Source organism: Schistocerca gregaria, chromosome 4 (genome assembly GCF_023897955.1).
Source record: "Schistocerca gregaria isolate iqSchGreg1 chromosome 4, iqSchGreg1.2, whole genome shotgun sequence".
NCBI lineage: Eukaryota > Metazoa > Arthropoda > Insecta > Orthoptera > Acrididae > Schistocerca > Schistocerca gregaria.
This window is the reverse complement of record NC_064923.1, coordinates 101,803,194-101,875,282: the sequence shown is the minus strand read 5'-3', so window position 1 is coordinate 101,875,282 and position 72,089 is coordinate 101,803,194. Positions and strand designations below refer to the sequence as shown.

The 72,089-nt window shown below is 44.8% G+C and overlaps 1 protein-coding gene and 1 long non-coding RNA gene across 2 annotated transcripts in view; one reads left to right on the top strand and one right to left on the bottom strand.

Moving 5' to 3' along the window:
* Nucleotides 1-221, bottom strand: part of LOC126268201 (uncharacterized) — a 734-nt gene extending 513 nt beyond the window's left edge. The window contains exon 1 of the long non-coding RNA XR_007549112.1: nucleotides 120-221. This is a non-coding gene — a long non-coding RNA (uncharacterized LOC126268201). The remainder of the gene's footprint in view (nucleotides 1-119) is intronic.
* A 26,124-nt stretch (nucleotides 222-26,345) lies between these two features.
* On the top strand, nucleotides 26,346-48,819 carry LOC126268199 (glucose dehydrogenase [FAD, quinone]-like). The gene is made up of 2 exons (XM_049973823.1): nucleotides 26,346-26,821; nucleotides 43,699-48,819. The coding sequence occupies exons 1-2, from the start codon at nucleotides 26,513-26,515 to the stop codon at nucleotides 45,262-45,264; spliced, it is 1,875 nt and encodes a 624-aa protein (XP_049829780.1). The 5' UTR covers nucleotides 26,346-26,512; the 3' UTR covers nucleotides 45,265-48,819.
* The last annotated feature ends 23,270 nt before the right edge of the window (nucleotides 48,820-72,089 follow it).

The following is a 72,089-nucleotide window of genomic DNA, read 5'->3' as shown; positions in this document are numbered from 1 at the left end:
ACGAACTATTACGCTACTGTTTGGCTACTTACATATTAATTACACTATTAATATTTTCACAGTTGTTTTTTTAATACATAATTAAAGCCAACGGAAGAACAAACGTAAAACTTACTTACCAATGACAGGTTTGTTGAGATGCAATTTCCTGTGTGGGCATATGTAACTTTTTCATACGGTAGTAAGTGGCAAAAATCGCAGGAGTCACAGAAATCGCAGGAGTCGCGGAAGTCGCAGTGGCGGAGGGATACACGACCTAAGTTCCTAACTGCAACTCTTAACTGCGACAAATCACAGTTAAGAATAACAGATACTGAAAAGTAGCATTCACAGAAATCACAGATATCGGAAAATCGCAGTTTAGCCCAAGGTTACTAAATAATAGCCATCACTAGTTTCCAGTCTTCCGTTGTGAGGGAACTATAGGGGATGGGGTGAGATCCCCTACGTGAGGGAGCTACAGGGGGTGGGGTGAGTGTCGCAGGGAGGTAGAGTGGAGGGCATCTTCCCTGGGATCTTCGCAGGTTTTCACGTTTACTCACGCGACCGGTCTACCCGACAGGAAGCCCCAGCTACACGCACGTTTCATTTCACTATAAATATCGCTGTTTCAAAACTTTCACTTGTCAGCAAACGCAATAAACCTATAATATCATTTTCATGTTTTGAGAACGCCTTATGCTTTAGCTTCCTGTTCCCATTCCATGCTTTTCTTTTTTCCTTTTTCTTTTTTTTTTTTTTTAAAAAGCGCCCGACACTACCCTAGAAACAAACAACAATATCGCCTAAATAAAATTACTTTAAGTCCGTAATTGTTCCGTGTAAAACAGAAATTTCCTCTTAGAAGATTAATTCTCTTCTGTTCCGCTGCTGCTCTCTGCTGGCAAATTCTCGCGTATGCTGTTTCGTCACATTTTTCATAGAGCAGGGCTTTGTCGTCTAGTAATGCATCATTAGGCAATTCACCCCCCCCCCCCCCCCCCAATTTAACATGTCAAAGAAAGAATAGTAATTTTAGAATCTTGTTTATAACATCTTAGAATATTCATTCGTAACTGCTTCCACTTACGCTATAAAACACGTCGGAGGAAGGAAGAAAAGAAAGCAAAACGTACGTTGGATTTAATTATGTGAGGACAAAGTACGGCCTGACAAAATCGCACACTCAGCTGAGAAGTTACTCCGAGACATCTAGCTCGCCGTCTTCTCCTTGAAAAACTGGCACTGAAAAGTTGAAGCTCTGCAGTGTGCATACATCAGGTGAGGCACGATGGATTCTCCAGGGTCACCTCCTAAGGACCACATCCGAGATGTGTCATTGCTACGGTTTTAAAATTAGTTATTTTGTATTGTACGACAGCTAAGATTTGGACGAGTAGTCTGCTCACAGCGTGCGTTTAAAGAAACTTGGGTGGGTAAAAATAGAAATTTAAAGGGACGGTGTCGTTGGAGGACCGTATACAATTTTCGTAAGGGTATAACTGAACAATAGTGCCTCGAATCTCTACGTTCAAATTTTGGTAGCCACCGTCAGAAAAGACTGTTTAGAATTGGTCTACAGAATTTCGTCGTGAGGGTCGACCAGAATCTGTTGTTCTTCCAAAAAGAACACTAGTGCTGTGAGCAGCATTATTGAAAAGAATCGGCACTTCACTCACCGGGTGATAGAGGCACCATTCCTTTGGAGCATCCGACTCTGCAGTACACCCGATGTTGCATGAACATTAAGCTGTAGAAAACATCTTTTCCTCGCGGATTCCGTACAAAGTAACCTCACTAAAAATAATGCTTAAAGTATTCGACTGGGAAGGTAGTCCAGTCTATGAAGGAAAATGGGGATAAAAATACGCGTAGTCACATATTTACGTACAGTGTAGAAGGGTTTGCTACTAAAACACCCTCACCGATGGGATGTGAGAGTTGTGGTTTTGGGGCTTTTAAAGATTACTATTTAATGCTTTCCTTAAATAATTCTAAAACCGCGGCTTCTAGCGAAAATGGTTCGCAGTAAGACATAGAAATACGTTAAATTTCCTACAGAAAAGACCATATTCATTTTTTCTCTATGACTATTAGTCCTAGAGAAACGACAAAAAAATCTCAGATTATTAAAAGTATGACATAAAATTAATGTTTATGTCTATAGGAAGTGCGGTGAACACAAGTATTACGTGTGTGTGCTGTCTAAGAGAGGTAGAGCCACAATAAGGGATAAATTGTGATCTTGTGATGTAACAGGGTCGACAGGTGTTAGGCAGGTGGGTTATACATGCGAGAGGAGAAGGTACCTCGTCGGATCGTATTCATGTATTCCCCCCCCCCCCCCCCCCTTCATAGGTCTGCAGACTGACGGTGGAGCAGGTGACGTGCTTTCCCACCGTGCCTACGTCGTTAGTCATAAGAAGCTGCTAAAAACTTACACCGGCCATCCACTGCGCGCTTTACGAGCCACTGGCGACGCAGTGCTCCAGACATGCCTGGCCGACTTTCATTTTCCGTAAAATGCATTAACACTACATGGAATGCAAATACGACGTACTAATAACACCAACTCAAGAAGCGCATACGGGCAGAATCTACGCAAATCTCTAACACTGTTCTACACCGCTAGACAGAGAAGTGATTCTGTAATTCTGTTCGGCAGCAGTAGTGTTCTTCTGGGAAAGGCACCTTCAGTACACCACCAGCTCCGCTCGACTTTCAGTCTACAATGATGATGATGATGATGATTAGTGTTTTAGGGTCATAATCATCATTGTAGACTGAAAGTTGAGCGGAGTTGGTGGTGTCTACAAGCAGACTATACTGTCCAGTTCTCCTATGTGAGCAGACAAAACACCCACCGTGAGTAAGTATTCATATAGTGGAGTCATTTTCAATTTATTAAATGAGTATTTATCTGCAGTGATTAAGGTGTAAGTAGGCTGTTTAGGTTTTCTTATTGGTAACGCCGCCGCCACGTAGCGCTCTGTATAAAAATCACTGGCTGTGCCGTGTGCAGTCTGTGACTGGTTTGCATTGTTGTCTGCCATTGTAGTGTTGGGCAGCGGCAGCTGGATGCTAACAGCGCGTAGCGTTGCGCAGTTGGAGGTGAGCCCCCAGCAGCGGTGGACGTGGGGAGAGAGATGGCGGAGTTTTGAAATTTGTAAGAATTGGTGTCATGAACTGCTATATATATTATGACTAGTGAGGTAAATACATTGTTTGTTCTCTATTAAAATCTTTCATTTGCTAACTATGCCTATCAGTAGTTAGTGCCTTCAGCAGTTTGAATCTTTTATTTAGCTGGCAGTAGTGGCGCTCGCTGTATTGCAGTAGCTTGAGTAACGAAGATTTTTGTGAGGTAAGTGATTTGTGAAACGTATAGGTTATTGTTAGTCAGGGCCATTCTTTCGTAGGAATTTTTGAAAGTCAGATTGCGTTGCGCTAAAAATATTGTGTGTCAGTTTAAACACAGTCGTGTATATAATTGTTCTAAGGGGACGTTTCATAGGGAGCTTTTATGGAAAATACGGCTCTGTAAACAGTGGCTGAAAAGTGCTTAATATCTAAATGTGACGTTGTTAGTGACTTATGTAGTGTTGGTGGGAAATGAATTGGATTGATAAATGTGGCATCTAGTTGTTGTCTATCAGTGACAGTGTACTGTAAAGTCGAGTAATTGTGTTGCAGTCACTTTGCGGTGAATTAATTAACGATTAGAAATGTAACTGCACCTTTCTCACCATTAATTGTGTTACTGGTAGACCACATAAATATTTTGCATTAAGGAATTGGTGGCACTTGTAGAGTGGGGCACCCACAGTCTATATTCCAGCATGTGTATGAATACATATGATGGAATGTGACTGATCGTATGCAAGTCTAGAACAGTACTCTTCTGCAGTGCATTCCTTGACTTATGGCGAAATATCTCAAGTTGGATAACACTTGGGTGTCCTACTTCTATTCCAGAGGGAGACAATGCAAATCTCTGGGCCTCTGCAGATGTTGGGAGAGCTGAGGCTGGGGTGATGTATTTGATACGCCTGTGGGACAGTGTTAGCGGAGGCAATGCAATAAACATTGTCGAATACATACTGTATAAATTACTCACCAATGGAAGAGAGTGAATTTCAGTATTTGCTCAGAAAAGTGGCTCCTAATAATACAGAATACTCACTTGAGTAATGCCCTATGTGCAGAAGAGAGGTTCACCATAACACTGACATTTTTTGCTATATGAAAGAGCTACTCTAACTTACTATATAGCTCTCGAATACCACAGTGCATATTAACTAAAACAGTTCCAGAAATGAGTGAAGTGATTCATAAAGCACTGAAGGAGGAATATCTGAACATAAAAATAAATGTTATAGTGCACTGTATGGGCATTAAGCACTGGCGCTAGGGTGTTCTACTTGCATCGCTGACATCGATACTCGGCTGTCTCGCTATCTTTAACTGCTCCCCCCGGCGGGTTTTCCTGGTGAACGTGTGACGGAAGAGTCTCCGGTCGGCGTTCATCGAGCCAACTTGTGTTGAAAACAAGCCGGCGTCCCTAACTTTGGTGCATGGACCTCGCCATACTCGCCGTCCTTGTCTTTTGTCGCGTCGGATGTACGGTGCTGACCATTGGGCGCCTTGGCGTGCAAAATTGTGGTGGGTTCGTCGTCTCACGCTGAACAGCTTCCCAGCTCGTGATTTGCAAGCTCCAGGGTATTCTGTGTTTAACTAAGAAGATTGTTGAAACTTATTGTGGCATGGGTAGCTACTGGAGATGCTTCTGAACTTTGGTTCCACAGTGGCCATTTTAACGAGGCTGATAATCCTCATTTCGTTTCTCATCATTTGTGGAGTGCGTGTTTTAAGTGGTTTTTATGCAAGTTTTAACTTGTTTTAGGACATATTGACCACTTGGCGACTGGTTGCCCTCGTGTACGCGCCCGGCAGCCGTACAGTTTATGGTTTAATCATTTGTCACGGCAGGATCTGGTATGTTTATTTAATGCTGAAAGTGCCTTAAGGGAACTGCAAGTGATCTCTAAATTTCCTGCTAATTTACCTGGGAGACGGATACTGTTGGAGTATTGCTCCACACGAATTTGGGGGCATGCTTATTATATATTCCAGTGTGACTGTGATTTGACCTAGTTTTCATTGCAATCTATTGGTGCTGCGGACCATTTGTTAATTCTGCTCGTTTCCTGGTGTCGGTGCCGTTATGGATTCTTGTCATGACCGCGCATTGTGAGGCCGGTCAGACTATGTACAAAGATACACCGCCTGCTTGTGAGCCTGTGCACAGGCCATGGGGAGTGAACGCTCATATTGCCTGCCGGCTGTGGCGTTATTGCTTCCAAATACTGCTGTGGGCCTTAACGCTGTTCTCTAAAGTTAAGTGAGGCCACTTTATTAATATTAGCGTTTCTGTAAGTTATTTTTCTGGTTATTACTAGCCATTCTTGTTCAACACTTATGTTAATCATTTGTGTATCTTTAACGAATGTGCAACTTGATATTTTTCCTGTGTACCAGTTTTGCGACCCTGGTTGGCCCACCTTGCATTTTTAGTATAAGCGTGTTTCACTGTGGACCTTTATGTGGGCAGTTCAGTTTGATTAAGTTTAAGAACTTTGCCTTTTTAATGAAGTTTTGGTATTATGTGGCTGTGTAACTTTGGGTTGGTTTGATTATTCACCGTGCCTAGTATGTGTGTTTTTGGTTGCGGGTGCAAAATATGATTCTTATTCGTGTTTATGTAATTCAATTACAGTGAAAATTTGTCTATTGCATCAGTAAGAGGCCAAATTTCCGTATTGAAGCTTATAATAAAGTCTGTTTTGAGTCAAATTAAAATTGTAAAACAATCACAAGCTTGTCCATCACCAGTGATCCCGGTCTTACTATTTTCTTTAAATAACTGTGGTGACATTGTAATTTTGATTTTCTAAAGAACTGAGTTGTACCACAGTACAAATGGTAGCAGAGTAATACCGGGGGCGAGGGGTCCTTTCTACCCTTCATGTTTGATGGTCGAGGCTTGTGATATGAGTGTTTGTTCATGTTAACTAAAACGTTTTGCTCTTTCAAGAAGTTGCCCAGCATGAGGGGACGTACCTGCCCTGGAATTTCGTATTTGTGCCGCGAGCACTTAATTTATGAGCTGCGCGTACGCGGTTTGTCCGTGGAGGGCAATGTTGACGAGTTAGCGGCGCAGCTCAGCGCGGCGGCCGATGCTTCATTCTCCATCCCTGTTGATTCCGCCGCGACTGTAGGTGAGTCGCTTCTACGCATTAAAACATTCCTCGTACACTCGAATTTTTACGATCTTCTCCAGTCACGCAGAGGCAAATTTGCCACGTCAAGCTCACCTAACCACAATAATTGTTCAATGCATTCGCTGAATGTCGATCTCAGTGACGCAATGCACCAACTTAGGAATCAGATTGCTTCTGAAGTTCGGGATTTGCAAGCTTCTGCCGTCGCGCTTGCTTTAGGTGAGGGAGGTTTGGAAGGCGAGCCCATTGTACCGAATAAGGACACAGGTGGGGGAGTACAGTGTAAAACTGGGTATTCTGACTGTTTTTTGAAATTGCCGAATCCTATTGTAAAATTGTTTGAAGGTATTTCAGAGTTACATATTGAAATCTTACATTATATTCAAGGATTGTTATGACTGTTAGTTCTGTTGAAAGTTCATGCTGATGCGTTGGGGGTGGAGCATGGCGTAATTCTGTCTCTGTTGTATCCGATGGCTCTGGGGTGTGTTGGTAAGATCTTAGTGGAGGACTTGTAGCATCAAGGAACATTCCAGAATGAGATTTTCACTCTGCATCGGAGTGTGCGCTGATATGAAACTTCCTGGCAGATTAAAACTGTGTGCCCGACCGAGACTCGAACTTGGGACCTTTGCCTTTTTCTTTCAGGAGTGCTAGTTCTGCAAGGTTCGCAGGAGAGCTTCTGTAAAGTTTGGAAGGTAGGAGACGAGATACTGGCAGATTTAAAGCTGCGAGGACAGGGTGTGAGTCGTGCTTCAGTAGTTCAGGTGATAGAGCACTTGCCCGTGAAAGACAAAGATCCCGAGTTCGAGTCTCGCTCAGGCACACAGTTTTAATCTGCCAGGAAGTTTCATCAAGGAACATTGGTTGAGCTCTGCCGAAAGATTTTGGGGAGGAAGCTCTCACATCAAACACGAGTGCAGTTGAAGCGTGATTTTTATTGGAGGGTACAAGCCGATGATGAGTCGCTAACCCAATATTCTGATCGAGTACGTATTGCAGTTGTTGCTCTTGACATGTCGTATAAGAGCTGGATAATATTGAACATCTTCTGGAAGGGATGTGCCCTCAAGATCGTTCGCATTTACCTTTTGCGCAGCGGCCGATTTCCTTGGCAAACTTTCAGCAGCTAGTTGATTATGTAGAAAAGCTCTCCTTGGTCGACGATCAACGGCCGCAACTCCCAGTTACACAACGTTGTGTTGGAATTCCCGATGGGTATCGAGAAATGGGAGCCTGTAGTCCACGTGGGTTGCGGTGTTATCGTTGTCAAGCTACCGATCATTTAGTACGGCAGTGTCCCCTGTCCAGGAACCCTAGACCGAACAGCTGACGCCAAAAGGGGGTTAGAGGCAACAGAGATCGTAACTGGCCTTTGAATTGTAAGGTAATTAAGGGTGCCAGTCGTTCTCCCTTGCCCTATGTTTGTGCTCGGATTGGAGATGAGCCGGTTTGTGCTTTAGTTGATTCCGGTAGTTTGGTATCTCTGATTGACCGGACGTGCTATCTAGAAATCTGGCATTTGTGTAAATTTTCATTACCGCTCCCTCCTGTGCAAAGATATCGGGTCGCTGCCGGCCGTGAGTTGCCTTTGCAGGGGGTGGTGCGTGGTTATTTGCACATTAATGGTTTTTCATGACCACAGAGCTTTATCAATGTGTGTAATTTGCAGACTCCCGTCATACTGGGATTTGATTTTGCGCAACGCACCGGGTTGGTGGTTGATTATGTGGCAGGGGTTTTCATTTTAAATTTGCTCCTGGTTCTGTCTTGTCGCTCTGTCCGTGCAATCAGTCAAGGGCACCAGTATCAGTTATTTCGGTAATGTACAGGGTCATATTTTCACCGAGCAAGTGCGCGGTTTGAGGGTGGTCCTAGAGCGCTATCCTGAAGTGTTGTCGAGCGGTTAGGCGAGACGAATCTGCTTGAGTACGAAATAATTTTGACTGATAGTGTTCCTGTGCGCCAGGTGCCGTATGGATTATCATCCCTGAACACGAGGATACTAAAGCAAAAAATTAATAAGATGCTCCAGGAAGGGGTAATTAGGCCACCCACCTCGCCGTATGCTGCCCCAGTTTGTTTGGTTCCGAAAGAACAGTCTAAACATTCATGGTGGTGTCTGTTTGTTCTATATCGTGTCTCCCTACCACTTTCGCCCAACGACGCTCTGAGCGTGTTTTTTAGGGAATTAACTAGTTTGAACCTGGGACCTGTTGCTGGTAAGGAGACGCCAGACCACATGTGACATGTAGAATTCAGAAGAGTTCAGTGAGACTAGCGATGATATAACCAAATACTTAATGATCTCAGCGTCAGCTCCACTGCACTCCCTGTAAAAGAATCTTAATAGTAACTAAATTTAGTGGAAAGGGTTCAAGGCTTTCCTGTTTTTAGTTAGCTGGTAAAATAACGTCGAAAAAGCAGTTAAATTTACCATTGGAAGTTTTATTCTACTCACAAAACATCATTTATAAATTGCACTATTGATAAAAGGAAATGTTTTAATACAGGATGGTAAAAACCAACTGCGTTCAACAAAAATGTGAACGAATATTCCCTGAATGGGTTTCCAAGTTCTACAATCGATCGAAGGATGACCTATGCCATATCACATCTATAATCTAGGTTTAATTTAAGTTTCACAAAAGAGAAAACTATCAAAATGGTCTACAATGACCCTCAATTATCTTTAATTACTTATCTAACTTGTCGTAAATTACAGTGGCTGATGTGGCTTCTCAATAACTATATAAAAGAAAAATCATAGCGTTTCAGATCTGTTCTTCAAGTGGCAAATGTGAACACCATGAGTTTTAATTAACGATCGACACTAGTATTACGCAAAAAGGGGGTGTAACAGATGAGTCTTCTGCAGTTCTGAGTGAAGCCTTATGCGCTCAAAAATGCGGCATCGCATGCGTTCATTACCTTGTCGGTGTTTAGGCAGCGTCAGGGCGACGGCGGCCGGCGCACCAGCCATCCAGCTCGCCGTCTCGGAACTAACTTTCCTAACTTCTCCTTACTACAATTTTACCGAAGTAGATTTAAAAAAGCTATCTGGCTGTGTTTTCGTCTGACCAATCAGGGTCTCAATGTTAACCTTAAGCTCCGCCTACAAAGATTCTGTCTATCCAATGAGAAACGTTATACTTTTCGTGGTGGGGCAATGTTTTTAAAGTTTGCAACGTGACAGAGACGCTAAAAAGTCTCACGCTAAAACCTGCAGCTGGTGTGGTCCTTTTAGCGTTATCGTAAGATCTATATTGTTCTTCTGGAGGGCTCTATCTTTTAACATGGGCTGGGGGATGGTCCTTGACGTACCTGAGACGCGAAAACGTCTCACGCTAAAACGTGCGGGTGGTAGTCCTACAGGTAGGCTGGCGGCGTGGGTGTCCAGACCGTCCCTTCTCGTAGGGCCTTCTAGCTTAACACGGTTCTGCTCTCGGCTTCTGTTCTCGTTTCTCCCCTCGGAACTGCGTCTGCCTCACGGTGGGAAGGTACGACATGCATTTAGGCATTCTTGTGTTAGTCTGTGGTATTCCATTTGCTCAGTCGTCACTTGTATTACTTTGGTTAATTTAATGTCACGATTTATTCGGAGATATGTGACATACTAGTAGATTTGCTTATTATGTTAGGGTTTTCATGGAAGGTGTTGGATTTACCTGACACCTTACAACAGGGTAAAGATTTTCGGGTTGTCATTGACTATCGTCATCTTAATAAGAAGGTGGTCCTGGAGTCGGTGCCACTGCCTGACTTGCACAATTGTTTTACCTGGTTTTTCTGGCACAACCATCTTCACCATCCTTGATTTAAATCAGTCGTATTACCTGATTCCTTTGTTGGAAGTGTCAAGACCGGTCACAGCGTTTTCCACCGACTGTAACCTTTTTGAATCCAACCGGTTGGACAAAGACAGAAAAATGTCGGCTGGATGAAAAAAATTCGTATAGTCCCAAATCTTTGAGCAACGGTAGTTAGTTGGGGTGAGGGGGACTTTACAGATAACTTTCTATGTTCTTCTTGAATAACTCGGAAACGCGACTTGTAGTGAAAATGGTTCGCAGTAGAGAATTAAACCGCATTAAATAACCTACAAGAAAGAACCCATTCATGTATTCTCTAGCATTAATAGCTTCTGCGTTGGAGGAGATGAAAAAATCGCAGGTTAATAAAGACATACACTACCGTCCATTAAAACTGTTACACCAAGAAGAAATGCAGAAGATAAATGGGTATTCATTGGACAAATATATTATACTAGAACTGACATGTGAATACATTTTCGGGCAATTTGAGTGAATAGATCCTGAGAAATCACTACCCAGAACAACCGACTCTGGCCGTAATAACGGCCTTGATACGCCTGTGCATTAAGTCAAACAGAGCTTGGATGGCGTGTACAGGTATAGCTGTCCATGCAGCTTCAACACGATACCACAGTTCATCAAGAGTAGTGACTGGCGTATTGTGACGAGCCAGTTGCTCAGCCACCATTGACCAGACGTTTTCAGTTGACGAGAGATCTGAAGAATGTGCTGGCCAGGGCAGCAGTCAAACATTTTCTGTATCCAGAAAGGACCTGCAACATGCGGTCGTCCATTATCCTGCTGAAATGTAGGATTTCTCAGGGATCGAATGAAGGGTAGAGACACGGGTCGTAACATATCTGAAATGTAACGTCCACTGTTCAAAGTGCCGTCAATGCGGACAAGAGGTGATCGAGACGTGTAACCAATGGCACCCCATACTATCACGCCGATGACGAATACACGTTTCCAATGTGCGTTCACCACGATGACGCCAAACACTGATGCGACCATCATGATGCTGTAAACAGAACCTGGATTCATTCGAAAAAATGACGTTTTTCGTTTCGTGCACCCAGGTTCGTCGTTGAGTACACCATCGCAGGCGCTCCTGTCTGTGATGCAGCGGCAAGGGTAATCGCAGACATGATCTCCGAGCTGATAGTCCATGCTGCTGCTAACGTCGTCGAACTATTCGTGCAGATGGTTGTTGTCTTGAAAACGTCCCTATCTGTTGACTCAGGGATCGAGACGTGGCTGCACAATCCGTTACAGCCATGCAGATAAGATGCCTGTCATCTCGAGTACTAGTGATATGAGGCCATTGGGATCCAGCACCGCGTTCCGTATTACCCCCATGAACCCACCGATTCCATATTCTGATAACAGTCATTAGATCTCGACCAACGCGAGCAGCAATGTCGCGATACGATAAACCGCAGTCGCGATAGGCTACAATCCGACCTTTTTCAAAGTCCGAAACGTGATGGTACGAATTTCTCCTCCTTACAACAGGCATCACAAAAACGTTGCAACAGGCAACGCCGGTCAACTGCTGTTTTTGTATGAGAAATCGGTTGGAAACTTTCCTCATGTCAGCACGTTGTAGGTATCGCCACCGGCGCCAACCTTGTGTGAATGCTCTGAAAAGCTAATCATTTGCATCGCAGCGTCTTCTTCCTGTCGGTTAAATTTCGCGTCTGTAGCACGTCAACTTCGTGTTGTAGCCATTTTAATGGCCAGTAGTGTAGTCCTAATGGTATAAATGTAATGTTTATGTTCAAATTAAGTGGGTTGAAAACAAGTATTACATGTTTTGTTGGGCTGCATAAGATCCCTTTCTGTGCAGCGACAGTGGAATATTAAATTATAAAGAATGTAGCAACCAATCGCGGAAACATAATTTATTTATGTTGTTGCAAATCGATTTTGACTGATATCAATCATCATCGGTGCTAAAATAAATGAGAGACAGGCCATAAACAACTGCATTAACTAACGAAAACATTGTCGATAAAACATAGTGACATCAAATACAACATATACAGATGTCTGAAATTAAAATTCAAAGTTATAACATACACTTTTTCCAACCGATACATGCCATAAGTAGAAGTACTGTCCTTGGCAGATTACTATTACGAAGAAACACATCATAAGTCAAAACTGCAACAAGACAACATGAGGTGGCGACACGTTGCAATAAGTGCCCTCTATGTAAAATACAAAAGTAATGCAAAATACACACAATAAGGTATATATCACATTAATAAAAAAAATCTTTTTCTTTTTCTTTCTTTTTTTTCTTTATTGAGTTTCTGTTCCCCTTCTGGTGGGTGGGGGAGGGGGGGGGGCTAGCAGCAGCATATGCACTACTCTTCTGCCAAAACACAATAAGGATACAAAAGAAGACATTGAAAATGACAAAGGAGAAAATATGACAGACAAAAATATGAGAAAGTGGGAACGTAATGGATGAGAACAGACAAAAATGGGGGCCACTGGAAAACGGAGACAAAAACCTTAAAACGTATTGAGCACAAAAAAACAGACACTCGGGCAATTAAAAGAACACAAGGCGCAGTATGACTACAGCATAAAAGTGTTGAGGGACGGCGTAACTCTCTGTTCAAGTCCACCACTCAATTAAAATCACGGCTCGAGACACACAGGAGAGCAACACCAAACACAACACTAATGTAGCACACTGATGACGATGAGCAAAACACAGGATCTGCCAGGATCATGGAGACAAGGGAAAAGGGAGGGAGGTGGGAGAGGGGGGGAGACGAGCGCAGACATCTCAGAGAGGGCCGGGGAGGGAAGGAAGTGGGAGGGACACAGTTGAGGAAGAGTGACTAAGGGGGGAAAGGAGGAAAATCCGTTCTGGGAGAAGGAGGGGAGAGAAAAAGGAGGATCCAGGGTAGGGGAGGGAGCAAGGCAAGGTTACAGTCAGAAGGAAGGGTATATGTCACAGCGAAGTTCAACATCTGGGAGGAGGAGGTGCTGCAAATTGCCCTGATGAAGGTGATGGAGGGTGCGAAGGTGGAGAGAGGGAGGGATACAGTGATAGAGGCATGACAATGGGCAGGGTGTGGAGAGGAAGGAGGAAACCAGGGGATGGGGGGATCAAGCCTGTGGACACTGTAAAGGATGTGGAGATGTTGGGGGAAAAGGAGAAGGTGGGGGAAGGGGATGAGGTCTTACAGGAGCCATGTGCTAGAAGGAAGTTGGATATGGAAGGCAAGGCGGAGCGCATGGCTTTTTAGGAGTTGGAGGGCCTTTTAAAAGTGGGTGGGGGTGGATACCCAAGCAACGCTGGCATAACAGAATAGGGCGGATGAGGGATTTGTAGATGTGGAGAATGGTGGAAGGATGCAATCCCCACATCCAGCCAGACAGGAGTTTCAGGAGGCAGAGGCAGGAATGGGCTTTCTGCTGGATGGTCATTAGGTGATGGGTCCAGGTGAGATGATGGTCAAGGGTGAGTTCAAGGTATCTCACGGTGGGGGTGAGCTGAATGGGATGACCATCAAGGGTGAGGTAGAAATCATGGAGATGGAAGGAGCAGGTGGTGCAGCGTATGATGATAGCTGGGGTTTTGGAGGGGTTGAGACAAAGGGACCTCTGGTTACACCAAATGGTGAACTGGTCAAGGTGGGTTTGGAGGGTGCATTGGGACTGTTGAAGGGTAGGATAGAGAGAAAGGAAGGCAGTGTCATCAGCATATTGGAGAAGGTGGACAGGTGGGGGTGGCTTGGGCATATCAGCTGTGTACGAGAGATAAAGGAGAGAGGAGAGGATGGAACACTGGAGGATGCCAGCAGTGGGATAAAAGATACAGGAGTTGGTGTTGTAGAGGGTGACATAGGAAGGACGACGTGAGAGGAAGGAAGTGACCAGATGGACAAAGTTGATAGGCAGGGTGTAGGTTTGGAGTTTAAAGAGGAGACCAGGATGCCATACATTGTCATAGGAATTTTGGAGATCGAGAGAAACAAAAATGGTGGAGCAACGAGAGTTAAGATGGAAAAGGTGAACGAGGTTAAGGAATTTGTCTTCACCAGAAAAGGTGGGTCGGAAGCCACACTGGTTAAGGTGAAGGAGGTGGTGTTGATTAAGGTGCTGATGGATATGACGGGAGAGGGTGGATTTATAGACCTTACTGAAAGTGGAGGTGAGGCAGATGGGAGGATAGGAAGAGGTGATGGAAGTGGTATTGCTTTGTTTGGGGAATAAGAGGATTCAGGAAGTCTTCCACAGGTTGGGGTAGAGGCCGGTATAGAGGATGTCATTACAGGGATGGGCAAGGACAGTCAGAAAGGAGAAGGGTCTTTCTCTAAGGTGGTGGTGGGTGACACACTCGTGACCAGGGGCCGTGTTGCATTTGGACTGGAGGATAAGTTTAATGTCTTGTGCTGTGATTGGAGTATTAACTTTTGTGCGGGCAACTGCCCCAAATACTGGAGACTAGGAGCAAGTGGAGCGACTGAGGTGTCGGTGCATTCCATGACGCTGGGGAAAAGTGAATAATCAAATGGGGATCATCAGGGAAGGAGAAGACCTCCGAAAGATGGGAAACAAAGTGTTTGGCCTTACTGAGGTTGTCAGGAAGAGGGTGGTCGTTATGGAGAAGGGAGTAATAGAGTGCGGAATGGGAACCAGTAAGGCGATGGAAGGTGGACTAGTACTTGGAGGAGTTGATAGGGAGGGTGGCTTTGAGTCGTGTGCAGGTCTAGCGCCAGTCCCGGCATTTCTTTGCTGTAGTAAGGTTCCATAATATGTTGCTGTATTTGCCGGTGGCATTGGAGTGTATCCCCACCATGAGTGCACAGGAAGGAGCAATAGAGGTGGCGGGATTCATGGAGGAGGAGGACAGCCAATGGAGGGAGAGTGGGATGGTGGGGGTGGATCGTTTTAGTAGGAACATGGGCCTCCATGGCATCAGTAATAACCTTCTGAAGGAAGGAAGAGGCATGGTTGATGTCATCAGGATTGTGATAACTAAGAGGGTGGCTTTCGACCTGGGTGGCGATGAATTACCGGTGGGCATCCCAGTTGGCATGACGGTAGTCATAGACGACCTTGGGAGGGGTGCAGGGTGAGGAGCCAGAAGGGGATGGTGAGCAGACATGACTGTGAGAAGGACAGGGAGATGGTCGCTACCTGTGGGGTCAAGGATGTCGACGGCGATACGCCCAAGGAGGTTTGTGGAGGCAATGACAACTTCGGAGGTGGTGTCGCTTTTGGTATGCGTGGACTGAGGATACAAGATCACTAAGGATTATGGTGAGGAACTGATGCCACTGCCGAAGGGCAGCAGGGGAGCGGCTATGGATGTTGATGTCGGTGGCAATCACACAATTGGAGAAAGTGCGGTCAATGTGGGAGATGAAGTCATAACAAAGAGAAGCAGTGGATGGAACATAGATGGTGGCACAGGTAATGGTGAGGAAGGGGAAAAAGACGCTGAGGATAAGGTGTTTGATGGTGTCATTGAGGAGGCGTTGTAGTCATAAGGGGATATGCTTAATGTGGCCAATTGCGACTCCACCCTGGGCTCAAGGACCAGGAGTGTCATTGTGGTGCAGGATATAGGGAGAGGCGCAGATAGAATGGCGGGTCTGCAGAAAGGTTTCGTTCAACAGGAAGGTTCGACCTGGTGGTGGGAGAAGGTGTTCATGGGTAGGTATTTGTTGGTGTGGAAGGAGCGGATGTTCTGGAAGAGGATGCGACACGTGCCGTGCCCTGACTGGAAGAAAGTGGGAAGAGGAAGAGAGGGAAGGCAGGAGTCTTAAACTAGGGTGTCAAGGCAGGTGAAGGTGAAGTGGACTTCGTTGTGTGAGTAAGTGGCAAAGGTGTTCAGGTGGAAGGTGGAGAGGGTAGCAATGGACATCTGTTGGAAGGTGTGGGGTTGCTGAAAAGGGTAAATGTTTTGGAGGACAACAGTAAGGAACCGGATGATGTAATCAGCCGTGGGGGGGGGGGGGGTGGGGGTGGATAGAGTGAATTGTTGGAGTGGACGAGGGGGGATCAACGGGATGGACAGGGACTGTAAGCTTGTGGGTGGCAGGAGGGGGTTTAGCTGTACACTTGTGGGAGTAGGTGGGATGGGGGATGTTGCAGGTGTTACAGGAAGGAGGTGCAGCGAGGTTGGAACAGTTTTTAAGAAAGTGGGAGGCCTTGCAATAGGGACAGGTGGGAGGGGGGTGGTTTGCAGTTGGGGGTCAGGTGATCATTGTACATGAGGAATCGCTGGCAGCTGTGGGGGGGATTTGGAGGATTCAACAGGGTGGCGATGATGGTAAATCAGGACACCCTGGGTCAGGAGATGACCAGTAGAGAGGGTGGACTCCAAAAAGACCCGCATGAGGTAGGTGGGACCGGAGGCATTGTGGATATGGTGCGCAGAGCGAATTTCCAGGTCTGGGTGGGAGTTCAGTTCTGTCAACACCTCACCAACCGTCATCACTGGGCTGAGCTTAGTGATAAGTGTTGTAGGTGAGTGACGGGGGCTGACAAGGAAAGGAAGAGGAGAGGAAGGGTGTCAGGGACACATGGGGGCCAAACATAACACGTGGGAGTTTACGGAGGAGTTCTGTGTGAAAGGAGGGGGATGGGGACTTGATAAGGACTGAGTCCCAGCAGGGAATCAGTTGGGAGATGGGAGCACTAGGTAGATAACTTCGTATCTCCATGGTGAGGGTACAGGCATCAAGGAACTTAGGATCTGGGTTGACAGGGCAAAGGTGTGAAGGGCGGGGGCTGGGGCTTGGGTGGCTGGAGGAGGGGTGGTGTCCATGGAGACGACAGGAGGAGGGGGAGGAGGTGGTGACTTTTTGTCGGAAGTGGTGGGAGCAGAGTCAGCAATGACGCGCTTTTGGAGCCTGTCGGCTGGGGGGAGGGGAGAGGGATGGGGAGGAGAGGGAGATGGCGGATGGCAGACCCCAGTGGCATGGTGGAGGTACCGGGAGGAACATCTGGTTCAGCGGTCTCGATGGTGGCATGTGGGGGATGCAATGGTGAAGTGATGGGGCGGGGGGGGGGTGAGAGAGGGGAAGGTGATCACCTGAGGGGTGGCAACAGAGACGTTGATGGAGGCATACATGAGAGCGGCAGCAGGAGTGGGAGCTGTTGAGGGTGTGGAGGCTGGAGGAAAGGTGTAGAGGTGGGGTACACAGCAGGGGAGGAGGCGGGGGAATGGGTGAGTGGGGGAAAGGGTGGCGAGGTATAACGAGGATGGGCAGGGGCAGCGGCGACGATGGACGGCGGTGGACAGATGGCGACAGACGGGTATCAGGTGGCGCCGAGCCCTGAAAGGTGGCGAGCAGGCAGGCACGCACGATGGACAGACAACAAGAGCAGCAGGCGGCGGCGGCGATAGCAGACGAAACACACAGACACACCGACAGACCGGCAGCAAATGCAACAGCAACAGCAACCAGCTCATTGAAAATGTAGATTGCACCCTGAGGGTAGCCCAGGCTCTGGAATATGTTGCCTTCGAAGGAGGGGATCCAACCCTCTAGGTGTACAAAAAATTATACAGAGGAGGTAATTGATAATACCAATTTAAATAATTACAAGTCTAAATGTCTGAAACATTGCTTGTCAGATAAAAAATGACTGAAGGCCTGAATTAGAAGTCAGAAGAACGATTCCAAATAGTACACATTTCAACAAATACTTTGCTTTCAAAACAAGTTTGCTTAAAGAAAGCAAAAAAAAAAAAGCATATGGTAACACGGCTGAAGGCCTTATTATGAAAGAAGTGAAATTATTACTCTGCTGAAGACAACACACAACTTCAAATCACAAAGGCCTGAATTACAAGTCAGAAGAACAATTCCAAATAGCACATTTAATATGAATACTTCGTTTTGAAACAAACTGCAATACGGCTGAAGCCCTTATTATAAAGGAAGTGAAATTATTACTCAGCTGAAGGCCACAAACTATTTTAAATAACAAACTGCTGAAGGCCTGAATTAGAAGTCAGGAAAACAATTCCAAATAGCACCTTTAAAATAAATACCTTGCTTTTAAAACAAGCTTGCTTAAAAGAACTTACTGAAACATGCTGAAGGCCTTATCACGAAAGAAGTGAAATTATTGCTCGGCTGAAGGCCACACCAACAATAATTAGAAAATTGCAAATATCCTTAAAACAAACATCACAATCTAGGGAATGGGGACAAGTGGTTCTCAGCAAGTGTTCCAAGGGTCGGCCTGGGAAGGTAACTCAAACATAAGGTAAGGTAAGACAGGCAGCCAAGAGCTGTACTCACGTAACAGGAGGGCAACTCAGACCAGGAGCAGCTTAAGGGCCGACCGACCGACTAACCAATCCGCCTAACGTCCGACAACCAGTACAACGGTGGAATTTTTAAGGCAATGGCGAAGAGACAGACAGCACTACGTCTTCAGAATACACCCAAGGCCGAAGAAAACACTAGAACCAAGGTAGACCTCCCAAAAAATATGAACAGTACAATACGAGAGGCTGTCAGACTACGCACCATGTCCGACAACATGAACACGACAAGGAAAGGTACACTGCCAGAAAAGTATGCTAACCTCCACGGTAGGTAACTGGGGCGTTAGCGGCCACGAGGCAGAAAATACTGGTGGTTGCACTTCACTAATAAGAATAGTACTAAATTCAATGCCGGCCAGGATGACCGAGCAGTTCTAGGCGCTACAGCCTGGAACTGTGCGACCGCTATGGTCGTCGCTCTCGCAGCTACCTCTCCTTGATCCGGCAGTGGCAGAACGTCGCCAGCACTCCCGGCTTGCCCTCGCACTTCACAGACCTGCTTGCTGCTGCGCCCCAACTGAACTGATGTCCGTTCGCAACTCCCACCAAATCCAGTACACAGAGAGCATTAAAATAACTGCTCATCCAAAACCATAAGATACACATGGATCCGGGAAAACAATTCAACCAACAGCTCACAGAAACGAAACCAGTCACTGTGAAACAACATGGACGAAATATAAGTCAGCACAAACACAGAGAAGCAAGAAGCGGTTGGAAGACCAAATACACGTCGTCCGCTGCGACGATCGACCGAACGACCCACACAGGAAAGATCCCAGTACAAACTGTCGACTGACAACTTATTGCCATGAGGTCACTTCGACGGGCGGACACACACACATACAGGTGCAAGAGTTGCACTACTCGAATATCACGGTCCATTCAACTAAAACTCGCTGAATCCGATCCTTGACATGACCGTGCACTCTCGCGACCACACCCTTCCGTCGGGCAGTGGTGATGTTTAGAGTACAAGTAGATATACACTACTGGCCATTAAAATTGCTACACCAAGAAGAAATGCAGATGATAAACGGGTATTCATTGGACAAATATATTATACTAGAACTGACATGTGAATACACTTTCACGCAATTTGGGTGCATAGATCCTGAGAAATCAGTACCCAGAACAACCGACTCTGGCCTTGATGCCAATGGACATTGAGTCAAACAGAGCTTGGATGACGTGTACAGGTACAGCTGCCCATGCAGCTTCAACACGATACCACAGTTCATCAAGAGTAGTGACTGGCGTATTGTGACGAGCCAGTTGCTCGGCCACTATTGACCAGGCGTTTTCAATTTGTGAGAGATCTGGAGAATGTGCTGCCCAGGGCAGCAGTCGAACATTTTCTGTATACAGAAAGGCCCGTGCAGGACCTGCAACATGCGGTCGAGCATTGTCCTGCTGAAATGTAGGGTTTCGCAAGGATCGAATGAGGGTAGAGCCACGGGTAGTAGCACATCTGAAATGTAACGTCCACTGTTCAAAGTGCTGTCAATGCGAACAAGAGGTGACCGAGACGTGTAACCAATGGCACACCACGCCATCACGCCGTGTGATACGTCAGTATTGCGATGACGAATACACGCTTGCAATGTGCGTTCACGCGATGGCGCCAAACACGGATGCGACCATCATGATGCTGTAAACGGAACCCGGAGTCATTCGAAAAAATGACGTTTTGCCATTCGTGCACTTAGTTTCGCCATTGAGTACACCATCGCAGGCGCTCCTGTCTGTGATGCAGCGTCAAGGGTAACCGCAGCCATGGTCTCCGAGCTGATAGTCCATGCTGCTGCTAACGTCTTCGAACTGTTCGTGCAGATGGTTGTTGTCTTGTAAAAGTCTCCATCTGTTGACTCAGGGATCGAGTCGTGGCTGCACGGTCCGCTACAGCCATGCGGATAAGATGCCTGTCATCTCGACTGCTAGTGATACGAGGCCGTTGCGATACAGCACGGCTTTCCGTATTACCCTCCTGAACCCACCGATTCCATATTCTGCTAACAGTCATTGGGTCTTGACCAACGCGAGCAGCAATGTCGCGATACGACAAACCGCAATCGCGATAGGCTACAATCCGACCTTTATCAAAGTCGGAAACGTGATGGTACGCATTTCTCCTCCTTACACGAGGCATCACAAAAACGTTGCACCAGGCAACGCCGGTCAACTGCTGTTTTTGTATGAGAATTCGGTTGGAAAATTTCCTCATGTCAGTATGTTGTAGGTGTCTCCACCGGCGCCAACCTTGTGTGAATGCTCTGAAAAGCTTATCATTTGCATATCACAGCATCTTCTTCCTGTCGGTTAAATTTCGCGTCTGTAGCACGTCGTCTTCGTGATGTAGCAATGTTAATGGCCAGTAGTGTACTACTAAGTAGTAATTTCTGCATTCTTTTGGTTACATATGACATGATCCAATGGTTGGCTATACAATCAGTCCCACAAAACATCAATTTCTCTAGGAGTATACTATGATTCACACAGTCAAATGCCTTGGATAGGTGGTAGAAAATACCTACCGGTGCTATTTTGTTATTTAATGCTTGTAATATCTGGGGTGTGAACATGTTAATGGCATTCTCAGTAGAGCAACCCTTGTGAAACTCAAACTGTGATTTGTTGAGAATATTATTGTTGCCAAAGCGATATACCATTGTAGAATACATCATCTTCTCAAAAACTTTGCAAAATGATGTCAGCAGTGAAATAGGTCGGCAGTTACTGACGTGGGCAATAACGTTCCTGAAACGGACTGGTGTACCCAGTGGAACGTCGACTTCACGCCAGATCCCACCATGCAAGATCAGTGCCGCCTCTGGCGTCGGTTCATGGGGGAGAATGCGCCGCGTTCTTCGCAGACATTAAGAAACCTCACTAAAGTGTCCCCAGGAGACGTCAAGCCGTCATAAAGGCGAAAGGAGGATACACTAAAGCTCTGTATAAAGGAAAGTATGGCCATCTTATTTCCCTGCTTTTGCCGCGGTCCGCAGTTTAGGATTGGCTGAAACCGCGTCACGTGTCATAACCAGTTATTGTGGGCCCAAGCGATACGTGTGAAGCATTGAAAATGTTGTGTATTTTGTAAGTTTTATGTAGACCTCAGTATGTGCTTTTGTCTCTTCATTTCGAGGAGAAAAGGGAGGAAAACTGTACCGAGTTCCTTCCGAAGGGAGAGATGCAACAAGGAGAATATTGGTCGCAGTGGGGAAGGTTGCAGGAACTCGACTTAACCATTTAGTTAATTTGATGTATTTTTGACCTTTTGTCTTTGTCTCCTTTTTGTACTTCTCTTACTTTGTTACTTAAAATCCGTCTTGATTGCAAATTGCCCCGTCAACGACGCCAGGCGCTGCACGCGTCTTCCGGCTTCAATTTAGACATCCTGCATAGAGCTCATAAGGGGCGGTTTCTTAACATTTTGGAAGAAATTGAAATATACACCCACAAAAATATAGATCCGGATTTAATACTCAACGAGCAAAGCGAATTCAATCATAACGCCTATTTTAGCGTTTATGACGACCTACTAAGATGACAACTGTTGCGTGTGGAGATCCAGTCCGAGGGATGAGAGATGGTGCGCGGTGGAGAAGCCGGAAGACGCGTGCAGTGCCTGGCGTCGTCGACGGGGCCCTCCTGTGCGGCCCTCTTGCCTGCGGCGATAGACATCAGACGACTGAGCGGACCGCGGCACAACACCGAAATGGCGGGAACCACGGAAGCAGACCGTAGAGGAAAACAAGTTCACACCAGCACCATAGATATATAAATCGCCCTATGTTTTTTAGATCGTATAAAAATGATAATTTTACTGTTTTTTTTTAATTCTGACAAGTACAGGTTTTAACATTGACATCTACATATTTTAATTAAGTATTTTTAATATAAAAAGATCTACTGAATACAGTATGTGCAAATGGAATGTAACAAATGTACCAGACGCCACCTGTCGGTAATAGTGTTATAATTAATATAAATGACGTGCACTCTGCCAACCAATTTTATGTGACGTACCGTGTGAAAGTTGCTGGATTTGGACGGGTTACTCCTGTAACTGAAATATCAGGTACGTTTTGGTACATTTTATGTTGATTAGGTAGGATGAAAAAGATTTGCTTCCGTGAGATAGTAAATTAGTATCATTATTTTTACAGATCTGAAGATGGTTCTGAATGAACCGAAACCGATCATATGAATAAAAAATTTGCAATCAAGACTGATTTTAAGTAACATTATAAAATCACTGATATGCTGTTATCCCATAAGACATTATGTCTGTTTTTGCAAACTTCTCTTACTTAGTTTTCAATCCATTCATACAGAAAAAAAAGTCAGAAGAGATAATAGGATGGTTTAAAGGTAGTATAATTACAAAGCAGAATCTTAGAGATAAAACTGCCACTTTTAGCACATAAAACGAAAAATAGTGAGTGGCACCATACAAAGCTATCATGACTGGTAAAAAAATTGACCTGATTGACTGTACAGTATGGTTTCAACTTATATTTACGATGCTCACAATATAACGTATAAAGAGGAAAAAGAAAATTGCACTAGACATGTAACGAACCTACGACCTTTCTTGCAGTAACCATAAACATTGCAAGGAGACTATTATTACTGTTGCGAGCTTGCTGCTAATCTACATTGTATTAATACGAATAGAGTTGTTACTGTTTCCTACAGCCTACTTTTCATCTTAGCTCAGGTTTTATTCTAACACATTTTAAAAATATTGTATTGTCTTGTACTTTCGTAATCATTCTCCTAATGTCATAGAACAATTTCCAAACAAAATTTCATGGCATAGATCTGACAAAAGTATAAAGCATGCCTAATCATATAAGCACGTTTATCAGTTGTATTTACTAAGGTGCCCCGCATATTTATTTGAATCGAATGCTTTATTTCATATAACAAGAGAGACATTGAGCGAGTTTTCGTCGTACCGAGTAGCACGAACAACAAGTAAGTCGGTATAGAGCTTTTCCTTGCACTTGCGAACAAATATTGGTTCCCTTTGTCCTGCTGACTATTGGATAGGACCAGTGTAACGCTAATTAAGAAAACAGGTGTTCAAATTCGACACCACAACAAGAACTGCGAAATCTGATTTCGCTATTAATAAAGAATACTAGGGAAAAAACTGTTTTTCATGCTCGCCACAGCTCGCTCGATTCATTTAGCAAATTTGTTGAGATTTTTCGTTGCTAAATATCCGACATATTGCGTTTGAAGCCACTGATCAGTTTTGGTAGTGCATTAGACTTCTTTAGTATACACGGCTAAATATGCTTCAGATGTCAGTGTATCACCAGCGGGGCAGTGGGCCCAAAATGGCGGCCACTCGCAAGTTGGCCGTATAGAACTATAGGATAAACCATACCGTATATTGACGCCTTCTAATAGGTGTGCAGGTACTATTGGCCACATAGTGTATGTTAATCATGACAGAGATATCGGCTGTTAAGAGCGTGATTCCAAACGATTTCTCATTGTGAATGAGCTTATTTGGCAAAGTTAAATAAAGGCGAGTGGATCGAGATAGTGAGAGGTCTGATGTGGAGTTGCATTTCAATAGAAATGTTGAAATGTGTGTGAAGTGTTATGGGACTTAACTGCTAAGGTCATCAGTCCCTAAGCTGACACAATACTTAACCTAAATTATCCTAAGGACAAACACACACACCAATGCCCGAGGGAGGACTCGAACCCCCGCTGGGACCAGCCGCAGTACATGGCTGCAGAGCCTTACACCGCTTTTTTTTCTTTTCTGCTCGGGGCGGACGTCGTAAGACGCAAGACACCCGTTTAAGTTCGTTGATGATCGATTAACTCAGATTTTTTTTAATTACATACGGCTGCTAACCCTCTGACCGAACATCCTGAGCTACCGTGCCGGCCTTTTTTTAAAATCTCATTTTGTTCGTTGTATCTGGTCGGGGCGGACGTCGCAAGACACCCGTTTCAGTACGTCGTTGATTCATTAACTCAGTATTTTTTTTTTATTACAGAGGGCAGCTAACCCTCTGACCGAACACGCTGAGTTACCGTGCCGGCGACCGCTCGGCTAATTCTGCGTGGCAGTTACATTTCGCAGCAGCGCTTGTATACTACACTCCTGGAAATTGAAATAAGAACACCGTGAATTCATTGTCCCAGGAAGGGGAAACTTTATTGACACATTCCTGGGGTCAGATACATCACATGATCACACTGACAGAACCACAGGCACATAGACACAGGCAACAGAGCATGCACAATGTCGGCACCAGTACAGTGTATATCCACCTTTCGCAGCAATGCACGCTGCTATTCTCCCATGTAGACGATCGTGGAGATGCTGGATGTAGTCCTGTGGAACGGCTTGCCATGCCATTTCCACCTGGCGCCTCAGTTGGACCAGCGTTCGTGCTGGACGTGCAGACCGCGTGAGACGGCGCTTCATCCAGTCCCAAACACGCTCAATGGGGGACAGATCCGGAGATCTTGCTGGCCAGGGTAGTTGACTTACACCTTCTAGAGCACGTTGGGTGGCACGGGATACATGCAGACGTGCATTGTCCTGTTGGAACAGCAAGTTCCCTTGCCGGTCTAGGAATGGTAGAACGATGGGTTCGATGACGGTTTGGATGTACCGTGCACTATTCAGTGTCCCCTCGACGATCACCAGAGGTGTACGGCCAGTGTAGGAGATCGCTCCCCACACCATGATGCCGGGTGTTGGCCCTGTGTGCCTCGGTCGTATGCAGTCCTGATTGTGACGCTCACCTGCACGGCGCCAAACACGCACACGACCATCATTGGCACCAAGGCAGAAGCGACTCTCATCGCTGAAGACGACACGTCTCCATTCGTCCCTCCATTCACGCCTGTCGCGACACCACTGGAGGCGGGCTGCACGATGTTGGGGCGTGTGCGGAAGACGGCCTAACGGTGTGCGGGACCGTAGCCCAGCTTCATGAAGACGGTTGCGAATGGTCCTCGCCGATACCCCAGGAGCAACAGTGTCCCTAATTTGATGGGAAGTGGCGGTGCGGCCCCCTACGGCACTGCGTAGGATCCTACGGTCTTGGCGTGCATCCGTGCGTCGCTGCGGTCCGGTCCCAGGTCGACGGGCACGTGCACCTTCCGCCGACCACTGGTGACAACATCGATGTACTGTGGAGACCTCACGCCCCACGTGTTGAGCAATTCGGCGGTACGTCCACCTGTCCTCCCGCATGCCCACTATACGCCCTCGCTCAAAGTCCGTCAACTGCACATACGGTTCACGTCCACGCTGTCGCGGCATGCTACCAGTGTTAAAGACTGCGATGGAGCTCCGTATGCCACGGCAAACTGGCTGACAGTGACGGCGGCGGTGCACAAATGCTGCGCAGCTAGCGCCATTCGACGGCCAACACCGCGGTTCCTGGCGTGTCCGCTGTGCCGTGCGTGTGATCATTGCTTGTACAGCCCTTTCGCAGTGTCCGGAGCAAGTATGGTGGGTCTGACACACCGGTGTCAATGTGTTCTTTTTTCCATTTACAGGAGTGTAGTTAATGGCTGTATTAACACATATGTATTACAATATTGACAAACTGCTGAGGTAACACATAAATCATGTGTATTAGTAACATAATGAAACAGTAGGACGTATAAACCGTGCATGCTTCATTAATTCAAATAAACTTGCTTAATAGTGAATGCAGGATCACGCGAACCCTATAGCGGGAGGAACAATAAATATGCCCGGTTACAGTAATTTATATTTTCAGTTGATGTTCATATTGGGCACAGTCATGCATGACCCAGACTGTTCACATTTAAAATCAACTGACGTTGACTGGGCAAGAATCCATAAAGCAATCTACCAAATACTTATGGGCCGCATTATCGTTGTATGCTCCGCTACGCACGCAGTTTCGTACTCAAAACATCGCCTGACTGTTGGATCCGCAGCAATCTATTCTCCCGACGGGAAATTAATTGTCGTCACGGGTTGTTGGACAGAAATGTGGCTTTCTGCACGCGAAACACTTGCGTAACCGAACGCTCGTTATAGTTGACGTCTGTATTTCCTCGGGTGACAGACGCACTCGGCCGCGAGACGGACGCCTGCTATGTGCGCATGCGCGACGGACACGTGCGCGGCGGTCGGCGGAGGCGCCGGCGCGCTGTTCGCGCAGCTGCTGGCGGCCGTGGCGCACGCGCAGTGCGCGCTGGCGGACCGCGGCGCCTACCCGCCGGACGCGGCGCGCCCGCTGCCGGAGTACGACTTCGTGGTGGTGGGCGCCGGGTCTGCCGGGTCCGCGGTGGCCGCGCGCCTTTCGGAGGAGCCCGCCTGGACGGTGCTGCTGCTGGAGGCCGGCGGAGACCCGCCGCCCACCGCCGACGTGCCCCTCCTCTTCCCTGCCCTGCAGAAGACCGAGGTACGGACAAATCGGCCCCGCGCACGAACGCGTTCCGCGGACTCTGTCTGGTCATAAGAATAAACCTGATGTAACAAACACAAGCTCGATGATTGCTCAGCAGCCGGAAGTCTCGTACACTGGTGTCGGTCCGCTTTTGGAAGTAGGCCCAACTTGTTATTGTTGTGGTCTTCAGTCCAGAGACTGTTTTGATGCTGCTCTATCCTGTGCAAGCTTCTTCATCTACCAGTACCTACTACAACCTGCATCCTCCTGAATCTGTTTAATGTATTCATCTCTTGGTCTCCCTCTGCGATTTTTACCCTCCACACTGCCCTCCAATACTTAATTGGTGATCCCATGATGTCTCAGAATATGCCCTACCAACCGATCCTCTCTTCTAGTCAGGTTGTGCCACAAAATTCTCTCCTCTCCAATTTTATTCAATACCTTCTCATTAGTTATGTGATCTACCCATCTAATCTTCAGCGTTCTTCTGTAGCGCCACATTTCGATGGCTTCTATTCTCTTCTTGTCCAAACTATTTATTGTCCACGTTTCACTTCCATACAAGGCTACACACCATACAAATACTTTCAGAAACGACTTCCTGACACTTAAATCTATACTCGATGTTAACAAATTTCTCTTCTTCAGAAACGCTTTCCTTGCCATTGCCCGTCTACATTTTATATCCTCCCTACTTTGTCCATCATCAGGTATTTTGCTCCCCAAATAGCAAAACTCCTTTACCGCTTTAAGTGTCTCATTTCCTAATCTAATTCCCTCAGCATCACCCGACTTAATTCGACTACATTCCATTATCCTCGTTTTGCTTTTGTTGATGTTCATCTTATATCCTCCTTTCAAGACACTATCCATTCCATCCAACTGCTCTTCCAAGTCCTTTGCTGTCTCTGACAGAATTACGATGTCATCGGCGAACCTCAAAGTTTTTATTTCTTCTCCATGGATTTTAATACCTACTCCGAATTTTTCTTTTGTTTCCTTTACTGCTTGCTCAATATACAGATTGAATAACATCAGGGAGAGGCTACAACCCTGTCTTACTCCCTTCCCAACAACTGCTTCCCTTTCATGTCCCTCGACTCTTATAACTGCCATCTGGTTTCTGTACAAATTGTAAATAGCCTTTCGCTCCCTGTATTTTACCCCTGCCACCTCTACAATTTGAAAGAGAGTATTCCAGTCAACATTGTCAAAAGCTTTCTCTAAGTCTACGAATGCTAGAAATGTAGGTTTGCCTTTCCTTAATCTTTCTTCTAAGATAAGTCGTAAGGTCAATATTGCCTCACGTGTTCCAGTATTTCTACGGAATCCAAACTGATCTTCCCCGAGGACGGCTTCTACTAGTTTTTCCATTCGTCTGTAAAGAATTCGCGTTAGTATTTTGCAGCTGTGTCTTATTAAACTGATAGTTCGGTAATTTCCACATCTGTCAACACCTGCTTTCTTTGGGATCGGAATTATTGTATTCTTCTTGAAGTCTGAGGGTATTTCGCCTGTTTCATACATCTTGCCCACCAGATGGTAGAGTTTTGTCAGGACTGGCTCTCCCAAGGCCGTCAGTAGTTCCAATGGAATGTTGTCTACACTGGGGGCCTTGTTTCGATTCAGGTCTTTCAGTGCTCTGTCAAACTCTTCACGCAGTATCATATCTCCCATTTCATCTTCGTCCACATCCTCTTCAATTTCCATAATTTTGTCCTCAAGTACATCGCCCTTGTATAGACCCTCTATATACTCCATCCACCTTTCTGCTTTCCCTTCTTTGGTTAGAACTGGGTTTCCATCTGAGCTCTTGATATTCATGAATGTGGTTCTCTTTTCTCCAAAGGTCTCTTTAATTTTCCTGTAGACAGTATCTATCTTACCCCTAGTGATATGCGCCTCTACATCCTTACATTTGTCCTCTAGCCATCCCTGCCTAGCCATTTTACACTTCCTGTCGATTTTATTTTTGAGACATTTGTATTCTCTTTTTGCCTGCTTCATTTACTACATTTTTATATTTTCTCCTTTCATCAATTAAATTCAATCTCTTTTCTGTTACCCAAGGATTTCTATTAGCCATCGTCTTTTTACCAACTTGATCCTCTGCTACCTTCACTATTTCATCTCTCAAAGCTACCCATTCTTCTTCTACTGTATTTCTTTCCCCCGTTCTTGTGAATCGTTCCCTAATGCTCTCCCTGAAGCTCTCTTTCAGTTTATCCAGGTCCAAGTTATGTATTAGAAATCTTATTGGTATGTCGTTGTAAATAAAACTTTAAGAAATTAACAGCCATCGACGTTTTTCTTAACCGTGCTTTAATTACGTCATTTTCATTCCAAAAACCATGTACAGTCACAGTCTCCGTAAACGCTACTTGGGCTCTGATTGTCTAACTGTGTGTACATACTATGAAAATGGGTGAGACTGCTTCTTGCTTCATATGGAAACATGCGCGCGGAACAGAGTTCATGGCAAGAAACGAACTGTTCTTAATGTTTTTCACAAACTTACAGAGAAAAATCAGCTCTGGCGTTTTTCATGAAACACTATGTAATAAATAGGTGATATGAGTGAAGCAATGCGCGTGGCGTAGTCGTTAGTGGCATAAGTTGAAAATCGTGAATGCTTCGGGGCCTACATTTCGAATCTAGTTTTGGTCTACAATTATTATTTTTTTTGTTTGAATGCCTAGATCTTTTAAATACGAAATTCATCAACCGTAAGTTAATTAACTCATACTTAACCATCTTTGTTTTCTTTTAAAAAAAGCGTACGTTTTCTATTTTCTAAATACAAATTACACATAAAATTTTGGTTTTCATTGCAGATACAAATTATTAAGTATCGACATTTTATGGAAGATTGTTAAAGATGGATGAAGTTAAGAAAACATTACACAATCAATCTTTTTGAGAAAAATCAAATACTCTTTATTTGAATATGCTTATTGTTTTGTAAGACGAACCAGAGCGATAGGCGTCGTACAAACATTGAAAACTAAAATTTTCACGGCGTCGAGCGCGGTGTAGATATTCTGCATTTTTACGGTTGTCACCTTACTTCTGCTACCTAAACCCAATAGGACTGATCTAGAGCCATGTCAAGGGATTTGTCGCTGGAAATAACAAGACATTCGAGATGCTGAACGTATTGGAACTAATGCATGAAGCTTTGTGACACGTCACTGCCGAGCGATGGCAAAACGCAGTACAGTATGTCATAAAACAGGAGGTGGAAATGCAGACTTTTTTAGTGGTTCTGGCACCTGTCGCTGATCGCCCCGTTATCAACGTAGCTGTACTGAAACGCATTCCTCGGAGTCAGATATGGAACGAAATCAGAGATTACCAGACGACTGACTGTAATATATTCAGTGGCTTCAATATTTTACTGCATGGGAAATCAGCAGTGCGCTTTTAAGCCACGAATAGCTCATGCAGAAAATTTGTATGTGTTAGATTAAGAAATTTTCATCACTTTTATCCTTAATTACAATACTGTCTTAGCTAAGATACATAGTGTAATGTTTACATGAGGTTTATCCTTATGATGAACAGTGTGTGGTCAGCTGTTCGCTGCGTCCGTTAAGCCGTCGGTACACGGACCGTGCATCCGAGCGTTGAGCGTGCCCAGTTTCTGACGTCATAGTGTGGAACAGCACGCTCGGGAGTCTTCTGGCATGTCAGATATTCTGAGCGTGCGTCTGAGCGTTGACCAATGAGATGGCACAACGCCATCTACGTCACACGCACGCCGTCTCACTTCAGTACAGTGTTGTGAGGCGCCATATTGGCATTCATTTCAAGCCTCTATGTACAGGGTGTTTCAAAAATGACCGGTATATTTGAAACGGCAATAAAAACTAAACGAGCAGCGATAGAAATACACCGATTGTTGCAATATGCTTGGGACAACAGTACATTTTCAGGCGGACAAACTTTCGAAATTACAGTAGTTACAATTTTCAACAACAGATGGCGCTGCAAGTGATGTGAAAGATATAGAAGACAACGCAGTCTGTGGGTGCGCCATTCTGTACGTCGTCTTTCTGCTGTAAGCGTGTGCTGTTCACAACGTGCAAGTGTGCTGTGGACAACATGGTTTATTCCTTAGAACAGCGGATTTTTCTGGTGTTGGAATTCCACAGCCTAGAACACAGTGTTGTTGCAAAAAGACGAAGTTTTCAACGGAGGTTTAATGTAACCAAAGGACCGAAAAGCGATACAATTGAAAAATTTCAACGGACTGGGAACGTGACGGATGAACGTGCTGGAAAGGTAGGGCGACCGCGTACGGCAACCACAGAGGGCAACACGCAGCTAGTGCAGCAGGTGATCCAACAGCAGCCTCGGGTTTCCGTTCGCCGTGTTGCAGCTGCGATCCAAATGACGCCAACGTCCACGTATCGTCTCATGCGCCAGAGTTTACACCTCTATCCATACAAAATTCAAACGCGGTAACCCCTCAGCGCCGCTACCATTGCTGCACGAGAGACATACGCTAACGATATAGTGCACAGGATTGATGACGACGATATGCATGTGGGCAGCATTTGGTTTACTGAGGAAGCTTATTTTTAGCTGGACAGCTTCGTCAATAAACAGAGCTGGCGCATATGGGGAACCGAAAAGTCCCATGTTGCTGTCCCATCGTCCCTGCATCCTCAAAAAGTACTGGTCTGGGCCGCCATTTCTTCCAAAGGAATCATTGGCCCATTTTTCAGATCCGAAACGATTACTGCATCACGCTATCCGGACATTCTTCGTGAATTTGTGGCGGTACAAACTGCCTTAGACGACACTACGAACATCTCGTGGTTTATGCAAGATGGTGCCCGGCCACATCGCACGGTCGACGTCTTTAATTTCCTGAATGAATATTTTGATGATCGTGTGATTGCTTTGGGCTATCCGAAAGATACAGGAGGCTGCGTGGATTGGCCTCCCTATTCGCCAGACATGAACCCCTGTGACTTCTTTCTGTGGGGACACTTGAAAGACCAGGTGTACCGCCAGAATCCAGAAACAATTGAACAGCTGAAGCAGTACATCTCATCTGCATGTGAAGCCATTCCGCCAGACACGTTGTCAAAGGTTTCGGGTAATTTCATTCAGAGACAACGCCATATTATTGCTACGCATGGTGGACATGTAGAAAATATCGTACTATAGAGTTTCCCAGACCGCAGCGCCATCTGTTGTTGACAATTGTAACTACTGTAATTTCGAAAGTTTGTCTGCCTGAAAATGTACTGTTGTCCCAAGCATATTTCAACAAACGGTGTTTTTCTATCGCTGTTCGTTTAGTTTGTATTGCCGTTTCAAATATACCGGTCATTTTTGAAACACCCTGTATATATGCCGTTTCTGAGCACCAGCAAAACCGTTGTTAGTTGTGTGATTCGTTCCAATAAAATAATGAAAAACATAATATTCAGAATTATTGTAACGAGCGTATTATGAGAGTAGGCTATTTGAAGTCAGCGACACGCTGAAGATCCACCCATAACGCATTGTTCTTCGTACAATTTGTTATAATTAAATTTCAGTTAATAACATAATTATCTACGATTAACGTTTTTAGCAAGGGGTTACACAATACAGAGTCTCTGTCCGGTAATGAGTCTTTGATGGGGCGGTGGTTGACGTCTTAACACTCCCAAAATTTTTATCCTAACATTCGCGTTTTTATTTACTTCTGATACTTTATTATTAGTTTAGTATAAGTATATGCTATAATATTTGATGTTATGTAAATATAAGTTCACCTGTTTTTGAGGGGTGACTTTGTTCGATTGGCTTAATTACAGGACAGCTTGCGCTACTTGTATAAAGATATTTTGCTCCTTTTTCTTTTACGCTTCATAATTCACATGTTGCAAAGATTCTGCTACTGGGTAGGAACAGTGATCAAGTAAGACCGACCTTGGGGTTTCACTAAAACGAGGGAATGATGAAATAATGTTTATCTTATGCGGAGAAGTATTCCAAATTTGTACCGCACTGTTTGTAACGGAACTTTTATAAGCCTGTGTCCTTACTGATTGGACATGGTACTTTCCTTTTCGTGGACGATGGAGGGAATGTGCGTTTTAATAGAGCTAACTTGGGAATTTTACGCGCGCCCGTTGAGTAGACAGTGTGATTCACGATTTAGAAATATTCCTCAAACTGCCACTGGAGTGCGTTGCGATCGCATTTACCACGTTGGGGCCCACGTTCCGTATGCACTAGTCGCATGTTTCCTGAGCGTTCAGCAGCACCTTGAACTTGGCACGCTCACCGTTAACGTTCGACAGCACGGTTCGTGTGCCGACGGCTTTACGCCGTCACGAGCGGAACATTTCGCTGCCCGCGTCGGCTACACTGCGTGAACGGAGGCGTGCGTACGCTGCCTGCTCTGCAGTCTTTCTAGAACGCTTTTAAAGAAACTGTTCGGTAAAGAAATTAACTCCTTCGCATCTCGTTGCCTCGTTCGTCAGCTTCGTGAACAACTTTCTATCGTTTCGTTAATATTCGTAATTATTGTGATATTCGACAGTAAGCTACTGCGCGAAAGTGCAGCTAACATACTGAACTTCTCTTTAAACTTCACATGACATCTATTTATGTCTCAAATCTTGAGATAATACTGTATGTAGTGCACTCACTTCTGCTTACATGTGCAAATGACAGTGCGAAAGTGAAAAACTGGTAACATCCCTGACACTTCGTAAGCGATTCGAGATATCAAAACGAATTTTCGGCTAACGATAGCACGCAGTGCAGATGGTATTATACCGCATAGTTAACATGCAAAACTTTTGTTGATGATGCTGTAGTATATCGAGAGGTTGCAACGATGGAAAATTGTACTGAAATGCAGGAGGATCTGCAACGAATTGACGCATGGTGCAGGGAATGGCAATTGAATCTCAATGTAGACAAGTGTAATGTGCTGCGAATACACAGAAAGAAAGATCCAAATCATTTAGCTACAATATAGCAGGTCAGCAACTGGAAGCAGTTAATTCCATAAATTATCTGGGAGTAGGCATTAGGACATATGGAACGACCATATAAAATTGATCGTTGGTAAAGCAGATGCCAGACTGAAATTCATTGGAAGAATCCTAAGGAAATGTAGGCCGAAAAGAAAGGAAGTAGGTTACAGTACGCTTCTTCGCCCACTGCTTGAATACTGCTCAGCAGTGTGGGACCCGTACCAGATAGGGTTGATAGAAGAGATAGAGAAGATCCAACGGAGAGCAGTGCGCTTCGTTACAGGATCATTTAGTAATCGCGAAAGCGTCACGGAGATGTAGATAAACTCCAGCGGAAGACTCTGCAGGAGAGACGCTCAGTAGCTCGGTACGGGCTTTTGTTGAAGTTTCGAGAACATACTTTCACTAAGAAGTCACGCAGTATATTGCTTCCTCCTACGTACAGGTCGCGAACAGACCATGAGGATAAAATCAGAGAGATTAGAGCATACTGACAGTATTTCTTTCCACGAACAATACGAGACTGGAATAAAATGGAGAACCGATAGAGGTACTCAAGGTACCCTCCGCCACACACTGTCATGTGGCTTGCGGAGTATGGATGTAGATGTAGACATGTACTGTGCTCCTGTAGTTACAAGGCTTACAGCTAATATTCATACTTGGATGATATTTCTTTTTTTCTGGAAACCTTTCATGATTAGGTCTTTACATGAGGTTCATCCGCAACTAAAGAGGAGAGATATTCAGGAATATTAATATCTTTCTATTGATTTGTTTCTAGGTAAAAACTTGCTGTTTACACATCAGCTGTTAATCGAACAGAAGGAAAAACGATGCAACGATGGTGTAACATGGCCACGGAAATTTTAATAACAGTACTGTGTCATCCCTCTCCACATCTACTTCTCCAACCAGCTCCTCACATGTTCCTCCACTACCATATTACGACATGGTCAACAGAGGATTTTAATTGACAGTAATTACAAAATATATAATTCATTTTTGGAGTTGTTTATTCTCCTAAACCCAGTTATAACTAAACTTTGATTTTGAAAAGACCCATAGCCGACCAATGTGGCCGAGCAGTTCTAGGCGCTTCAGTCTGGAACCGCTACGGTCGCAGGTTCGAATCCTGCCTCAGGCATGGATGTGTGTGATGACCTTAGGTAAGTTAGGCTTAAGTAGTTCTAAGTTAAGGGGACTGATGACCTGAGAAGTTAAGTCCCATAGTGCTCAGAGCCATTTGAACCATTTGAAATACCCATATATCAAAACACATAATCAAGTTCTTCAACCACAGCATGAATAAATGAACTTCAGATTATCTCCATATTGGTGCATCTTCAACCAGATTGTATCGAAACACACGACGTAACACGTCTTCACCTCAAGAATGCCGCCGACCAACTGGCGATGATTTAGATACACTCTAAGAAAGAAAGAAAAAGATCCACCGCAAAGGAATTATCGGAAGGGACCAAAATCCTTAGATGTGAAGGGCTTATTTCAATAGTGGTACAAGTCCATTACCTCCACTTTTCTGCCTATAATGCTTCTGAAATTAATGATCCAAACAAACAGAAAGAAAGGTTCATCTCTAGCAAGAAGCCATATGCATGAATGTTTCTGGTATCTCAACTGCAGATTTATCAGCGCTCATTTAACTTTAGGACTCTGTATCTCAAAATGAACAAATATGGACTTGTATCACTATTGAAATGAGCCCTTCATGTGATGTACATGTATGGACACACAAATGATTACAAGTTCAGAAAAATTGGATGATTTATTAAAGAGACAGAGCAAGTCAATAACGAGGTGGTCCACCTCTGGCCCTTATGCAAGCAGTTATTTGGCTTGGCATTGATTGATGGAGTTGTTGAGCGTCCTTCTGAAGGAAATCGTAGCGAATTCTGTCCAACAGCCGCGTTAAATCGTCAAAATCTCAAGATATTTTGAGGGCCCTGCCGACACACTGAGGTGACAAGTCATGGTATATTTACTAATATTTTGCCGGAGTGGTTAAAAAATGGTTCAAATGGCTCTGAGCACTATGGAACTTAACATTTGAGGTCATCAGTCCCCTAGAGCTTAGAACTATTTAAACCTAAGGACGTCACACACATCCATGCCCGAGGCAGGGTTCGAACCTGCGACCGTAGCAGCAGCGCGGTTCCGGACTGAAGCGCCTAGAACCGCTCGGCCTCACCGGCCGACCGCTACAGTGGTGCAGCAACTCGACTTGGGGTGGACTCAACAAGTGGTTGGAAGTCTCTGCAGAAACTCTGAGCCATATTACCTGTACGGCCATCCATAACTGCGAAAGTGTTGCCAGTGCAGGATTTTGTGCGCGAAGTGACCTCTCGATTATGCCCCATAAGTGCTCGATGCGGTTCATTCAAGTTGGGCGACCTGTGAGGCCAAACCATTCGCTCAAATTGTCCAGAATCTTCTTCAAACCAGTTGCGAACGAATGTAACCTGGTGACATGGCGCCTTGTTATCCAAAAAAATCCATCGTTGTTTTTACATGAAGTTCATGAATGGCTGCAAATGATCTCCAAGTAGTCAAAGGACCCACTCCATTCCGTGTAAACAGAGCCCACACTATTCTCGAGCCACCACCCATGTGCACTGTGCCTTGTTGATAACTTGGATCCATGGCTTCGTGCGGTCTGCACCACACTCAAATCTTACCATCAGATCTCTGAGTCGTAGTTGTGTCCGGCTCTTCGAAAAACGCGACAGGCGAAGTGCTTTCGCTTCACGTCTAGTGCTTGCGGTGACGCTTTCAGTTTGGTGCGCTGTTTGGGTCGCTACCGCCCTCTGGCGGGAGGTGGAGCAAGTGTACGGTCGCGTGACGATCTGTGTAGCACGTACTGGGCGGTGACCGAGAGAGATGGTGGCGTGAGCGGGGCTCTGTTGTTGGAGGTCTTCAACTGCTCGCCACGTGCTTTGGCCGACCTCTTGGCTGTCAGAAGCTAAGTCTACCTTACCCTCATGTACGTGGCTTATGAAGCTTAGAAGCCGTGGTGCAGCAGACCAGCGCGTGGGACCGTGTGTCTTCTTATCGGCCGTTGAAGCCACTGGCAGCGGTTGGCTCTGATGAGCATAAGGAGGTGCAACATGTTCCCGGCGCTGTGGTGAAGTGTGAGAAGTTGAGTACTGTTTTTATGTAACAGAGTTAGTCATAAATATAAAAGGGGTTTTTCAAGTTCTAGTGAAGTGTATGAGTTTCTTCATCAGTGATTTTGTTGGGGTCTTCCCACAACAGTTTTTGTTTGCCTGTTCGCGGGAATGTGGTAATTGCTTCTTGGTCAGGTCGTTTCATTCACACCTTGACTGGATGATTTAGGGTCGGTGTCGTATGTCTCTGTGGTTCAGAGTCTGTACAGGCACCGCCCTTGCTACACCCTCTGGTTTTGGGTAACTCGGGGAGGTAGTGGCTTGCAATGCAAGTTTTGGGACTGATGTGCTGTGGCCCTGTAGACCACGAGTAACTATTCCGACTATTGTGATCTGGACCCCTTTACACGTGTCACTTCCTCACCGAGCTAAGGATTTTTTTTTTTTTTATGTAACATCTGACAGGTGTAATATAAGTTACTTAACTGGCGAGAGACAACTATTTTATCTTTAGTACAAACTAACTACTTACAGGTGTTTTTTTAAAGGAATTGTTCTCTAATAGATGTAACAAGTTTAAAATCTTATTTTTGGGAAGTTGTTAACGTCATACCTTGCAATATCCTTTACATAGAGAAAAATAGCTTTTTTTTTAAATGCCAGACTTAAAAATTTACTATTGAGGAGGCCCTTTGAAAATAAAAAGATATCCTTAGCAGTGCGTGTTATTTTACCAGCACCTCCTGGCCCCTACTTCCACGATAACGTTTTTGGAATAACATATGTACTTGAGTTGTTGTTTGTGAACCGCCCTAATTGACGGTTCACTCTCAGTAGTTGAAATCGGGACTCATTTGACTAGGCCACGGCTTTCCATTCGTCTAGGCTCCAACCAGTATGGGCACAAGCCCAGGAGAGGCGTTGCAGCTGAAGTCGTACCGTTAGCAAAGGCAGTCGCGTCTGTCGTCTGCTGTCATAGCCCATTAACGCCTAATTTCGCCGCACTGTCCTAACGGATACGTTCGTCACATGTCCTACACTGATTTTTGCGGTTATTTCATGAAGTGTTGTTTTGTCCTTTAACGCTGTCAACACCATGCAAACGTCACTGCTCGCGGCCGGCAAGTGAAGGACATCGGTCACTGCATTGTCCGTGACGAGAAGTAACGCCTGAAATTTGGTTTTCTCGGCACACTATTGACGCTGTGTATTGTGGAATATTGAATTCCCGTGTGTCTGGCTCCAAATACTATTCCGTGTTCAAAATCTGTTAATTCCCGCCGTGCGGCTATAATGACGTCGGAAAAATTTTCTAAGGTGACCATCGATCCCGTTTTTTTCGGGACAGTCGCGATTTTTGTGTCTGTCCCGAATTTTTTCAAAGGTAATTCAGGACACCTGGTTGTCCCGAAATTAACAATCATGACCCAATTTGTCCCGAATTAGACATTCATTTCACCTGTATCGGTATATTTTATTATTAGTGTTAGTTATGGTGGGAAATAGTTTGACAAGAGGGTACGACAAATTGCCGAAACCATTATCAAACTGTTTCTACTGTGCAAACACATGTTGGCCGCAGCTCGAATAGTTAATGGGCAGTCAGAGACCACGGCAACTGCGAGAAAGTCGCACTCGAACGCATTCGCACGGTCCTAACCGTAACTCGAATAGAAGATGGAAGAAATGCGCATATTTTCTGATAGCCGTGGAAGAGGCAGAGGAGATTTTGTGGCAAACACGTAGACGAAATACAAAGTAACTCGAACAGACGAACAGTAATATACGCTCTCGTTGACTTTGGCGTCGCCAACGCAGTGTATGCTGGCTCTAGAATACTACCATTTGTCATCTCTGTGCGCCATATTATATAAGATTGAATTTTGTGTTACGTCGTGTTATGGTGTATTACGTTTGATAAGTTTAGTTGTTTTTCCTCGTCAATAACATTAACAATACTTCTGCGCAAGAATGAGTTCAAAGAATCGCAAGTGCTCCTTCAATGAACAATTGCAGAAAGAATTTCCATTCATCAGTGACATTAGTTCTTCGGACTCAAAAGGAAAAGTGGGGTGCAACACATGTGCTTCTAGTTTCTCATTAAGTCACAGTGGACGTGGTGATATACAACTACATATAAAAAGGGACAAACGTAAAAGAGCACTCTCTGCAGCAGCGTCTAGTGCAACATTAAAGTCATTTTTTTATCGTCATTTTTTAACAGTTTTCCGTCTTGTCCTTTAGTTGCTTTAAATTCGTGGAGGTGTGTGCCGTCTATGCTACTAAATGAAGGCAGTTTGTTTGTTGCCATACGCGTTTCGCTTCATTTATTTGGGAAGCATCATCAGTGGCCTGAAATACATGTTTCTTTTTATGTATACAATAAGCGTATTATCTGCTAGATATAATCTGTTGATATATTACATTTTGTCGGGTTTTTTAGGTTAGAAGCAACTTTTGTAGCACAAGTTCCATAAAATGATGTATCTTTCGTTTTACTTACGATTTCTAGCGCTGCTAACACATATATGTGTTTCTGGTGATGTATTTGCTGGTCTTCATGCTCCAGTTAGCCGAATCAGGTGTTGTTTAGCCATTTGTCACATCACATTTCACTTTCACTGCCATTTGGCTATCAACATATGTGTGTTTGCAGTGTGTAGTGTTGCCAACCGTTGTTATGTGTTTGTCTTTTGTTTCTGTTGTGTTTTGTGGTTTTCATTTGTTGTGTGTCTGTGTGTGTGTGCATTCCTCACTTTTTCTTTTTTTTTTTTTTTTGGTTGAGTTTTTGTGTGTGTGTGTAATTTGCTGAGTGCATTACTTTTCCTTTAATCTGTGGGTTCATGTGTTTGTATGTGAGTATGTGTGTGTGTATGGGGGGGGGGGGGGGGGGTAGGAGGGAGAGAGAGAGAGAGAGAGCGAGAGAGAGAGAGAGAGAGAGAGAGAGAGAAGAGGGGAAGGATATTCATTAATTATTTATCCTGGTTGCACTTCAGCTTGTTATTGTTTTGGTGGCTAGCATGATCAGCGAGTTATTGTTTATATGGATTTGGTCATTGAGTACCTTCTTTTCCATTGCAATGGCTCTTTGTAAGTGGAAGTTTTCTTGCAATGTCAGGAGGTTTTTGTTGTGATTATTCGCTCTGATAACTGTCATGTCACATTCCATGTTGGATGGTTCATGTCCATGTTTTATCAGGTGTTTTTTACATCGGAGAAACTTTGTGGTCAGGAGGAGAGGTTAGTTTCAACTGAGGGCGTTTTTGCGTATCACACAATTCAGCACATTTATAGTTTCAGGTCTATGGACTGCACATCGAAGTTTCTTCCAGCGACATTAGAGCCTAAATTTGCTCGTGCACGTACAAAAACAGGCTTTTTGCATGTATCACCTGAGTACAAATGACAGCTCCGCCAATGCACTGCCCTTTTAAGCCTTGTGTACACGCTATTACAGCCATACGTATACGTGTACATCGCTGTCCAATGACTTTTGTCACTTCATTGTAATGCTCCAAAAGTTCTCAACTGAGGGGACATCAGGCGACCTTGATGCGAAGGTAAGTGTGACAATCATGAGGACAAGCAGTAAAAACATTCGCTGTATGCAGGTGGGCATTACCTCGCTGAAATAGAAGCCCCGGACGGGTTGTCATGAAGGGCAACAAAATCGGCTGTAGAAAATCGTCGACGTACTTCTGTTCTGTAAGGGTGGCGCGGATGACAGCCAAAGGTGTCCTACTATGAAAAGAAATGGCATCCTAGAACGTCACTCCTTGTTGAATGTTCAAATGTGTGTGAAATCTTATGGGACTTATCTGCTAAGGTCATCAGTCGCTAAGCTTACACGCTACTTCACCTAAATTATCCTAAGGACAAACACACACACACCCATGCCCGAAGGACGATTCGAACCTCCGCCGGGACCAGCCGCACAGTCCATGACTGCAGCGCCCTAGAGCGCTCGGCTAATCCCGCGCGGCTCAGTCCCGGTTGATGTGTGATAATTAGTTTGGTATCCCACTTCTGTCTAAGGCATCTCCAGACACATCTTCGTCTTGGAATCTCATTGACTGGAGTACACCTGCCTTCGATTATGAGTCCCGGTTCGAATTGAGCCCCAATCACAGCACAGCGGTACATCAACGATATTCATCGCCCAATTTTGTTGCCCTTAGTGGCAAGTCAATCTGTGTTTACATTTCAGTGAGATACTGCTTGTCCACACAAGCGACAGTTCCTACTGCTTATCTTTGTGCTTCCTAAATCCTGTCTTGGTCAGCAAGGTCTCCAGAACTCTCACCAATTGAGAACGTTTGAAGCATTATGGACAGAGCCGTCCAAATGGGCAGAATTTGGCACGATATCCTTCAGGAGAACATCCAATGTCTCTTTCGATCAATGAACGCCGAAAAGCTGCCACAATAAGGGCCACAGGTGGACCAATGTCTTACTGACTTGCTAAATTTATGAAGCTCTTTCTCTTGAATAAATTATCTAATTTTTCTCAAATTACACTACTGGCCATTAAAATGGCTGCACCAAGAAGAAATGCAGATGATAAACGGGTATTCATTGGACAAATATATTATACTAGAACTGACATACGATTACATTTTCAAGCAATTTGGGTGCATAGATCCTGAGAAATCCGTACCCAGAACAACCACCTCTGGCCGTAATAACGGCCTTGGTACACCTGGTCATCGAGTCAAACAGAGCTTGGATGGCGTGTACAAGTACAGCTGCCCATACAGCTTCAACACGATACCACAGTTCATCAAGAGTAATGACTGGCGTATTGTGACGAGCCAGTTGCTCGGCCACCATTGACCAGATGTTTTCAATTGGTGAGAGATCTGGAGAATGTGCTGGCCAGGGTAGCAGTCGAACATTTTCTGTATCCAGAAAGGCCCGTACAGGACCTGCAACATGCGGTCGTGCTTCATCCTGCTGAAATGTAGGGTTTCACAGGGATCGAATGAAGGGTAGAGCCACGGGTCGTAACACATCTGAAATGTAACGTTCACTGTTCAAAGTGACGTCAATGTGAACAAGAGGTGACCGAGACGTGTAACCAACGGCACTCCATACCATTACCCCGGGTGATACGCCAGTATGGCGATGACAAATACACGTTTCCAATGTGCGTTGACCACGATGTCGCCACACACGGATGCGACCATCATGATGCTGTAAACAGAACCTGGATTCATCCGAAAAAAAAAATCGAGAACATTTTCTGCACTAATGTTTTGACATTTGATGCACAGTGAAGAAATAAATGTAATTTGATAGTGCAAGACACAGTTTTTGCATCATTACGAATAATAACAAAAAAGAAAAGAAAAAGAAATAAGACATGTAAGAGAAAATTGATGAAACATTAGTAAAAACCCTGAATAAATCAACCCCAAGAAAATGAGACAAAACTGCAAGTATGCCCGTCTGTATTATTAACTTCAATAAATTTCGAAACTCGCTGGCTAGGCAGACTGAAATACGTCACAGTGATCATTGTGCTGACTAAATAACAGGGCGCGCTGGACTGTCTGGTCTGTAGTCTGTAGTCTGATGGCCGGTGCAGTGTGTAGCACGTGTGACTTGTGGTACATTTCTACTTGTCTCATTTTTGTCTGGCTGCGTCCAGGGTGCCGAAATCCAAAAGAGCGCTGAGAGAATGTACGACACTGTTTGGTAGTTTAGTAGCAATGGTTTTCAGGGTGACAGGTCTATTTTAAGAGCCTGCCTTTGTAATGTCTGGTGACAACGGCCTTGCTGCAGTGGATACACCGGTTATCGTGAGATCACCGTAGTTAAGTGTTGTTGGGCGTGGCCGGCACTTGGATGGGTGACCATCCAGCCGCCATGTGCTGTTGCCATTTTTCGGGGTGCACTCAGCCTCGTGATGCCAATTGAGGAACTACTCGACCGAATAGTAGCGGCTCCGGTCAAAGAAAACCATCGTAACGACCGGGAGAGCGGTGTGCTGACCACACGCCCCTCCTATCCGCATCCTCAACTGAGGATGACACGGCGGTCGGATTGTCCCGATCGGCCACTTGTGGCCTGAAGACGGAGTGCTTTGTAATGTCTGAATTGTGTTTGATGAAAAGTATAGTGCATGCAGAATGCCGTGGCCGCTAGATGCGCAGTCGGCTGGGAAAGCGTTAGGAGACCGGCCGTGGTGGGGGGTCGTTCAGAGCGCAGTAGGGAAACGCCGAGTGGGGAATACAAATTAAAATGGCTCTGAGCGCTATGGGACTTAACTTCTGAGGTCATCAGTCCCCTAGAACTGATAACTACTTAAACCTAACTAACCTAACGACATCACACACATACATGCCCGAGGCAGGATTCGAACCTGCGACAGTAGCGGTCGCGCGGTTCCAGACTGTAGCGCCTAGAACAGCTCGGCCACTTCGCCCGGCTGAATGGGGAATTGCCATTCTAAACTGATGCTTATGCTTACACATTAAGCGGGGCCCGTCCACGCCCACACTTGCATAGTGAACATTCAAAATTATCTTTTTTGGTTAATATCTAAATGGAATTCCGCTGAAAATGCAGCGATTTACTTTCGCCTGGTTTGTTAACAATTTTTACTCTCAGAGGAGAGTCACGAGTGGGGAATTTGGAGTAAAATCTACACGTTTCTCCTGTTTCCCTGTTAAAATTTACTTCTTTCGCCAAAACTTGTATCATAATAATGTGTTATTTACTAGAATTGTGTAATGACAGTTCTTTTCAAAAAAAGTGTCTTTTGTTGCAGGCGGATTGGTCGTACCTGACAGAACCAGATGGGCGCAGTTGCTTGGCACACAAAGATGGAAGGTGCGCATGGCCACGGGGCAAGACGCTGGGTGGTTCGAGCGTGCTCAACGCCATGATGTACGTGAGGGGCAGCCCGCAGGACTACGATGGCTGGGCGTCGCTCGGCAACGACGGCTGGTCCTACGAGGAGGTGCTGCCCTTCTTCAAGAAGCTGGAGGCCTTCGACGAGGAGGAGCTGGAGCGGAGGCCGCACGTGGCAGCCGTACACGGGCGCCATGGGGCCATCCGCGTGTCGAAGCCGGCGCGTCTCGATCCCGCTTATGGCGCTTTGGACGCTGCCGCCACAGAGCTGGGCTTCAGAATCATCGAAGACTACAGCGCCGAGCCGATGGTGGGTTTCGGACAAATACACTGCTCTATAAAGAACGGAACGAGATGGAACGCCGCTCTCGGGTACCTCGCACCTGCCAAAGAGAGGGTCAACCTGCACGTCGTAAAGTCCGCTTACGTAACGAAGATACTGATTCGGACCGACACGCAAAGTGCGTACGGGGTGCAGTTTGTTAAAGACGGAAAGGTACGGGAAGTTAGAGCGAAGAAGGAAGTAATTGTGTCAGCAGGAGCTATCAACACACCTCACATACTAATGCATTCCGGTATCGGACCAAAGTCGCATTTGGAAGAAGTCGGTATAACAGTGATAACGGACCTCAGAGTAGGGTACAACCTGCAGGATCACTTGTCGTATGCCGGGCTCTACTACACGAGGAAGCCGTCGGCGGGAAAAACGTTAGAAGAGTCCGTGTTCGAATACCTGATGAACAGGACAGGTATACTGTCGACGACAGGCCTTACTTCTTACACGGGATTTATCCAGACGCGGCGCGCACTGCACAGCATTCCAGGTTTTCCCGAGGTAGACCCGGCCGGCTACCCAGATATACAGCTGATTTTTGTCTCTGTTGACAGTTCTACAGCCAGCTTACTAGCAGACATCTTCAACTATAAGGAAGAGGCGACACTCGCTCTGAAAAATCTGACGGCGAGCGAGGACGCGGTGATGGTGATGACGACGCTGCTGGCGCCGCGGAGCCGAGGTCGCGTCAGGCTTAGGAGTGCCGAACCGCTGGACCCGCCGCTGATCGAGACCGGCTACCTAGCCGATCCGCGAGACCTCGAGACGCTACTGGACGGCGTGGAGCTGAGCCACCGCTTGGGTTCCGCGGAGGCGATGCGGGCGGCTGGCTACGGCGTCAGGGACCTCCCCTTGAGGGAGTGCGGGCGTCAGGCCCGGGGAGGCCGCGACTACTGGAGCTGCGCCGCGCCCCACCTCGGCGCCACCGTCTACCATCCGGTGGGCACCGCCAAGATGGGACCCTCCAGCGACGCTGGCGCCGTCGTCGACTCGCGCCTCAGGGTGCACGGGGTACGAGGCCTGCGCGTCGCCGACGCCTCCGTCATGCCTCTGATAGTGCGCTGCAACACCAACGTGCCGTCCATCATGATCGGGGAGAAGTGCGCCCACATGGTGGCCGAGGACTGGCGCCAGCGCGGAGAGCAGTGAGGGGGCCGACTCGGCTGGGGAAGGGCAGCCGTGTAGGCGGGCAGCAAGATGAAACGCAGGGGGGGCTCACGCCAAATTCCTCATGGCAGCGTCAGTAATGGGGACAATCATCGCAAGTTGGATCGCATTTTCAATACGCAGTTTGCTGAGGAACTTTGGATCTGGCAGAGATGGGGACTACTTATAACAAATGTACTCGGACGACAGTTTCGATTCTATATTGATATCAAAGACGTGGTTAAATCCATCTGTTCCGTTTTCACTGGTATATATGGAGGCCTACACGCTAGTAAGGAATGATATTGTAAGGAACCTAGGCATCTTTTTTGATAAACATTTAACCAGGACAGAGCACATCGCGAAAATTTGCTACAGAGTTTTAACATTGTCCATGTAGAACCTTAACAACGAATTAAAATGCAACTTACATTCCGTACGTCCGTTTCCTTGGCCGCTTCCTCCCACTTCTCAGCTTTTAGCTTTGTTTTCAAGTAATCTTCATGGCATGTATACAGAACTTGGCGAACACGTACGCCTCCAATTAGCTTTTCTTCCATTTCGAACCACCAACAGCCAGAACCACCGTGAGCCTGCGCAGAGTCACCAAGCGCAGGAACTGCGTCACGTCACGCTGCGCTCTAACGTGCGCAGCACCATTCAGTTGTGTGGTTCGCAAAAACTCACCGTGAGTCACCCTGCGTCAGCTCACGGACCTGCGTCTCATCTTGCGACCAGCCTAAAAGACCCTATCGACGCACGACGTGTGACGTGCACCAGCATCGGGATAACAAAGTGACTAACAGCTAGCTGTTTACAGGACAGCTGCCATAGCAACAGCCAGTCAGAGCTCAAGATTGGTCACACGTGCTCTCCTGCGCTCTGTAACCTCAGCGACCGGTTACCAGTCAGCTGTGGTTCGGTGTGTTATGTAATTGTTGTGGGTTGTTATCATGCAGGGGATTCAGTGATGGTGTTGCAAACTTTCACTGATGATGGACAAGAATAAATGTATCAACCTCAGGTGAGGGATCCTGATACGGAAACTATCGAGTCGAAAGCTGTAGTGAAAATCGTTCCGATACCTCTGACAGGAAAAAAAAAAAAAAAAAAAAAAAAAAAAAAAAAAAAAAAAAAAAAAAAAAAATGTAATGGGCCGTTATTGGTAAGATTGTAGGGGTGTCAACTTTCAGAGGTCATAGTACGCACGAAAACTAGAACAAAATGTCCAGTAAACATGGGCTCTAAAGTACATACCAGTACCTTAAGAGCGATGAGCACTTGCTCATCATCGCTACTGTCAAACACATCTATTCTAGTGAAAAAGTGTTCTTCGCTCTTGTAATCTTACCCTCCCACAAATCACCATTAAACTCCTCTTAGTCTGTTCATTATTTCCATAAGCTTCGAGAGGCGTAAAACATACAAAGAAAAAGTTTACACTTATCTTCATTATCTTGTTGTTGACTCCAAGTCTGGCGTCTAGGGTGCATTCTTAAGGCTGTAATTTTTATAATGTTGCGGGTTGTTGTCGAACTCAATAACTGATGAAGATTTGCTTGTAGCTATGGATATCTTTTTATTTTATCCCATTCTTCAAAATCATTCCGATTTTAAAATCTTCATTTCAGAACACTAATTCACATTGTTGTTGACAACATTAGCCAAATACGCGCGCTTCCATCAGAGCCATACCCACTATAACATTCTGCGGTACTCACAATATTCCAAAGAGTTTACAAACTTTCTTGACCAAAGAAGAATCTTCACCAAGTTATATCATTATTTTATAAATGAGTCCAGGAATACCTTTAATAATTATTGTCAGGTGTTGCAGTTAATAATATGAATTTTAAGAAAACCATAAATTTCGTAATTTCAAGTATTTTTAAAAGAAGAGTAATTTTAATTGTACGTACATAGTACTAACGAATTAATATCTATTTACATATTTTAGCTCGAAACATAAACACGTCATATACAGAATCATATGAAGTTGATTCAGTTAAACATCTGACGTAATGCTCACCTATACAAGAATCGACAGTATACATGGTACCGGTTATCTCTAAATAAAAAGGGTAATGTTAGAAGAGGGTGACGCTACACTCTTAAGGCACTGGTTCATTGTCGCTACTGCCAAACACATTTCTTCTAGCGAAAGAGTCCTCATAGCTCTTAAGGACTTGTTCATCGTCACTGCTGCCGAACACATGTCTTTTAACGAAAAAGTCCTCATAGCTCTTAATGACTTGTTCATCGTCGCTACTGCCAAACACGCATCTTCTAGCGAAAGATCCCTCATAGCTTTTAATGACTTGTTCATCGTCGCTACTGCCAAACGCATCTCTTCTAGAAAAAAAAAATGCTCATAGCTCTTAAGGTTTGCATTTTAGAGCCTACATTTACTGGACTTTTTTCTTGTTTGGGTCTATACATCTTCTTCAAAAATGTGGAAATCATAGAGTTTGCTGTAAAAGAGGTGTCCACCCCCGTAGCTGAGTGGTCAGCGTTACAGAATCTCAATCTTAGGGGCCCGGATCCGATTCCCGGCTGGGTCGGAGATTTTCTCCGCTCAGGGACTGGGTGTTGTGTTGTCCTAATCATCATTTCATCCCCATCGACGCGCAAGTCGCAGAAGTGGCGTCAAATTGAATGAGTTGCACCCGGCGAACGGTCTACCCGCCGGGAAGCCCTAGTCACAGGACATTGTTAATAGTGAAAGAGGTGAGTCTCACAGTGTCCAAGAGGAAAAATGCTCATAGCTATTAAGGTATGCATTTCAGGGACCACTTTTCTGCTTCTTTTGCTCGATACTACCACCTCTGAAAGTTGCCTATCCTGCAGTTTTAGTGACAACAATATCAGTACATGTGTTCCAGACACATCAGAACGATTTTCGCATATAACTGTCGAGTCGGACGTTTCCGGACCAGGGTCTCTTGCCTTACATTGACACATCTACCCTTCTCCGTCATTCCTGAAAGTTTGTAAAATCATCAGGAATCACGCTATGTACTTCGTTTCTCTGGATGGTATGTTCCTTTTATGGAATATCAGAAGCTAACAGTGCAACAGTTGCCTCGACAGTGACCAGATTATTAGGATCATGCAATGCGAGCTTCATACTGCTCGTTAATGCCGAACGTATGAATGTTCTCAGTACAGAACTCGAGCTGCCGCAGTTACCACAGCCGTACTGCGCTTGCGCGTAATGACAAACCGATAACATGCTCCTTTTCCAAGTTCAACTGTCACTTTGTTGCTCCGATCCAGATACAGGCTTGTGTTCTCCACCAATATTGCTTATTGTTACAACTATAACCTTTCCGATGGGTATGCACTCTAAGAACGTCACATTCTATCAGCTTCCATCTTTTGAAAGCTGGCCATTTCGTCAGAAAAAAAAAACAATTTATTGACACCAAACTTAATGTGCAAATTGCTATGTATAGAGAATCAAATATAATAAAGAAATGTGTATAACACCTGCGTGTTTGTTCTAGTAATTCATTTCAAATTTAAGATGTATTCGAATGGTGATTATAACGTAAAATGTGAATGCACGCTAATGATCCATCTCTTACTCACAGCCTTTGAACACTATGTTCAACAAAAACAAAATACTTCTCTTGTCACTCATGCCATTACGTTGACCACCTGCATGAACCAGCCTAAAATTATTCACCGATTCCTCTTGAATAAAAAAATATACGTGAAAACCGAGCATCTCTTTTTTTTTCAATGTGGTGTTCGTAATTAAATATCACCTATAAACTGATATATGAAGCAGTTTCATTGGTAAGCAGGAAGGTTCATAGTAACTCATTCCTCAGTCGCTTATTGGTAGGACGACTTCATAATTATAAATGATAAGAACAATACCTAAGTGATACCTATGGCAGACATTTGGTTGTCGTCGTCTTGAATGCACAGGCAACGTTTGCCTTTCATGTTCAAGAAGTTTAGGTATGTCGTCTCCTTGATCGACCTATGTCTTCCTTACCTTTTGGCTTCTAGTTCAAGATTTTCTTGATTTCTCTAGCATCTTTAATTCTTTTCACTTATTGTGTCCACCTGTCTGTTTATTTCTTTATTTCCTTCTACGCCACACATTTTCGGCACTAATACTGCGAGGAGCGTCAAACGTGATGTGTTTGAAAGAATTTGTTTACTTTCAAATGAGTATTGTTGTGCGGCAGTATACTAATTCTAGAAGGCGTGTAACATTGCATCCAAGGCTATTACTCATTTATCTCAACGAGAATGCATTTCAGGTATGTAGTGTGTGTATTATCTCTGGCGGTGTGAATAACAAATTAAAGAATCTACACTTATTTTCAAATGAAATGGGATTCTTATAAACTAAAATTTATTCAACATTCCTAGTATTTTGGTTTGCCCACTGGTCTAATATAGGGTGCAAGGAAGCTGTTTTCCCGGATCGCTAGACAACAATTCAAGCAAAAATGAATTTATTACAGTAAGTTAAATTGACAACCCTTGATTCTGCATATTCACCAAGTTGTGTCGCAAGCAAATGGTGACGAGCACATAATAGATGTCCTTCGATGTATACAATTCAATCGCAAGCAAAACAATACATTTGAAACTTCATGCCAGATTAAAACTGTTCAAAAATGGTTCAAATGGCTCTGAGCACTATGGGACTTAACATCTGTGGTCATCAGTCCCCTAGAACTTAGAACTACTTAAACCTAACTAACCTAAGGTCATCACACACATCCATGCCCGAGGCTGGATTCGAACCTGCGATCGTAGCAGTCGAGCGGTTCCGGACTGAGCGCCTAGAACCGCGAGACCACAGCGGCCGGCGATTAAAACTGTGTGCCGGCCTTTGTCGCCGACCGGTTCTAGGCGCTTCCGTCCGGAACAGCGCTGCTGCTACGGTCGCAGGTTCGAATCCTGCCTCGGGCATGGACGTGTGTGATGACCTTAGGTTAGTTAGGTTTAAGTAGTTCTAAGTCTAGGGGACTGATGACCACAGATGTTAAGTCCCATAGTGCTTAGAGCCATTTCATTTCATTAAAACTGTGTGCCGGGTCGAGACTCGAACTCGGGACCTATGCCTTTCGCGGGCAAGTGCTCTACCATCTGAGCTACCCAAGCACGACTGACGCCCCGTCCTCACAGCTTTACTTCTGTCAGTACCTCGTCTCCTACTTTCCAAACTTTACAGAAGCTTTCCTGCGAACCTTGCAGAACCAGCACTCCTGAAAGAAAGGATATAGCCACAGCCTGGGGAATATTTCCAGGAAGTTTCATACCAGCGCACACTCCGCTGCAGAGTAAAAATCTCATTCTGGAAACATCCCCCAGGCAGTGACTAAGCCATGTCTCCGCAATATCTTTTCTTTCAGGAGTACTAGTTCTGCAAGGTTCACAGAAGAGCTTCAGTATAGTTTGCAAAGTAGGAGACGAGGTACTGGCAGAAGTAAAGCTGTGAGTACGGGGCAGAATCGTGCTTGGGTAGCTCAGATGGTAGAGCACTTGCCTGCGAAAGGCAAAGGTCCCGAGTTCGAGTCTCGGTCCGGCACACAGTTTTAATTTGCCAGGAAGTTTCATGTCAGCGCACACTCCGCTGCAGAGTGAAACAATAAAGTTCATAAGTCACTGCTGTAGCGTTTGTTACGACGGCTCGTTTTCCACTCCCTCGCGGCTAGGCGGCGCGACGTTTGTATTCTCTTCGTGTAGAGGCCGCTCCTGCCTTGGTTTCGTCCTTGAGACGGATTCTTCAGCGTACTATTGGCTGACGTCGTCTCACAGCCCTCCCTGCTCTTCCATTCTTCATCGTCGTGCCGGGGCTTTTCGTTACGCCGGAACACCTACAAAAGAAATATCCAAGCATAATACCTTTGAATTTTGCTGTTCAAAGTTTCAAACCAAGTTCGTTGCTGATATCCATGGAAAATGAACGTGCATGCAGAATCCACAGAACGATTGAACGGTATCTGTCTGTACTAACGATGTGATGCAGTGTGTTTATGCTGTACCGAAGTCACGTGACTAGGGAGACAATGTGTGTTGACAAAACTCCTGTTTCCGTGCATTTGCATATGCTGACACAGCCCTGCTCTATGTAGGTAAGTTTTATGTTCCATTGGACGGATGACCGTTGACGTGTGTAGCTTGAAACGACTGTAAGCAAACAACCAGCAACCAAGACGGAGAGTTATGATCTGGAGAATGTTTTCATGGAATTCTCTGAGTGATCTCGTCATTGTGGAAGACACAATGGACCAACGAATGTGTGCATCTAATCTTGGGGACTACGTCCATCCCTAGATGCAGTTTTTTTTCCCTCAGCATGACGGAATCTACCAGCAGGATAAAGCAAGGTCTTATACAGCTCGTAATGTACGTACACCAAATACACCGGAGTCAAACCCACTCGAGAATCCGTGGGAGCACCTCGATCGGTCTGTTCGCGCCACGGATCCTCAACTGAGAAACTGCAGGTAGCTGGCCACGGCGCTGGAGTCGGTAAGGCATTAGCTTCACATCCCTGCCAGTATCTTCCCGCACCTCTCGCAACGGTCTGCGATGCAAAAGATGGTATTCGTGCTGGTGACGGGTGGTCACTTTAATGTCACTGGGTAGTGCAGCGATCGTGAATAATTCAGTTTGCCACGTCTCTAGTGACGTAGTCAAAGAAAGCTGCGCTTCCATCTAGTGTAGGTGCGGCCTCGCTTTTTAATAACTGTTGACGTCATTATGTTCACTATTAATCACTACTGATCGTTTGGCATTAAAATTAGAGTACTTTGCTTATTTCCATTCGCTTATATCGTATGGTATTATATTTTGGGGTAACTCTTGCCATTCTAAAAGGATATTTGTGGCTCAGAAACTGGCAGTTCGGACAGTAAGTGGTGTAAGTCAACGAACCTCTTGTCGATCCCTGTTCATTAGTCTGGGAATTTTGACATTGGCCTCTTAAAATTACTGTCGTTCCTTGTTAATAACATCAGCTTATTCCCAAGAATTAGCAGTTTTCACTCAGTTAACAATCGGCAGAAATCCAATCTGCATTTGGATCGCACTTCCTTAACCCTTGTACAGAAAGGTGTGCAGAATACTGCTGCATCAAACTTCAAGAAGCTACCACAAGAATTCAAAAATCTTAGCAGTAATCCACGCGGTTTCAAATCTAAACTGGAAAGTTTCCTCAAGGGTCAATCCTATTCTGTTGAGGAGTTCCTTGAAAAATGAACCGGGTTCTTATGTTCTAGTGTTGATTACGTTTACTTGACTTTTTTGGGTTCATAAACATTTTATTTTATCTGTTATTACTTTTATGTTGTAATTTCATGTACTGCCTTGCGAAAATGCAAACGCCCCCAGACGCGGTCCCAGGGCGCTAATTACTTTTCAAGGAATTAACATGTAACTTCACACGTCGTCTAGACGCTGTAGTAGGTTGTCACCGTAAAACTTTGTAACCAACTGGCACGTACTAGTGTATCAAGCCAGCTAGATACCAGCCCTGAGAACACCAATGTCAGTAGACTCACAAGGGCTAGAAAGAGAGCGAAAACGCCAAAAACTGTTGACCTAGCAGTCCCTACTCCGGGGAGCCCGAGGGGCGGGGCTAAATGAAGTATAAAAATAATGTAGAAAGCCTTATTTGGCAGACCAGTTACGTTTAGCTTTCAAGCGAACAATGTTGATGCCAAATACGGACTTAGTGCAACTGCATTAACATCCCCGCCTTAGAAGCACTAGAGGGGATCTAACTAAACCGTGATTGGCAGGCAACTGCAAGAGACATACGGGGTTGTCTGGGTAGCTTTAAGTGCGAAAAACAGTGCCCCCACGCTACTCCTTAAAACCCCTAGATTCCGCATTTTGGTAGAGTTCTCAGTCAGGCGATCCGGGCGGCGAATCCACGTCCGTGGACTCCAGTCTCGGTCCTGCTCTGCGTAAGTCTGCTCTTTCTCCCTTAGAGTGCCTCAGTGAACAGTGCCTCAAAAATGGTTCAAATGGCTCTAAGCACTATGGGACTTAACTTTTGAAGTCATCAGTCCCCTAGAACCTAGACCTACTTAAACCTTAAAACTTAGAACTAACTAACCTAAGGATATCACACACATCCATGCCCGAGGCAGGATTCAAGCCTACTACCGTAGCGGTCGCTCGGTTCCAGACTGTAGCGCTTAGAACCGCTCGGCCACTACGGCCAGCGAACAGTGTCACATTCGGCATGATTTGTTTTGCAACTAATTTGTTGCCTTAAGATGCTGCTAGTGTTTGCTACTGTGATTAGCATCCACTCCTGGGACATCTGCACTGCCTTCTGTTGTAACAGTGTTATTCATGCTTTTTCTAACTCTAGAACTAGCCTCCAGTATATCAGAGAGTCCTGAATGAAATAAAAAACTATTTCAAAACCCTGTTTGTCCAAGAGTCTCCAAAACGGGTTCACTACCGAGTCTCACCACCTGCATTTCTAGTAAATGCCTGTTCCATTGTTGGTTCAGACAGAAGAAAATCAAATGCCTTCTGCCTTCTGCTCTGTACCGCTCGGGAGCGCAGACTGACCAGCGACCCGTTTTTCCCTCTCCCACCTATGTCAGGACACGACAAAGCCATTAAGTAAACAAATTTTTTTCTGCACCGCAATTTGACATCTCAGGTTCGACACTGACACTCCTTAATCTTTTATTCTTGCCCATTAGCTAGGTTGCTTAAGTGAACAATTCGTAGTGATTTTGGAGAATTTAATTATGAATGTGTCGTTTTCCGTATGAACCATGGAAGAAATTAGAGGAGTTATTCGTATTCCGTGCTCTGATGGCTCTAATGTTATGGAGAAAATTCAAAGAATGCATCTTTTAAGCTTCTGGGCATCGGCAAGTGTCGAGGACGACAGTACATGTGGAGCGGCGTTGGTGGGTTCCCTCGGTAGCGACAGTTGGCGGTGCGAGCGAACCGCCGGCAGACGCGCACGGTTCGCCCAGCATCCAGCCCTGGCCTTCACCAAGCTCATGTTGCTCTTACGCTTTTCTCCCGCAGTTTTAAGCGCAGTTTTGTTAATCGGAGAGTTATTTCCCTGTGAACGGTTTACGCTGTTACCTTTCACATCATCTCTCTTTAGAAATTAATGCTGAAGTAATTGTGCGAAATATACCTTGTGTAATTGTGGTGTGCGTATTGTATGACCTTCGGTACACACACCATCAGATTATTTGACTTGTCGCTTTAACGAAGTAGGCGAGTGTCAGCAATATGTCTTGTGGTCTTACCGTAGCGTGTTTATCTTCTGCCGTTAGGTCAGACGATAGAAATGCCACTTGCACGCTTAGAATAGCAGATTTACGGTGACCAACTTTAAACAGAACTTGATTAATTTTCACACACGGATGCTGTTTACAACTGACAATCTGAAGTTCCTTTTGGTCTTGGTACGTTAATCTTATTCTCACATATCTCTGATACTTGACAAAATGTCTATTCATTTATCTTCATGGCTATGTACAGGAATATGGTAATCTTATTAGGTACAGACTGAAACTTGACTACAGACTGGTACAGACTAATGCAGACTGGTACAGACTGGTGCAGACAAATGCAGACTGATTATTCGGAGGTCTGTACACTCGTTATAATACCTTGCGCATTCAGGTATCACTGTGCGAGTGTGATCCGCTAGGAGAAAAGGATCTACGTTAGCAGCGATCTCATTGGCTGCGTTACATATTAATTCGCGGATCGGCGGAAGCAGAATTTGGTCCGTCTCTAAGGCAGCGCCATCTCGTAGTGCGGAGACGGACGATCGCTGCGCCTGTGCTGTTGTGCATAGCGGGGCGCGCTCTAGTGGGAAAGTTGTGTACGTGATGCTTACACGGAACTATGTACACAACAGTGATGGGCAGCCCAGCCAGGAAACAGACTTCACACACCTGTGTGCCGGGTCGAGACTCGAAATCGGGACCTATGCCTTTCGCGGGCAAGTGCTCTACCATCTGAGCTACCCAAGCACGACTGACGCCCTGTCCTCACAGCTTTACTTCTGCCAGTACCTCGTCTGCTACTTTCCAAACTTTACAGAAGCTTTCCTGCGAACCTTGCAGAACCAGCACTCCTGAAAGAAAGGATATAGCCACAGCCTGGGGAATATTTCCAGGAAGTTTCATATCAGGGCACACTCCGCTGCAGAGTAAAAATCTCATTCTGGAAACATCCCCCAGGCAGTGACTAAGCCATGTCTCCGCAATATGTTTTCTTTCAGGAGTACTAGTTCCGCAAGGTTCACAGAAGAGCTTCAGTATAGTTTGCAAAGTAGGAGACAAGGTACTGGCAGAAGTAAAGCTGTCAGTACGGGGCAGAATCGTGCTTGGGTAGCTCAGATGGTAGAGCACTTGCCTGCGGAAGGCAAAGGTCCCGAATTCGAGTCCGGGTCCAGCACACACTTTTAATGTTCCAGGAAGTTTCATATCAGCGCACACTCCGGTGCAGAGTGACAATGTCATTCTGGAAACAATAAAGTTCATAAGTCACTGCTGTAGCGTTTGTTACGACGGCTCGTTTTCCACTCCCTCGCGGCTAGGCGGCGCGACGTTTGTATTCTCTTCGTGTAGAGGCCGCTCCTGCCTTGGTTTCGTCCTTGAGACGGATTCTTCAGCGTACTATTGGCTGACGTCGTCTCACAGCCCTCCCTGCTCTTCCATTCTTCATCGTCATGCCAGGGCTTGTCGTTACGCCGGAACACCTACAAAAGAAATATCCAAGCACAATACCTTTGAATTTTGCTGTTCAAAGTTTCAAACCAAGTTCGTTGCTGATGTCGATGGAAAATGAACGTGCGTGCAGAATCCACAGAACGATTGAACGGAATCTGTCTGTACTAGCGATGTGATGCAGTGTGTTTATGCTGTACCGAAGTCACGTGACTAGGGAGATAATGTGTGTAGACAAAACTCCTGTTTCCGTGCATTTGCATATGCTGACACAGCCCTGCTCTATGTAGGTAAGTTTTATGTTCCATTGGACGGATGACCGTTGACGTGTGTAGCTTGAAACGACTGTAAGCAAACAACCAGCAACCAAGACGGAGAGTTATGGTCTGGAGAATGTTTTTATGGAATTCTCTGAGTGATCTCGTCATTGTGGAAGACACAATGGACCAACAAAAGTGTGCATCTAATCTTGGGGACTACGTCCATCCCTAGATGCAGTTTTTTTTTTCCTCAGCATGACGGAATCTACCAGCAGGATAAAGCAAGGTCTTATACAGCTCGTAATGTACGTACACCAAATACACCGGAGTCAAACCCAGTCGAGAATCCGTGGGACGACCTCGATCGGACTGTTCGCGCCACGGATCCTCAACTGAGAAACTTCAGGTAGCTGGCCACGGCGCTGGAGTCGTTAAGGCATAGCTTCACATCCCTGCCAGTATCTTCCCGCACCTCTCGCAACGGTCTGCGCTGCAAAAGATGGTATTCGTGCTGGTGACGGGTGGTCACTTTAATGTCACTGGGCAGTGCAGCGATCGTGAATAATTCAGTTTGCCACGTCTCTAGTGACGTAGTCAAAGAAAGCTGCGCTTCCATCTAGTGTAGGTGCGGCCTTGCTTTTTAATAACTGTTGACGTCATTATGTTCACTATTAATCACTACTGATCGTTTGGCATTAAAATTAGAGTACTTTGCATATTTCCATTCGCTTATATCGTATGGTATTATATTTTGGGGTAACTCTTGCCATTCTAAAAGGATATTTGTGGCTCAGAAACTGGCAGTTCGGACAGTAAGTGGTGTAAGTCAACGAAACTCTTGTCGATCCCTGTTCACTGGTCTGGGAATTTTGACATTGGCCTCTTAAAATTACTGTCGTTCCTTGTTAATAACATCAGCGTATTCCCAAGCATTAGCAGTTTTCACTCAGTTAACAATCGGCAGAAATCCAATCTGCATTTGGATCGCACTTCCTTAACCCTTGTACAGAAAGGTGTGCAGAATACTGCTGCATCAAACTTCAAGAAGCTACCACAAGAATTCAAAAATCTTAGCAGTAATCCACGCGGTTTCAAATCGAAACTGGAAAGTTTCCTCAAGGGTCAATCCTATTCTGTTGTTCCTTGAAAAATTAACCGGATTCTTATGTTCTAGTGTTGATTACGTTTACTTCTCTTTTTTGGGTTCATAAACATTTTATTTTTATCTGTTATTACTTTTATGTTGTAATTTCATGTACTGCCTTGCGAAAATGCAAACGCCCCCACACGCGGTCCCAGGGCGCTAGTTACTTTTCAAGGAATTAACATGCAACTTCACACGTCGTCTAGACGCTGTAGTAGGTTGTCACCGTAAAACTTTGTAACCAACTGGCACGTACTAGTGTATCAAGCCAGCTTGATACCAGCCCTGAGAACACCAATGTCAGTAGACTCACAAGGGCTAGAAATAGAGCGAAAACGCCAAAAACTGTTGACCTAGCAGTCCCTACTCCGGGGAGCCCGAGGGGCGGGGCTAAATGAAGTATAAAAATAATGTAGAAAGCCTTATTTGGCAGACCAGTTACGTTTAGCTTTCAAGCGAACAATGTTGATGCCAAATACGGACTTAGTGCAACTGCATTAACATCCCCGCCTTAGAAGCACTAGAGGGGATCTAACTAAACCGTGATTGGCAGGCAACTGCAAGAGACATACGGGGTTGGCTGGGTGGCTTTAAGTGCGAAAAACAGTGCCCCCACGCTACTCCTTAAAACCCCTAGATTCCGCATTTTGGTAGAGTTCTCAGTCAGGCGATCCGGGCGGCGAATCCACGTCCTTGGACTCCAGCCTCGGTCCTGCTCTGCGTAAGTCTGCTCTTTCTCCCTTAGAGTGCCTCAGTGAACAGTGCCACAAAAATGGTACAAATGGCTCTGAGCACTATGGGACTTAACTTTTGAAGTCATCAGTCCCCTAGAACCTAGACCTACTTAAACCTTAAAACTTAGAACTAACTAACCTAAGGACATCACACACATCCATGCCCGAGGCAGGATTCAAGCCTGCGACCGTAGCGGTCGCTCGGTTCCAGACTGTAGCGCTTAGAACCGCTCGGCCACTACGGCCAGCGAACAGTGTCACATTCGGCATGATTTGTTTTGCAACTAATTTGTTGCCTTAAGATGCTGCTAGTGTTTGCTACTGTGATTAGCATCCACTCCTGGGACATCTGCACTGCCTTCTGTTGTAACAGTGTTATTCATGCTTTTTCTAACTCTAGAACTGGCCTCCAGTGTATCAGTGAGTCCTGACTGAAATAAAAAACTATTTCAAAACCCTGTTTGTCCAAGAGTCTCCAAAACGGGTTCACTACCGAGTCTCACCACCTGCATTTCTAGTAAATGCCTGTACCATTGTTGGTTCAGACAGAAGAAAATCAAATGCCTTCTGCCTTCTGCTCTGTACCGCTCGGGAGCGCAGACTGACCAGCAACCCGTTTTTCCCTCTCCCACCTATGTCAGGACACGACAAAGCCATTAAGTAAACAAATTATCTCTGCACCGCAATTTGACATCCCAGTTTCGACACTGACACGCCTTAATCTTTTATTCTTGCCCATTAGCTAGGTTGCTTAAGTGAACAATTCGTAGTGATTTTGGAGAATTTAATTATGAATGTGTCGTTTTCCGTATGAACCATGGAAGAAATTAGAGGAGTTATTCGTATTCCGTGCTCTGATGGCTCTAATGTTATGGAGAAAATTCAAAGAATGCAGCTTTTAAGCTTCTGGGCATCGGCAAGTGTCGACGACGACAGTACATGTGGAGCGGCGTTGGTGGGTTCCGTCGGTAGCGACAGTTGGCGGTGCGAGCGAACCGCCGGCAGACGCGCACGGTTCGCCCAGCATCCAGTCCTGGCCTTCACCAAGCTCATGTTGCTCTTACACTTTTCTCCCGCAGTTTCCGATACCCTTGAACAGTTTTAAGCGCAGTTTTGTTAAACCGAGAGTTATTTCCCTGTGTACGGTATACGCTGTTACCTTTCGCATCATCGCTCTTTAGAAATTAATGCTGAAGTAATTGTGCGAAATATACCTTGTGTGATTGTGGTGTGTGTATTGTAAGGCCTTCGGTACACACACCATCAGATTATTTGACTTGTCGCTCTAACGAAGTAGGCGAGTGTCAGCAATATGTCTTGTGGTCTTACCGTAGCGTGTTTATCTTCTGCCGTTAGGTCAGACGATAGAAATGCCACTTGCACGCTTAGAATAGCAGATTTACGGTGACCAACTTTAAACAGAACTTGATTAATTTTCACACACGGATGGTGTTTACAACTGACAATCTGAAGTTCCTTTGGGTCTTGGTATGTTAATCTTATTCTCACATATCTCTGATACTTGACAAAATGTCTATTCATTTATCTTTATGGCTATGTACAGGAATATGGTAATCTTATTAGGTACAGACTGAAACTTGACTATAGACTGGTACAGACTAATGCAGACTGGTACAGACTGGTGCAGACAAATGCAGACTGATTATTCGGAGGTCTGTACACTCGTTATAATACCTTGCGCATTCAGGTATCACTGTGCGAGTGTGATCCGCTAGGAGAAAAGGATCTACGTTAGCAGCGATCTCATTGGCTGCGTTACATATTAATTCGCGGATCGGCGGAAGCAGAATTTGGTCCGTCTCTAAGGCAGCGCCATCTCGTAGTGCGGAGACGGACAATCGCTGCGCCTGTGCTGTTGTGCATAGCGGGGCGCGCTCTAGTGGGAAAGTTGTGTACGTGCTGCTTACACGGAACTATGTACACAACAGTGATGGGCAGCCCAGCCAGGAAACAGACTTCACACACCTGGAAATTCTGCTGTCGAAGATCACGCAGTTTGTGTTCTGGCATGAAGTCAAGTGGTGGCACGCCGGTCGGGAACGTTAGAGCAGAGGGGGCTGTGAAGAAGACGTCAGCCAATTGCACGCGGACGCAACGCGATTGCAGCGCCCTCTATGCGAAGAGAACATCAGCACTCCATCCAACTGGCCACGCCCAGTTCTGCGAGTTCAACAGAAGCGTCAAGACCAGCGACCTGGATAGAAGCAGCAACTGTGTTACTACACTTTTATTACGAATTGTATATACTGAAGAGATTTCTTATTTGCACTTCGTCCTTTGGTAGCAACTCATCTATGCGTTTCTCAAAGCCAAATATTGTCATTTATTTTCTCTAATAAAATTCATTAATATGATTTGCTTGAATTGTTGTCTGGGGATCTGAGAAGCAGGTTTCCTAGACACCCCATCTTTGACAACTATGGAATATACAACAGCTATATACAACAGTATGTACGAGGGTAATCCCAAAAGTAAGGTCTCCTATTTTTTATAAGTACATAGACCTGTTTGTTTCTACAATGGTTTACATCAGTTTACAGCTTGAGCATTTAGCTATTTTTTGACACAATCACCATTTCTATCGATGAATTTTTGTAGACGCTGCGGCAGTTTTTGTATGCCCATGTCACACCAGCTCGCCGCCAGATCCGCGGCTTTGGAGAAGAAGAACTATCGAGAATGTTCCTTGGTCTCAGGTGTAAACTGGTATGCCCAGATTTCGTCACCCATGGCAATTGAGTCCAGAAAGTTGTCCTGTTGGGCTGAAAGGCGGTGAAGAAATGCACGGGAAGCAACAACTCGTTGCCGCATGTGGTCCTCAGTCAGCATGCGTGGCACCCATCCCCGCCTTACGGTAGTTCAGTGTTTCTGTTAAAATTCTGTGAGCGGTGCTTCGGGAAACCCCAGGAACCAACGTGCAGAGATCATCCAGGGCGATCCGCCGATCTTCACGCGTGCTTTTCTCAACCTTCAACACTGTCTCGTCAGAAATTGATGGTCTCCCGCTCCTTTGCTCGTTGTGAATTTCGGTCCGACTAGCTGCAAACGCTCTACACCACTTCCGAACATTTTTGACATCCATGCACGACTCACCATACACTTCCGTGAATAGGCGATGGATTTCAATCGTCGCAGTGCCCTTTGCGTTCAAAAACCAAACAACTGGCGGTAACATCCAACGGGAGCTCCATTCTCAACGGCTGCCAAGCCAAGACGAAGCGCTTCAGCGCGGCGTGCGCATGTTTACACACAGCACGTGAAGCACTCTTCATAACAGTGTGACCAACTGCCACACAAACAGAGTTCTGCACTTATAAAAAAACTAGGAAACCTTACTTTTGGGATTACCCTCGTATGTTAGCACGCAATTGACTGTTGACACACCATTAGAATACTGTTTATGAGCTGTTTCAAACTCTGGGTCACTCCTACCAGTGACAGAACCGAAGACGGTAAAAAAGAGGGTATTTCGTTTTCGATTACACGTCGCTGCTTAAATAGAATGGTACTGAACTCATCGTCGGACTGCCAGTGCCTACGAATGGCCCATGTTTCAAATGCATATGACATCAACATTTCCTAATCGTCTAACAACACTGCGACTACTTGTATAGCTATGACGGCTATTGGGAAAGTAATGTTCGATCAGCTGTGGAGATCACTGTAAAAATGAAAAATGTTTTATTTGTAATAGTTACTTATATACATAGTCGCCGATCCGACTTACACATTTGTCGTAGTGTTGTAACAACGATAACATCCAACGGGAGCTCCATTCTCAATGGCTGCCAAGCCAAGGCGAAGCGCTTCATCGCGGCGTGCGCATGTTTACACACAGCACGTGAAGCACTCTTCATAACAGTGTGACCAACTGTCACACAAACAGAGTTCTGCACTTATAAAAAAATATAGGAAACCTTACTTTTGGGATTACCCTCCTATGTTAGTACGCAATTGACTGTTGACACACCATTAGAATACTGTTTATGACCTGTTTCAAACTCTGGGTCACTCCTTCCAGTGAGAGAACCGAAGAGGGTAAAATGTGGGCATTTCGTTTTCGATTACACGTGGCTGTTTAAATAGAATGGTACTGAACTCATCGTCAGACTGCCAGTGCCTACGAATGGCCCATGTTTCAAATGCATGTGACATCAACATTTCCTAATCGTCTAACAACACTGCGGCTACTTGTATAGCTATGATGGCTATTGGGAAAGTAATGTTCGATCAGCTGTGGAGATCACTGTAAAAATGAAAAAAGGTTTTATTTGTAATAGTTACTTATATACATAGTCCCGATCCGACTTACACATTTGTCGTAGTGTTGTAACAACTTTTCAATGCCCTCGTCTTAGAAGGTAGCAGCCAGTACTTTCTACCAATGATCTGCGGTGATCTACAGCTCATTGTCTGTGCAAAAGTTTGTTTTCGTAGCCATGTGAGCACAGATGAAACCCAGACGAAGCCATTAACGGGCTTGATTGTGGGTGATAAAATACTTGCCATCGAAAACACTGCTGGAGCATCTTCATTACCCCTGTAGAACGCAGCTGAGAATTGTCTTGAAGAAGAGGATGTAATGTTTCCAAGTAGAGAACAAATCAGCATATTTCATGAAAATGTAAGAGGTATTAGAGATAAAGTTAGTGAACTGCCTATAGATTTTGACTCTGAAATTATTGGTATATCAGAGCACCACTTAAATAATTTGACGATTCAGAGGCTTCCTTTACCAGGATACAGATTAGCTGGCTGTTTCTCAAGGAGTCCCTTGCAGGGAGCGGGAGTGGCTATGTAAGTAAAAAACAGTATTCTGTTTGAGTCCACAGATGTATCACGACACTGCACTGAAGAGATATTTGAATGCTGTACAGGGGCAGTTGAATTCAGTGAAACTAAACTTCTAATTGTTGTTGCTTATAGGTCCCCTAACTCCAACTTCAGAGCATTTATGCTCAAGCTAGAGAGGGTTCTTGATTCACTTTGTAGGAAGTACCAGAAATTAGTTACATGTAGTGACTTCAGTATTCATTTTGTATATGATGGTACAAGAAGAAGGATCTCCTATATTCATACGATCTGATGCAGATAGTGTTTTTTCCAACTAGGGTGCAGGGGAACAGTAGTACAGGCAGAGACAATATTTTTATTCATTCTTCATTACTAAATGGGCATTCTGTTAGTAAAAGCGTGAGTGGCCTTTCAGACCATGATGCACAAATTTTAACGCTAAAAGGCTTTTGTATTCAAACCAATGTCACATTTAATTACAAACTATGTAGGAAGTTAATCCAACAGCAAAAGAGAGTTTTTTAAATCTTGTCAAGGAACAAGAGTGGCAGGATGTTTGTAGTGCTGATAACATAGATGTTAAATACAATCCTTTCCTTAACACATTTCTCATGCTCTTTGAGAGTTTCTTTCCATTAGAATGTTCTAAACGGAGTACTAGCAGTAATAGGCAGCATGGGTGGCTGACTAGTGGGATAAGGATATCTTGTAAAACAAAGTGGGGCTTATATCAAAATGTTAGAAGTAATCACAGTCAATCTACAGTAGCCCATTACAAACAGTGTTATAAGGTGTTTAAAAATGTTATTAGGAAGGCAAAGAGTATGTGGTATGCAAATAGAATAGCTAATTCATAGGATAAAATTCAAACCAGTCTCAGGACTGAAGACCACAACAACAACAACAGGATAAAATTAAGACCATATGGTCAGTTGTGAAGGAAGTGTCTGGTCAGCAGCACAAAGTTGGCAATGTAAAGTCAGTTCGTAGTAAAAATATTTCTGTTACTGATAAATCAGATATACACTCCTGGAAATGGAAAAAAGAACACATTGACACTGGTGTGTCAGACCCACCATACTTGCTTCGGACACTGCGAGAGGTCTGTACAAGCAATGATCACAAGCGCGACACAGCGGACACACCAGGAACCGCGGTGTTGGCCGTCGAATGGCGCTAGCTGTGCAGCATTTGTGCACCGCCGCCGTCAGTGTCAGTCAGTTTGCCGTGGCATTCGGAGCTCCATCGCAGTCTTTAACACTGGTAGCATGCCGCGACAGCGTGGACGTGAACCGTATGTGCAGTTGACGGACTTTGAGCGAGGGCGTATAGTGGGCATGCGGGAGGCCGGGTGGACGTACCGCCGAATTGCTCAACACGTGGGGCGTGAGGTCTCCACAGTACATCGATGTTGTCGCCAGTGGTCGGCGGAAGGTGCACGTGCCCGTCGACCTGGGACCGGACCGCAGCGACGCACGGATGTGTACAGTATTTAACAATCTGAGCATTGCTGGCGAATTAAATAAAAATTTAGTTTCTATAGGAAATCATGCAACTTTCTTGGAAAATGCCTTTCTGAGATTGAAATACTTCTCTGTGATACGGACAAGAGGAAGATTGAGTCAATAATTAAATCACTGAAGACTAAGGACTCTCACAGTTATGATGGAGTGCCTAGCAGAACATTAAAGTACTCTGCTGTACATGTTAGCCCAGTTTTTAGCCATATTTGTAATTTTGCTTTAGGGATGGTTAGTTTCCTGAGAGATTAAAGTACTCAGTAGTAAAGCCACTTTGTAGAAGGGAGGAAAGGGATAATATAGATAACTTTAGACCTATTTCTATGCCATCAGTGTTTGCAAAACTTATTGAAAAGGCTGTGTATGTAAGGATAATTGATCATTTCATATCACACGATTTGCTATCAAATGTACAGTTCGGCTTTAGAAGTCGTTTAACAACTGAGAATACTATATTCTCTTTTCTCTGTGAGGTACTGAAGGGGTAAACAAAAGGTTTCAAACGCTTGGCATATTTTTTTATTTAACTCAGGCATTTTATTGTGTTGATCACAGACTATTGCTCCAGAAGTTGGGCCATTATGGAATATGGGGAGTAGCTCACAGTTGCTTCACCTCTTACTTAAGCTTCAGGCAGCAAAAGGTCATTATTCACAACGTTGATAATGGCTGTGATGTGGGGTCCGAGTGGAGTACTGTCAAGTGGGAAGGGGGGGGGGGGGTGGTGCCCCAGGGATCAGTGTTGGGGCCACTCCTGTTCCTTGTGTAAATGATATGCCCTCTAATATTACAATTCTAAAATATTTCTGTTTGCTGATGATACTAGCCTGGTAGTAACGGATGTTATGTGCAAAATTGGCTGGGTTTCAAATAGTGTAGTACATGACTTAAGTTCATGGCTTGTAAAAAATGAACTAACGCCAAATCACTGTATGACTCAGTTTTTACAGTTTCTAACACACAGTTCAACAAAACCTGACATTTTAATTTCATAGAGCTGGCATATGATTAGTGAAACTGAACGGTCCAAATTCCTAGGCGTTCAGATGTATAGTAAGCTGTCATGGCAAGCCCACATTCAGGATCTTCTTAAAAGACTTAATACTGCCATTTTTACTATTTGAATCAAAAGTGAGTGGTCGTTTGACATGAAAATTAGTCTACTTTGCTTGTTTTCATTCGCTTATGTCGTATGGTATTATATTTTGGGGTAACTCTTCCCATTCTAAAAGGATATTTTTGGCTCAGAATCTGGCAGTTTGAGCAATAAGTGGCATACGTTCACATACCTCTTGTCGACCCCTGTTCATGATTCTGGGTATTTTGACATTGGCCTCTTACTGTCATTTCTTGTTAACAATATTAGCTTATTCCCAAGAGTAAGCAGCTTTCACTCGGTTAATACTCGGCAAAAATCAAACCTACATTTTGATCGGACTTCCTTGACTCTTGCTGCATCCATTTTCAATAAGCTATGACTTGAATTCAAAAATCTTAGAAGTAATCCACGCGCTTTCAAATCGACACTGAAGAGTTTCCTGATGGGTCGCTCCTATTCTGTCGTGGATTTCCTTGAAAAATTAAGCTGATTCTTATTGTATTGTTGATTGTGTTTACTTAAACTTATGGAGTAACTTTTTTCGGGGTTATAAACATTTATTTCTATCTGTTATTACTTTTATGTTGTAATTTCAAGTACTGACACGTTCCATGACCTCGGAGATTTGCTCCTCAATTTGGTCCTACGGAACTTAACATGTAAATAAATAAGGAAACACATGACAGTTATGTTATGTGGGCTGCATAATTTCAGGCGAAATTTCTCACCAGGTTCTAGTACTTGGCGGGAGACAATACTTTCTGGGCATCTTTACACTCTCACTGTGCACTCAGAACAGAAAGTAGCAACCTGACGCGATCGACAGACATACTAGAGACATTGCCCAACACATTTACTGAAAATTCTTTATTTAAATGAGTGTGTGTCTGTACTTAAATGGCTGAATTACTGAGAAGATGAAACGTTATTTGATTCTGAAACAAATGCGTAAAACTGAATATACAGAGCCCATTTTCTCTTCACTTTTTCTTATCATGTTATCACTGACCTACAGTATTCTAGAGCAACGAAATCTGACTGCTCAAAAAATTACAACCTTACTTAAAATAATTAATACAAAAGAGTGGCCCTGAATAAGAAGCAATCCTGACAATAACCTATACATTTCATTATTCACTTACCTCACAAAAATCTTCATTACGCGAACTACTGCAATACAGCGAGCATCAATACTGCCAGCTAAATAAAAGATTCTAACTACTAAAGCCACTAACTACTAATAGGCATGTGGTTAGCAAAGGAAAGATTTTGTTGCAAACCAAATAATGTATTTTTTACCTTAATAATGTGACATCCAGTTCAAACACGAATATAAATCGTCATTGACATCCAGTAGAAATATGTATAATCACAAATAATATTTAATCTCCAAGTCGAACATGTACATATCGTTAGCCTACGTGAACACTTCCAACCTCTACCCTCCATCAATGCTAACTTATCACATCTAACATCCATCAGTGCTGCTCGTTCACCTCCAACTGTCCAACAGTAGTTCCATCACTGCTGGCGACTAACTTCCAACTGCCTAACACTACTGGCAATTAACTTGCTACAGAAGTCCAACCATCCAAAGAGTCTCTTACAAAGAAAGCGCAGTTAGAGATCCAATTCAAAGCGCTACACAGCGCTGCCAATACAGAAGCAGCCAATTTTGCAGAGCTTCATTGGATTTTCACAGTGGTTTCCACTTCCTGTCCGATCGGACCTTACTTTCTGAATAGCCCTCGTATCTAGCATTGTGGGATCACCGACTCAAAGGTACAAGTCGTTTCTTAACAACTTTCGGCGTCTGTGTCGCTCACAGAGAAGGAATTCATATGTTTAGTGCATTTAATGCATGATACACACAAGAAGGTACAAAAGCAGGAACGTCACAGCTTTAACTTTATTATTTGCTTCATGTGGGGCATACCACCGTTGTACATTTGTTAAAAGATGTATTGAAATGTGGAGTCCTGCCCACTCGTTTCTTATAGGCTACCTAAAGGGTGCTGCTTTCTCGGACAGTTATAAAACAATTCAAGCAAATCACATTTATTACAACAAATTTGATTAACAATATTTAACTTTGGTTTACAATGGTGTCGCAAGCGATGGGCAACATGCAAATAATCACCGTCCTTCTCTATATAAAATGTCCATGTAAGCAATTGATGTAAAGCACAATTCTCAGTGTAACAGTTAGGATGAGGCTCTTCTATAGCCGGGTCTGCTAGTGCCAGCCTACTACTGTCCGGCCGAGGCTGGCAGGAAAGGCGCTTATATTCTCTTCGGATAGGGTCTGCTCCTGTCTTGGTGATGTTCTAGTCAGTGTACTGTTTCCCAACATTGTCTCACAGTCTTCTATGCTCTTACATTCTTCATCCTCATACCAGCGCTTGTCGTTAGGCTGGAACATTCCTCTCCCACCCAAAGCGACGGACCGTCGTCGTGTAGGGAGTGCGACTACGGTGGGTGAGGCAGGAAGGTGGACGCATCGCTGGACCGGAAGCTGTGGCTGCAGGGGACGTCAAGATTCCGGTCGTACACCTCCACATGGCCTTTACTGGCGGAAACGTCCCCCGGAAAACGACCAGAAGGGTATGTGTCCACCTCCTGATGCCATGAACCAGATGAAGAAGGTGGCGACTGATGCAGTGAGGGCGGGCCAAGCTCCATCGGTAGGATGGGAGGAATTGGAGGAGGCGAAGGCTCCCTCTCCATGGGGTTATCCCTCAGTGTCATTATGACATCTACCAGCGGCAGCTGTGGCCACGCTGTCCTCTGGATCCGTGAATCTGGGGAAGAGACACTGAAAGATCATCGTGCAGAGGCGAAGTTAATTTTGATGTCGGCGCTGCAAGTCATCTGGACCTGAAATAAGATACATGCAACCGCCAAGTCGATGGACTATCTCGCCTCTCGCCCTCCGTCTGCTTCCGCTAAAAACCCTGTAAAAGACAATATCGTGCTGTGCAGAGCGATACTTGGGGCCTTCCTTTGACGCCGTATGCTGAGGAGGGTGGTGCAGGTAGAGCAGTGTCCGATGGCGGCGGTCGTGAAGCAATTCTGCCGCCGATGGACCATCTCATGGGTGCGAACGATAGAAGGCGAGAAGGAGTTGCAGTGCTTGATACCTGGTGGGTGCGGAGCGAAGTTTGGTCATCAGCTGCTTCGCCATTTGACTGTGGATGGAACGGTGCACTGGCTAGATGCTGAATGCTATTGGGTTCAAAGAATGTTTCAAATTCATTAGACATGAACTGAGGTCCGTTGTCTGACACTATCACTTCACGTAAACTTCCGAGGCAAAAAATAGAGGACAACACCTGAGTTGTGCTATGTGACATTGTCGAATTCATTGGCACAGCAAAAGGGAACTTGCTATAAGAGTCTACCACAACCAACCTACAAGTGTTCCAAAAAGGTCCCGCAAAGACTATGTGCACACGTTGCCATGGTGATTGCGACAAGCCAAGCGGAGAATTTTTGTGACATAGCGGATTGATTTTCCCCACATTGGTCACACCGTGAAGTAATATTTTCTATTTAGGTGTCAATACCCTGCCAGGTACAGTGTCAATGTACTAACTGTTTTGTACGAACAATCCCCCAGTGTCCTTGGTGAAATAGCTGCATCACTTCTTTTTGCAAAGCTTTAGGGATCAACACACGATTCTGTCCACTGTCAATTTGACAAGCATTACCTTTCTGTACAGCGAGGCTATGCCGACAAGCAAAGTATTGGCCCACTACAGAGTTCTTTAAGCTGTGCAAGGAAAGAGGTCAACATGTGCGAATGTAGTTTAACAAAGGTTCGAAACTGAAGCAGCTGTCGTGCCCTGTACAATTTTCCTACAGTTCAGCGGAAAAGACTGAAACAACTCAGAATCCTGAGCATCGATGGGACAACAAGGTGCAACAGAAGCGTCAAAGTCTGTATCAACGCCAATCGGAAGACATGAAAGCGATTCCGCATTACAATGCTGAACTGTCAGACGATACACAATATTTTACTGGTATTGGGACAACAACAAAACCCATCTTTGCAATTTCTGGCGGTTCGTACAGGCACCGGTTTCGTCGGAATAACAAGGACTGCAAAGGCTTGTGATACGTTACGAAGTAGAATTGTCTGCCATACAAATAATGGTGAAATTTAGTGACGCCATACACAATAGCCAAAGCCTCTTTCTCAATTTGTGAATTGCTACACAGAGCTTTGGACAACACTTTTGGTGCGAAAGCAATAGGCCTGTCTTTATCACCAATTCTGTGCGAAAGCACTGCATCGATTCCATAAGAGGAAGCGTCAACTTGCAATACAACTGGTTTGCCAGGATAAAAGTGAACTAAGCATCTACCACTGAGCAATGCATCTTTGTTGTTGTTGTCTTCAGTCCTGAGACTGGTTTGATGCAGCTCTGCATGCTACTCTATCCTGTGCAAGCTTCTTCATCTCCCAGTACCTACTGCAACCTACATCCTTCTGAATTTGCTTAGTGTATTCATCCCTTGGTCTCCCCCTATGATTTTTACCCTCCATGCTGCCCTCCAATACTAAATTGGTGATCCCTTGATGCCTCAGAACATGTCCCACCAACCGATCACTTCTTCTGGTCAAGTTGTGATACAAACTTCTCTTCTCCCCAATCCTATACAATACTTCCTCATTAGTCGTGTCATCTACCCAGCTAATCTTCAGCATTTTTCTGTAGCACCACATTTCGCAAGCTTCTATTCTCTTCTTGTCCAAACTATTTATCGTCCATGTTTCACTTCCATACATAGCTACACCCTATACAAATACTTTCAGAAACGATTTCCTGACTCTTAAATCTATACTCGATGTTAACAAATTTCTCTTCTTCAGAAATGTTTTCCTTGCCATTGCCAGTCTACATTTTATATCCTCTCTACTTCGACCATCATCAGTTATTTTGCTCCCCAAATAGCAAAACTAATTTACTACTTTAAGTGTCTCATTTCCTAATCTAATTCCCTCAGCATCACCCGACTTAATTCGACTACATTCCATTATCCTCGTTTTGCTTTTGTTGATGTTCATCTTATATCCTCCTTTCAAGACGCTATACATTCCATTCAACTGCTCTTCCAAGTCCTTTGCTGTCTCTGACAGAATTACGATGTCATCGGCGAACCTCAAAGTTTTTATTTCTTCTCCATGGATTTTAATACCTACTCCGAATTTTTCTTTTGTTTCCTTCACTGCTTGCTCAATATACAGATTGAATAACATCCGGGAGAGACTACAACCCTGTCTCACTCCCTTCCCAACCACTGCTTCCCTTTCATGTCCCTCGACTCTTATAACTGCCATCTGGTTTCTGTACAAATTGTAAATAGCCTTTCGCTCCCTGTATTTTACCCCTGCCACCTTTAGAATTTGAAAGAGAGTATTCCAGTCGACATTGTCAAAAGCTTTCTCTAAGTCTACAAATGGTAGAGAAGTAGGTTTGCCTTTCCTTAATCTTTCTTCCAAGATACGTCGCAAGTTCAGTATTGCCTCACGCGTTCCAGTAGTTCTATGGAATCCGAACTGATCTTTCCCAAGGTTGGCTTCTACTAGTTTTTCCATTCGTCTGTAAAGAATTCGTGTTAAAATTTTGCAGCTGTGGCTTATTAAATTGATTGTTCAGTAATTTTTACATCTGTCAACACTTGCTTTCTTTGGGATTGGAATTATTATATTCTTCTTGAAGTCTGAGGGTATTTCGCTGTTTCATAGATCTTGCTCACCAGATGATACAGTTTTGTCAGGACTGGTTCTCCCAAGTCCGTCAGTAGTTCCAATGGAATGTTGTCTACTCCGGGGGCCTTGTTTCGACTCAGGTCTTTCAGTGCTCTGTCAAACTCTTCACGCAGTATCGTATCTCCCATTTCATCTTCACCTACATTCTCTTCCATTTCCATAATATTGTCCTCAAGTACATTGCCCTTGTATAGACCCTCTATATACTCCTTCCACCTTTCTGCTTTCCCTTCTTTGATTAGAACTGGGTTTCCATCTGAGCTCTTGATATTCATACAAGTGGTTCTCTTTTCTCCAAAGGTCTCTTTTAATTTTCCTGTAGGCAGTATCTATCTTACCACTAGTGAGATAAGCCTCTACATCCTTACATTTGTCCTCTATCCATCCCTGCTTAGCCATTTTGCACTTCCTGTTGATCTCATTTTTGAGACGTTTGTATTTCTTTTTGCCTGCTTAATTTACTGCATTTTTATATTTTCTCCTTTCATCAATTAAATTCAATATTTCTTCTGTTACCCAAGGATTTCTACTAGCCCTCGTCTTTTTACCTATTTGATCCTCTGCTGCCTTCACTACTTCATCCCTCAAAGCTACCCATTCTTCTTCTACTGTATTTCTTTCCTCCATTCCTGTCAATTGTTCCCTTATATTCTCCCTGAAACTCTGTACAACCTCTGGTTCTTTTAGTTTATGCAGGTCCCATCTCCTTAAATTCCCACCTTTTTGCAGTTTCTTTAGTTTTAATCTACAGGTCATAACCAATAGATTGTGGTCAGAGTC

Excerpts from the sequence above, each read along its gene's own strand:
- LOC126268199 (XM_049973823.1), top strand. The coding sequence starts at position 26,513 with ATGTGCGCATGCGCGACGGACACGTGCGCGGCGGTCGGCGGAGGCGCC. Across the intron at positions 26,822-43,698 it reads CTGCCCTGCAGAAGACCGAG|GCGGATTGGTCGTACCTGAC; the intron begins GTACGGACAAAT and ends CTTTTGTTGCAG.